At 36.8% G+C, this 66,165-nt stretch overlaps 4 protein-coding genes, 1 long non-coding RNA gene and 3 other non-coding genes across 8 annotated transcripts; 5 read left to right on the top strand and 3 right to left on the bottom strand.

Moving 5' to 3' along the window:
• Positions 1-7,824: 7,824 nt before the first annotated feature.
• Positions 7,825-7,896, top strand: TRNAG-GCC (transfer RNA glycine (anticodon GCC)). The gene has a single exon. It is a non-coding gene; the product is annotated as a tRNA-Gly (tRNA).
• Positions 7,897-18,425: 10,529 nt separating this feature from the next.
• LOC105964951 (dicarboxylate transporter 2.1, chloroplastic) lies at positions 18,426-21,622 on the bottom strand. The gene is made up of 5 exons (XM_012989457.2): positions 20,851-21,622; positions 20,424-20,737; positions 19,406-19,854; positions 18,912-19,042; positions 18,426-18,759 (listed from the first exon to the last, which is right to left on the bottom strand). The coding sequence occupies exons 1-4, from the start codon at positions 21,487-21,489 to the stop codon at positions 18,927-18,929; spliced, it is 1,518 nt and encodes a 505-aa protein (XP_012844911.2). The 5' UTR covers positions 21,490-21,622; the 3' UTR covers positions 18,426-18,759; positions 18,912-18,926.
• Positions 21,623-24,702: 3,080 nt separating this feature from the next.
• On the top strand, positions 24,703-25,634 carry LOC148768890 (uncharacterized). The gene is made up of 2 exons (XR_016032939.1): positions 24,703-25,076; positions 25,222-25,634. It is a non-coding gene; the product is annotated as an uncharacterized LOC148768890 (long non-coding RNA).
• A 795-nt stretch (positions 25,635-26,429) lies between these two features.
• Positions 26,430-33,326, top strand: LOC105965156 (ATP-dependent RNA helicase DEAH12, chloroplastic). Its single transcript, XM_012989677.2, has 3 exons — positions 26,430-27,582; positions 28,490-31,619; positions 31,833-33,326. The coding sequence occupies exons 1-3, from the start codon at positions 26,692-26,694 to the stop codon at positions 33,047-33,049; spliced, it is 5,238 nt and encodes a 1,745-aa protein (XP_012845131.2). The 5' UTR covers positions 26,430-26,691; the 3' UTR covers positions 33,050-33,326.
• Positions 33,327-36,630: 3,304 nt separating this feature from the next.
• Positions 36,631-39,380, bottom strand: LOC105965159 (uncharacterized). The gene is made up of 5 exons (XM_012989681.2): positions 38,993-39,380; positions 38,803-38,895; positions 38,608-38,690; positions 38,292-38,494; positions 36,631-36,875 (listed from the first exon to the last, which is right to left on the bottom strand). Exons 1-5 carry the CDS (start codon positions 39,157-39,159, stop codon positions 36,807-36,809), a joined length of 615 nt encoding a protein of 204 aa, XP_012845135.2. The 5' UTR covers positions 39,160-39,380; the 3' UTR covers positions 36,631-36,806.
• A 14,201-nt stretch (positions 39,381-53,581) lies between these two features.
• On the top strand, positions 53,582-53,654 carry TRNAR-ACG (transfer RNA arginine (anticodon ACG)). The gene has a single exon. It is a non-coding gene; the product is annotated as a tRNA-Arg (tRNA).
• An 84-nt stretch (positions 53,655-53,738) lies between these two features.
• Positions 53,739-53,811, top strand: TRNAR-ACG (transfer RNA arginine (anticodon ACG)). The gene has a single exon. It is a non-coding gene; the product is annotated as a tRNA-Arg (tRNA).
• A 3,075-nt stretch (positions 53,812-56,886) lies between these two features.
• LOC105964949 (transcription factor bHLH94) lies at positions 56,887-59,798 on the bottom strand. The gene is made up of 3 exons (XM_088822498.1): positions 59,262-59,798; positions 58,234-58,659; positions 56,887-57,168 (listed from the first exon to the last, which is right to left on the bottom strand). The coding sequence occupies exons 1-3, from the start codon at positions 59,709-59,711 to the stop codon at positions 57,073-57,075; spliced, it is 972 nt and encodes a 323-aa protein (XP_088678624.1). The 5' UTR covers positions 59,712-59,798; the 3' UTR covers positions 56,887-57,072.
• Positions 59,799-66,165: the final 6,367 nt, after the last annotated feature.

Genomic DNA, 66,165 nt, shown 5'->3' with positions numbered 1-66,165 from the left:
AGCGAGAGAGAGCTACGCAAAAGCCTTGAGGAAATCGACAGACAATGATAGGCCCTCGGGAAAAGGAGACGACACTGCTAAAGGCTCCAAATGAAAATGGGTCCACACAATCCGTAGTGAAGAGTCAGATATCCTAATAAGCATGCCCGACGACAGAACAAAGTTAATTCCGGGAGATAAATCTAGGTCAGTTCGAATTAGGACGGACCTAGATCCGGACACCGAATAACAGCTCGTCAAGTACCTCCGACAAAATTTCGATATCTTCGCATGGAAGACGGAAGACCTCGTGAGCATCCTAACTAAAGTGGCACTCCATCAACTAAATGTCCACCCAGAGCAAAGCCGATAAAACAGTGAAAACGATCCTTCGATCCAGAGAGAAACAAACACATCAAGGAGGAGGTGGATAAGCTCTTGGCCGCAGAATACATCCACCTAGTCCAATACCCGGAATGGCTGTATAACGTGGTGTTGGTCTCCAAGTCTTAAGGAAAGTGGAGGTTGTGCTTAGACTTCACCGACTTAAACAATGCATGCCCTGAGGACCCTTTCCCGCTATCAAGGATTGATCAGCTGGTGGACTCTACTTCGGGGTGTGAGATCCTTAGTTTCCTCGACGCGTACCAGGGCTACAATCAAATCAAGCTAGCCCCCCAATTATCAAGAGAAGGCTAGTTTCGTCACTAATCAAGGAGTCTACTGTTATCAGGTGATGCCCTTTGGATTGAAGAACGCTGGAGCAACTTACCAGCGATTGGTGAATAAAATGTTTGCGGACTTGATAGGAAAAAACATGGAGGTGTGTATTAACGACATGCTCGTGAAAAGCACGCAAACATCGGGGCACATTGGAGACCTACAACAGTGTTTCGTCATCTTGAGAAAGTACAAAATGAAGCTCAACCCACTCAAATGCTCGTTCGGAGTTAGAGGAGGTAAATTCCTCAGATACATGATTTCACAAAGATGAATAGAAACCAAACCCGCGAAAATAGAAGCAATAACTTCTATGAACCCCCCGAGGTCCATCAAGCAAATTCAACAACTCAACGGATACCTTGCTGCCTTGAACCGTTTTATATCCAGGTCGGCAGATAAGGGACTCCCATTCTTTAAAGTACTGAGGGGAGGCAAAAAGTTCAAATGGACTGATGACTGTCAACACGCTTTTGAAGAGCTGAAACGTTACCTCGCCTCGCCCCCTCTACCCAAAAAGCCGTCTCCAGGAGATGTCTTACTACTCAACGTGGCAGTCTCACACGAAGCCATTAGTGCGTTCATAGTTTGAGAAGGAGAAAAAGTCTATCAATCCATCTACTACGTAAGTCGCACCCTTCAGGGAGCTGAGCAACGCTGCTCGAACATGGAGAGACTCGCCCAAGCCCTAATCACCGTCGCGCGAAAATTGAAACCATATTTCCAGTCTCATCAAATAGTAGTACTAACCAACTACCCATTGAAACAAGTCCTTCGGAGCCCGAAAACATCGGGAAGGCTGGCGAAATGGGCCATCGAGCTGAGTGAGTATGGAATCGAGTTTTGTAGTCGACCTGCCATCAAAGCCCAGATTATAGAGGACTTCTTAGTGAAAATGATGGGCTACGACTCCAGAAGTGCATTGCCAACATGGACCATCAATTTAGATGGATCAGCCACCCGTTCTGGCGGGGGGAACCGGAATAGTCATAGTTACATCCCAAGGCGACGGACTCAAGTACACCCTGAGGTTCGAGTTCCCAGTCTGGAACAACGAGGCTGAGTACGAAGCCCTCATAGCTGGAATCAAGCTAGGTACATCAGCAGGGGCTCAAAAATTTCTCATTTATAGTGACTCTCAGCTGATGGTTAAGCAGGTACTTGGTACCTACGAGGCTAAGGAGGACAAAATGTCTAAGTACTTGGCCCTGACCATTATGTTATTATCAAATGTAGAAAGCTACGAAGTTAAACAAGTGCCACGGGCTAGCAATGTGATGGCCGACAAGCTCGCCAAGTTAGCAAGTTCCATGGCCAGCATCGGCAGTAGAAGAATCACCCTCCTAACCTCGCCTAAACCGGAAATAGAAGAGAATGAAGGCCAAGTGCAATGCAATGAGGAAGAACCCAGCTGGATCGACCCTATAACGCAATACTTAGAATCTGGGGCCCTCCTCACGAGCCGAATGAGGCCCAAAAATTGAGAACAAGGGCCTCACGCTTTATAAACATCGATGGTCAATTATATAAACGTGGTTTCTCACGCCCATACTTGAAGTGCCTTCCCCCAACCAAGGCCGACTACGATCTCCGAGAGATTTATGAATGAATATGCGACAACCACCTGAGTGGCCGATCCCTAGCTCTCATAGCTCTAAGACAAGGTTACTACTGGCCCACCATGCAAAACGATGCAAGGAATCTAGTCAAGCGTTGTAGAGCATGCTAGGAACATGCTAACATACAACACCATTCGGGGGCACTGATGCAGCTAGTAGATTGTCTAATCCCATTTGCCCAATGGGGTATGGATCTGGTTGGCCCTTTCCCACAAGCCACATGCCAAAGGAAATATCTGATAGTGGTCGTCGATTACTTTCCCCAAGTGGGTCGAGGCAGAGCCATTAGCGCGAATCAGGGAGGAACATGTAATCCAGTTCCTATGGAGCAATGTGGTGTATCGGTTCGGGATACCCATAGCCCTAATCTCCGACAACGGCACCCAATTGTGCGGCAAGAAAGTTAGGGGATGGGCTCAGAATCTACCAATTAAACAGTTCTTCACATATGTGGCTAATCCCCAAGCCAATGGCCAAGCTGAAGTAACCAACCGCACTATATTACAACAACTCAAAAATCGACTAGGAAACGCCAAGGGCAGATGGGCGATGAGCTACCAAGCGTTCTACGGGCATATCGAATAATCCCGAGAACCCCCACGGGAGAGTCCCCATTCAACATAACTTTCGGAGCAGAAGTTGTTGCTTCTGCTGAGATAGGAGAACCATCTTGGAGAATCACCAACTACTCTCCATTTAACAATGAAATAACCATGAGAGCCCACCTCGATTGGATTGAAGAGGTTCGGGAAACAGCCTCCACCCGCAGGGAAATGTACAAGACAAAAGCGTAAAACGCCAAGGTCAGGCCTAGATCATTCCAGGTAGGAAATGTCGTACTACGAAAAGCTAAGGCCTCGCGACCCATAGGCAAACTTGACCCTAAGTGGGAAGGACCCTACACAGTCGTGCAAATAATCAACATAGGAGCTTATCGACTACCACATCCAGACGGCTGCAAGGTACCAAGGACATGGAACGTAGACAATCTCAAGCAATTCTACGCTTGAAAATGGAGCCTACTAAACAACCCGTCATCTTACTCATAGGGAAGTCCCACCAGGGACAACTTTTCTCCAGCTAGTTTAATTTTTATTTCCCAATCAACCAATTCGCCACTTCGGTGTTAATAAAGCACGTTGATGCTTCGACATTAGTAAAGAACTTTGTTATTTAGACATTAATAAAGCATTTTTCGATTTCGACATTAATAAAGCACTTCGTTATTTCGACTTTCGACATTAATAAAGCACTTCGTTATTTCGACTTTCGACATTAATAAAAGCACTTCGCTATTTCTACACGCATACTTAGCAAACAACGTCTAAATGCCAAAACACATGTAGTTAAACTCTACTCGCTAAGTTTGCAAGAGTTCGGCCAACTGAGCTTCAACAAAGTAGAACTCTCAATGGGCTAGCAATGACTACAGGTGCCTAGCCTCATAAACGAGTTAGATCACAAAAGACTAAACTCCGAGTCCAGGTCCACCCTTACAAATCAAACCTCAGGAGGCTGATCACCTCCTCGATTACATCAAACTTTTTCTACCTAAGTATGAAAGAACAAACTATCTACAAACATAGGCAGAACAAGAAGCAGCACTATAAAGCAGGAATATCCAACAAGAAATAATGTTATAGTGCGATAGAAAAGATAAAAGCGAACACCAACCAACACAAGAGGTTCTTCAACAATGAAGAAGTGGGCATACCCAACAAATTCAAAAAAAGAATGAGTAAAAACAGCGCCTAATGTAGAACATCATCTCCTACATGAATAAAGCATCAAAGCTCCCACTCGCCTAGCCAATCACACGTGCACCACCTCCTAGTGTGTCCTCAACCCGATCCTCCTCATCCAAATCAACATCATCACCCATCTCTTTATCCGAGTCCAATATGTGAGACTTCATACCACGGATAATGCCCTCGTCCACCTTCTTGGTACCTTTAAAATGAGCTCGACATTGACGGACCAAGGGAGTATAAATAAAACGTAACAACATTGTCCTCTACAATATCTACGAACTCACGACTAGCTCGGAACTTCGCCACTGCAGCACTTTCAACTGAGTTCGTATAAGCCACCACCCTGCTCGGAGGCCAAAAACCCCTGACCACTAGTCTTCTCCACATAATACATACCCACCAACTCATTATAACGAGATTGGAGCCTCTCATTCTTCAACCTCTCAACCTCCAGATCCCCCCTCAGGGCCTCAAAATCCGACAAGCTAACTTGGGAGGCCAAAGCCGAAACTGGGCCAGCATTGATGAAAAAAAGAACAACTTTTCCCATTATTTCAACTTCTCCTCGATTACCGACATAGAATGGATGAGCGCTTATGAGTTCGCACTATCGAATCATCTCATTTCCTATTCCGGGCATTGAAAGCTGAAATCAAAAGACATCAAGGCCTAAGCCAGACCAATGATGATCTTCTCTTAAAATAGCAAGAAAATCTGGTAGAGGACTCTGCACCTAGTAAGGTCGACACAGTCAGTCAGGAAGATGCTTTCCCACCCAATCGGCCGAAGCATTGGCTAATATGTTCACTCTTTATACTGACCAGCAGTGGTAGAACATTAGGAGTTGATGCACATCGCTAACAATAGGCCTCAGACTGCGATCTGTAGACGACTTTTGACTATGAAAAGCTTGAAAGACCTGAGATGAATCTGTTTTCATACATATAAAGATAAGATAGCTGTGGCACGCGGGAAAGTCTTCCTTATCTAAGGGTCGTAAGAGTTGTTCAAAACTATGATCTTTTTCTGTAACTAGTTGCGATGCATTTTCTATACCGCTATTTTGGACTTCTCAGTCAAAATAAAATACGCCACATTAAATCAAATTAAGGACGCCTATTTTGATCCCATTCCTTCATACTTGCTTTGAGATGTTTGGCGGCTTCACTCCCACTTTGGATACCCACGCATTCTTTCAGGACGTCCATGACTTCTTTCATTTTTGAAAGTCTAGGGAGATCAGAATTCTCTATTTGAAGATCCTCCGAAACTTGGTTAAAAAAGGTGGATTTGGGCTCTACTCGTGTATGGGTCCTAAGAAAATCACGTAGTTCCTCTTTGACTTCTGCATGGATTACTAATAGGGAAGCCTGCTGTTCTGCAAGCCCCAGGCCAGTGGAAGAGGGGCCCAGTGGGGCTATTTTGGAAGGCCCCGCTTGCTCCACGACCCCGATTCCGGTTGGTTGACTAGTAGCTTCGTGCCCCCCTCATTTTGGGAAACTTCCTGATCAAGCCACCTTCCAACCTACGAGCCACTCCACGTGGAAGAGGTTGATTGTTCGGGGGGCCTGTCGGCGGGGGCCGAGGCTGTGGATGGTTCGGGAGCGGAATCTCCTTTGTTCTCTGATGATAAGTTTAGATATTGACGCCAATTCCCAGAGCTTGAAGATGTGACTTTTTCACAATTTGCCCCCTCTGGAGCCATCATCTTAGCTAGCTCGGTATCCCTAAGAGAAAAAATGACTGCTATTGCAATCTAATCCGAGTATCCAAAAGAAACAATAGCACAAACCGAGTACGGTAAGAAATATTAGGAATGAATAGAGAAACTTGCGTACTTGAGGAGATAACGGTCGAAGAATATTTATGGGCATGATTAAATTAAGTTATGTTTTTTCCTTTCTTAAGAGACTCCGGACGCTCATTGTCCTAAGCCCCAAGCATCCGGTTACCTTTGCGGATCTCCGCCGCGTGCTTTTGCGCTATTGTTACTTACGACGTTTCTTCTCTGTACGCAATTCCTGACTAGTCGTAGTTAGCCTAAGGACCGGAATAAGAGGTTTCGGCGTATCGGGGCTTTATGCCTTCTTCATTCCTAGCCGAACGTTTAGTATAAGTCTTTGGTATGGTATGATTATGATGATCCCTGCCTTTTTTTTTTTCCAGTTCGTGGGATAATAACTCCACTGTAGCATGTCCACTATATGGTTATGGTGGCGTACTCCTTATGAAAAGCAGGAAAACCAAATGAGGACCTTTGGTAGCAGGTCACAAGCTTAGATATGGGGTGGTGAGGATTAGATGAGCTAGACCAGACAGCTCGCGTAGAAAGATAACGTCATCGCTATAGTCGTTATCCAACTATGGCCGTGATCGATCAAACAGAGGCGCCTCTACTGTTATTAGATGAAAATAGGTGGTTGATCATACTTGTGGTGGGTCCTTTGTAGCGATCCCTTTGTTGGTGGCTAGGAGGGTGGTGAGGTGAGTGGGCCTCGTAATAGGTCGATGTACCCCGCCCAATCCCCCCAAGCCGCTCCCGAAGACCTCTTTTACCCTTCGTCCAAGCTTTCAGTCTATATATCAGGCCCATATAGTATGTCTGTATAACTGTTCTGTCTGGTCAGTCTGCATTCCAGTCTAGTCAGTTTGCCTTCTTCCCTTCCGTTCTAGTCTTCAAGTTGACTATGTATGCTTTATCGATTTTGGCTTTTTTTCTCTCCGACGAGAGGGATCCAGAATCTGAGGAAGCGACTGGAAGGGAAGCAACTGGGCTAGGCTATTGATCTTCTGGAGTAGCCTGACCCTGGGAAAGAGACTGTAATCGCCGCCTCGAATCAAGCTGCTGGCCTGAAGAGTGAGGCTGATCCGTCACATCAACTGCAGAAGAATGAGGAAAAGTTTATGAAAAAAAGAAGGCCGCAATACATCTCCATCATCATTCTCCCCTGGGGTAATTAGATTAAGGAAAATATGAGGCGACTTCATTTCCATTAAAGAGAGCATTAAGAATAAATCGAGTCTCTTGGATTTCACGTCATAGTATCTATACCCGGACTGAGCATATCCAAGAAAGACATAAGTGGTTGCCTTGAGGACAATTTTTCTATTAACTACGCAGAATATGAACAAAACACGTGCATCCAAATACTAAAAAGTGCCCATAGTACTGCCATAGTAAGATGTTCGTGAGGCTGAATGGAATGAAGCTTCTTCCCTCTCTCTTCCCCCAAAAAAAAGAGAGAGATGTCTCATCCCTTCTTTATGCACATCTACATAGCCATACACAAAGGTGTACAATCCGGTCAAAATATGTGGTTCTTTAAATTCATTCATTGTAGGTTCTCTTACTTGTTCTAGTGGCTGGCAAAGGACAACCGGGAGGGAAGAGCAAATGGCTTAGGAATCAACCGGTTCCGAGCAGACTCGTGGAGCTGCAGCTTGGATTATCGTAGAATAAGAGGGGCCATCTTACGAAATGACCTAGTTTAACTTAAAAGACAGATGAAATGAGGCCCCAGCTTGACTCGAGACCAAGACTCCTTACAACTCGCACCAATAGCGGCACTGAGTAGCCGGAGATTGATGGAAAAGACAACCCTTAGCCCTTCTCCCCCCCCCCCCCCCTAACCGCCTACCTACTCGTGTTCGTAGCTCGGTCGGAGGTCAAGACTGTGGTCCGGCGGAAAAACAAAAGTCATCTGTATGTTGTGTTACGTGAATTGCTCAGTAGTGCTTCGCCACTACCGTAGTTGGCGGAAATAGCTTAATGGTAGAGCATAGCCTTGCCAAGGCTGAGGTTGAGGGTTCAAGTCTCTCCTTCCGCTCCTGGCTTCGTCCTTTAGTGGTAACGAGTGGAGTACATAAGCCCCTTTAGAGATAGGGAGAAGCAGCAAGGCAGCCCCTTGTATAGGGTTCAAAAGCGAATAGGAAAATGATGGGAGATAGGGGGAAGCAGCAAGGCAGCCCCTTGTATAGTGTACTAGTGAATAGGAAAAGCGAATTGAGATTACTAATGACGGATGGAAGTTGAGGATAGACTGATCTACTCCCACTCTTCACCTCTTGGCTCACCTGGGATACGTACACCCTCGCCATTGTCTCCTTCGTCGGAGACTGGAAATGATGGGAATCCTATCGATAAAGAAGAGGCATAAGCATCGCCTCTCGATCCAATCCGTCTTCCCCGGCCTCCCCAACACACTCTTGATACGAAAGAAACCTCCCGCCATAGAGAAGAGATCTAAAGTCTGGGTCCCCTCGTCTCCTTTGTACCTGAACTGGTCGAGAGAGATGAACCCGCACCACATTTGAGTTCCTTCGAATCGAAACCCACAACTAGAGATGAAATTCCATAACCTAAACAACTCAATTGAGAGCTCCGTGACTGGAAAAAGGGAAGGTCCGCCAATGATTAAATTGATAGGCCATTCCCCCATATTCGTCTCTTGATTCCGCATTCCACTAATCCATTGTTAATGATTCATTCAAGGCATAAACTCCCCATTTCTTTGTCTTATCTTATAAGTGCAGGTGTTCGTCAACGATGAAAGTCGCTGAACTTTTCGAGTTGAGAAAGAGGGCTAGGCCCCGGGAGTGATTGAAGGGACTGGGAAAGATGGGTGGATTATATAGCTAGAGGCAAAGAAAAGGTTTGTTCATCAGGAACGAAGTCACTCGACTGGGCCAGCATTGATGAAAAAAAATAACAACTTCTCCCATTATTTCACTTCTAGGTCCGGGACAATAGAATGGGAGATTGAACGATTCGATTTGGACCCTTTTCGATTCAAATCATTGATTAAATCGTCAATTTTAAAATATCATCACGATTTGATTTGTATGATTTACGATTCGATTCGTGCGATTTGTACGATTCATACAATTTTCAGAATATATATATTTTCATAATTAAATTAAAAATTATGCTAAAATATTAGGTTTTAAGTACAAACACAAGTTAAATATGATAACTCCTCGTAATACCAATACATTTTTACATCTTATCATGACTATTTTTCTCCTCTTTTAATATTGTTCATTTCCAATTATATTTAAAATGAAAAAAAAAATTTACAATAATATTTTTGTTAGAATTTACATCTCTAATCTTATTATAAAAGTAAGGTTGCTCCCGGTAAACCCTAAGAAACTTTTCCGGCTCATTTAATAGTTATAATTGCCATTTATTTAATTAATAAATTTTATTTTTTTATTTTATTTAATATAATGAAGGTTAATAAATCATTATCAAGACTTTTTGGCCCCAAATTAACGTATCTTTTCCCACTAAAATTGTCATTTTACATAATATTAATTTTATGGGAAAATTATTTAATTATTAGAAAAATATTTAGTTTTTATTTTATTAATGAAATTAAGGTTGCTTTCTGATAAACTATTGAGATTTAATAGCATCATTGATTTACATTAAATTTGGTGAGACCTATTATGGGTGATAAAAAAGAAGATTCGTCAAACTTCTACTTTTACTGAGATAATATAAATATACAAACATATTAGATAAAAAACCATAAAGTTAAATTAACAAATAAGGCTTATTAATGGGGGATTATCATCAATTCATATAGAAAAACATAAAAATGAATTGAAACTTTAATTGTGTGGTTTAAATTGAACTTTACTTCAATCCCGTGCATCGGACATACAAAAATTCTAATTATATTTAAAAGTAGGAGATATATTTAAGAGAGTGCAAAAAATCTAGTTATATTTAAAAGTAGGAGATATATTCACAAAAGCGTAATCAAAGAAGGAAGAGAGGACATGAAGACGTTTCGATGAAGTCATAATTCCACATATGGAAGCCACAAAAATTGCAGAAGAGCTTGGTTCATTGCTCTTTGCTCGAGGCAATGCCGAGGTCAGAAAATGTTTTGTCCCATGAACACTTTCTTCATATATTTTTTATAATGCACATCATTAAGATTAAGTTTGTTTATTACATGTTATTTGTGATGTAAGCTTTAAGAACCCTGGATATATTTCTTCTTCAACAAAGAGGGTATGGGTTAACTGTATTGTTCCGTCAGGTTCTGTTAAAGAAGAAATCGAGAATGGTGTTGTGCTTCTGATAATTTGTCCCTTTATTACGTAAAATGGCATTTTATTTTGACCTCATCCTATTCATATATTCCTACATTTCTATGTCTTTCTTACGTACTTGTTTATTCCTATGCGTTCTTGGTTCATATGTTATTTCAAGGTCTCGGATAATTGTGGATGCGAATTTAACTATTCATAAACCATAATTGGATGTTTTAGTTTAAATATGCTTTCGTAAGTTGTAATATCCCAGAATACGAAACAATTTTCTATACCAACAAAGTTAAACAAAAGTCATCAATGCAACTTTGACTTTGTGCATGTTATGAACTGGAAAAAAAAAATCACTAGTGATTAGATTGTCTATTAGTATATATTTGGTACTCTTGCGGAGAAAACGCATGTTCCTATATTACCTTATGTAGAACATTTTTCATATCCTATTTTTATCAATTTGAAAGTCGAAGAATATGATGGATCAATATCCATGGCATTTGTTTGTTGTGAAATATGTGATGCCCGTCACAAATACATTTATATGATTCTTTTAGATAGTAACATGAACGATAATTTTTTTATAATAACATGTGATAACACATCATTAAATTTGTTTGTTATAGGTTATTTGTGATGTAAGCCTTAGAAACCATCGACATATTTCTCTTTCAACAAAGAGGGAATGGTTAAGATGTATTGTTCCATCAGATTCTGATAAATAAGAAATCGAGAATAATGTGTTTCTGATGTTTTTCCTTCAACAAAGAGGGTATGGGTTAGTTGTATTGTTCCATCAGATAATGAAAAAAAAAGAAATCGATAATAATGTGCTTATGATGTTTTTGTCCCTTTCATACGTTAAATGGCATTTTGTTTTGATCTTAGCCTATTAATATTCCCACATTTCTATTTTTCTTTCTTATTTATTCTTATGTGTCATTGGTTCACATGTTATTTTAAGATCTCGTAATTGTGGATGCAAATTTAACTATCCATGAACCATGATGGATGCTTTAGTGTAAATCTGATTTTGTAAGTTGTAATGTTCTAGAATAAGAAATGGTTTTCGATACCAACAAAGTTAAACAAAAGTCATTAATGCAACTTTGACTTTGTGCATGTTATGAACCGGAAAAAAATAATCATTGGTGATTAGACCGAGAGCTGGAACTTTGAATGACACTCTTCAATTACTTTTTCATAAGCCGTTTCCAATTCAAATGGATATTCCTTTGAAACGTCTAATTTTCGAATCAGCTGCGTAATGGAGGAGTTGTCGATCTGAACTTCCACATCTTTTAGTTTCATCGAAACACGTGAGCCCATCTCGTAGAGACATTGCCCCAGCCATAGTACTTCCCTCGACGACAGATTCATACTTACTCGTGAAGGAAACATGCATATTTCATAAATCGTCGCGTATGACCCCCCACCAAATGCTTCTGTAGTCTCATGGTTATACGATGCGTCTGTTTGTAGTTGCAGCTTTCCTCGAGGAAGAGGGGTCTACTTCTCGAGTCGAGGTTTCTCGCTTTTCAGTTTGTCTCGTGCACGCTTTGAAATTTAATTTTGTTTCATGGGAACATAATATGTTCCTTCTACAGTGGGACAAATAGTGTAGAGAGATGGGTGGATACCACCACCTACGTCGACACATATGCATATTTCATCTAATGGTTTACCTACTTTTACTACGTCACCAACTTTAGAAATCTGGCATTCTAAAAAAAATGAAAAATAATGAAAAATAAAACAAATCAACATTAACAATAAAGTTCACAGAAGTAAACATAATTAAAAATGCACAAACCGATGTATTTGATAACTCGGAAATATGCAGGAAACCTTGGACACATTTCTTCTTCAACAAAGAGGGTATGAGTTAGTTGTATTGTTCCGTCAGATTCTGTTAAATAAGAAATCGAGAATGGTGTGCTTCTGATAATTTTGTCCCTTTATTACGTGATTTGTCATTTTGTTTTGATCTTAGCCTATTAATATTCCCACATTTCTATTTTTCTTTCTTACATACATGTTTATTCTTATGTGTCCTTGGTTCACATGTTATTTTAAGATCTCGTAATTGTGGATGCAAATTTAACTATCCATTAAGCATGATGGATGCTTTAGTGTAAATCTGATTTTGTAAGTTGTAATGTCCAAGAATAAGAAATGGTTTTCGATACCAACAAAGTTAAACAAAAGTTATCAATGCAACTTTGACTTTGTGCATGTTATGAACCGGAAAAAAATAATCACTGGTGATTAGACCGAGAGCTAGACCTTTGAATGACACTATTCAATTATTTTTTCATAAGCCGTTTCCAATCCAAATGGATATTCCTTTGAAAAGTCTGATTTTCGAATCAGCTGCGCAATGGAGGAGTTGTCGATCTGAACTTCCACATCTTTTAATTTCATCGAAACACACATTTTAAACCCATCTCATAGAGTCATTGCCTCATCCATAGTACTTCCCTCGACGACATTCCATACTTACTTGTGAAGGAAACATGCATATTTCCTAAATCGTCGCGTATGATCACCACCAAATGCATCTGTAGTCTCATGGTTATACGATGCTCCTGTTTGTAGTTGCAGCTTTTCTCGAGGAAGAGGGTCCCACTTCTCGAGTCGAGGTTTCTCGCTTTTCAGTTTGTCTCGTGCACGCTTCGAAATTTGTTTTCGTTTCATGGGAACAAAATATGTTCCTCCTACTGTGGGACGAGTAGTGCAGGGAGACATGTGGATACCACCACCATCTACATCGACACATATGCATGTTACGTCTAATTGTTTACCTACTTCTACTATGTCACCAACTTTAAAAATGTGGCATTCTAAAAAAAATGAAAAATAATGAAAAATGAAAACAAATCAACATTAACAATAAAGTTCACAAAAGTAAACATAATTAAAAATGCACAAACCGATATATTTGATAGCTCGGAAATATGCAGGAAACCTTGTTGGCCTCCAGCGAACTCCACAAAGGCACCATACAAGTTTATTGAAATTACTTCGTCTTTATAAATACCTCCCTTTTTTAATTGTCTCATCGCCAACTATGGAACCTATTGAAATCGGAAAGCTACAACCTGCAGATATATATCGTGAAATAACCGGCGGGGGCATAACATCTCTAATTTTATTAAATATTATTTGCTTATTTGAATGATCTAATAGCTCTAAATGAAAATTCTACTCTGTGTAATGATCATCAATGACATTTTATATATATTTCACAAGAAATTTCCACGTGATTCGCACATGACATGCACGTAATTCTGATTTTGATAAAATCGTCAAGTCATTATTAAAAAAATAATATATGTAAATAAATTAAACAAAAAAAATTCAACCATCATCGTAATCAAACAAAGAAGAATTCAAATAAGTAGGACCTCATACGTTGAATAAGTAGGACTTTCATAGTAGTGATCTTCTAAATCTGGCTCGTGACCCAGTATGTAGAGAAATTGTAGATCTATTTGGTTGGCCCAATTAGGCATATCACTATATTAAACAAGTAAATAATATTAATTAGACTATTATATATATCTTCTTAATATTCTAATATATTCTTAAGAAAGACATATACTTAAAAAGAGAAGAAAATGGAAGAAAGTTGATTTTGTAAATATTAATATTTGCCTTAATAATATTTATTATATATGTTAAGTGAAAAATAATATTAAGACACACAATTTGCCCTCTTGAAGTCAGTTCGAGCAAGCTGATTCGCTTAGTTCGTCGTCCAATGTAACCGACGAAGAGCCGGATATTCATGACGAATAATCTGAAAGAGCCATGACGATTTCTAATTGGGTCAACCTCTTGCTCCTCACACTTAAGGTGCACAATATAGTATATCATTCTTGCTTGTTCTCATTTTACGAGCAATAACATCGCCTAAATTTACAAAACATCGAAGAAAAAAATTCATATATATATATATATATATATATATATATATATATATATATATATATATATATATATATATATATATATATATATATATATATATATATATATAACTCACTGAGAGTGGTCATTATTGCGGCAAAAATAATGACGCCGACGGGTTGAACTCTCAATTTTCCGATATGATATTTATGTTTTTGAAAGACAAGTATGTAAACCACATAATTCTACCGGCTATGAGATCGAGTAAAGAATACAGGGTCACTATGAGACCGAGTAAAGAATCCAGGCTCGACGCTGCAATGGCCATTGAGCCACTCCAAACCGTGGCATAAATCTGAAATATTTTCCGTCGTTTTGACAATTGAACCGATGTTATTCCTCGTAAATTGGGATGATAACTTCAACAAATAAGAATGATGTACTATATATATTGTATTGTAAAATTCTCAACACATATGTCTCTGCAAAATATGAAATATATAGGACCATTAATGAGCATAAAACCCAATGAATACTTTCCAATAATGATATTTATTTTTTATTTTTTATTCTTCTAAAAACTTATCATCATTCAGACTTTGTATTTTGTTCATAACGGAGATGAATATGAGAATTCTCTAAGGTATCGTTTGGTTTGATTTGCTGAAAATGGTAAATAAAGTTAACTCATGTGGTACAAAGATGAAAAGGAAGATACACTAAAACAATGAAAATTAGTTTTCCCCAAACAAGTTAGAGAAAACGCCAAGGAAACTTTATTTCGGTGGGCTCCGCATTCTCAAATATTACTGAGGGGGTAAATAACAAAAAATGCCTTCACCTACAAAATTAATTTTGTTTTGGCATATTTTGGTATTTAATTCGCCCCTATTCCCAACCAAACTACCCATATACAATTAAATCACAACGTTTGGAATTTGGATTTATTGGTTCGGGAATTTGGATATATTGGTTGGATATATTGAGTTCTTGTGGGATCCCATCTTAGTTGTATTGCCGCTCAATTTCTTAATTTGAGAAGAGGGATGAGGGCAAAGGGTAGTTCGAAAGATAGTATGCAATAAATTCATTTTGCAATATTAACTTAAGTCTTTATTTTCCTCATGATAAAATTTAATCACTGTATAGTTTCGTTTCAAAATATAATTAAATAAATTAAATGACATAATTAATTAGAATATACGAACCGATGAGATGATTATGAGTCGACCAGCTGCCGAAGGTCCACCAACTATGGAGAGAACTAGACTAGGAGCTATGGCAATGCACATTGTCACGAAATTTCTTAGCCATGCTCTCATCTTTAGTTCTAAGAACCCTTATAGAATGGCCTGAGGCTCACATTACTCTGAGTAAGAATTTTCTTTATTAATTTTCAAATAATTTAAAAAATTAAATATGGTTGGTGGAGAATAATTATATATGGAATATCATAATCATCTTAAAATATATAGACATTTCAATCACATACTATAGTTCAAAATAATAGGATTTTTGACCCGAAACGTGCAATGCACGTGCTCATTTCTAATTTTATTAAATATTATTTGTTTTATTTGAATGATCTAATAGCTCTAAATGAAAATTCTACTCTATTTGTCTCTTTAATCATCATCAATGACATTTTATGCGTAGTCCACAAGAATTTTGCACGTGATTCGCACATGACACACACGTGATTCTGATTGTAATAAAATCGTCAAGTCATCATTAAAAAAATAATATATGTAAATAAATTAAACAAAAAAATTCAACCATCATCGTAATCGAACAAAGAAGAATTCTAATAAGTAGGACCTCATACGTAAAATAAGTCGGACTTTCGTAGTAGTGATCTTCTAAATCGGGCTCGTGACTCAGTATGTAGAGAAATTGTAGACCTATTGGGTTGACCCAATTAGCCCTATCACTATATTAAGCAAGTAATATTAATTACATTATTGTATATATCTTTCTTAATATTCTAATATATTCTTAAGAAAGACATATACTTAAAGAGAAGAAAATGGAAGAAAGTTGATTTTGTAAATATTAATGTTTTCCATTAATAATATTTATTATATATGTTAGGTGAGAAAGAATATTATGAGACACAATCGGCCCTCTTGAAATCGGTTCGAGCAAGTTGATTCGTTTGGTTCGTCGTCCAATGTAATCGACGATGAGCAGGATATTCATGACGAACATTCGAAAAGGGCCATGAAGATTTCTAATTGGGCCAACCTCTTGCTCCTCACACTTAAGGTGCACAATATAGTATACCATTCTTGCTTGTTCTCATTTTACGAGCAATAACATTGCCTAAATTGACAAAACACTGGAAAAAGTTCAGATTTATGCCACGGTTCGGAGTGGCTCGACGGCCATTGCAGTGTTGACCCTGTGTAAATTTGACAATATAAGAGTGAACGCATAAGAAAAATACATAGTTCAAGAATATTCAGTTGCACTGCACACCATTGGGCACAGCCGATTCCGCCATAATGAATCTAAGAAGAGGCATAACAAAAGATGAAAATAAAAATGGCTGCCATAATAATAATAATGAGGGGGGACGGGATTATTACGACTACGGCAAACCACGGAGGTTGAAGCGATCGTGACTTCATTCCCAATGGCACGAAAACGAAAAGACACACTATTGCAATTATCCCTCATATTCCCAGTCGCTTCGTTGATGTTTGTTTCCTCCGCCCTTTTCATGATCGAATTTCCTATTACATTCATATGTGTCTATGAAGTTTTCTTCTCATATATATATATATATATATATATATATATATATATATATATATATATATATATATATATAATATTTTTATTTTTATTTTTTAGCCTATCTAATTACATTATTTCATTTACTTATTTTTGCTCTACTTAAGCCCACTTATACAAATTTCATAGCCGCCTCACTTCTCAAAGCCCCTTCACGTCTGATATGTCATCATCTTCTATTACCCAACTTCGTTCTCATTCTTTGAAAAAAGAAAAAAATCTTTGTTCTATCACATAGTCACACTAATGACGGTTAAATTGCTACCCACCGACGATCAATTAACGTTTGACGTCTTCTCTTTCATCTTACTTATCATAATGAATATTAATTAGAGGTCCATTGTATAATTTTTTCTATAATCGACTTGATATTCATGTTTCTTAGATTTTTATAGAAATTTAGCTTTCGCAATTCGCTTTTTGTATTATCTTCTGAAACTAGAGGGGGAAAAATCATATTAAATTTTCATCTTAAATTTCTTTGATAGCCAAAAAAAATTCAGGGGCGCTGCCCCTGAACCCCCAATGTGTTTAAGCCCCCTCACAAAAATTTCTGGCCTCGCCAATATATATATATTGACATGGAGGAAAAAAGAATTAAAAAAAACAGCTATAAAATGGAAAGTTAGATCTTCTTCTTTTCTTTTCGTTTTCTTAATTGATAATTCTAATGTACAAATCAGTAATAAGAAGGAAACAAAAAGAATTCGTACGTTTATTTACAAATTTTTTTTATTATCATAATTAATAAAGTCATTAACAAAATTTAACTATATTTTTGTGACTTAATTTGTTTGTTAATTAAGGAACAAAATAGATGCATGCACCCATTTGATTTCCTATATAGCTATTGCAATCGAAAATTCTAGATAGTTTTTTACTCTGTTTTGCATATTATTATGAGAATTAAATGGCATGATATAGATTAAATATTTGTTACTAGAAAGTAGAAACCTCTTTGTCAATAATAAAATATTAAAATGGCAAAACTGAAATAACTCGGTTACAGTTTTTCAAATAAATAAATTACCGTTTATTTAAGCAAATACTTGAGTTGAATTGTCAATTTCATTTGTTAATTAAGGGCTTTTTCGTGTGAAACAGAGTCATGAGGACAAGATAGATGCAATCCATTTCATAATGTAATTAAATTTGAGGTTGTATATAGAAATTCTAATTTAAAGCAGTTAAATTAATGAAAATAATTAAATATTTATTTTTGTTGTTGAAATATTTATTTTTGTTTCTTGATATAAAGAAAACTAAAAATTTATTTTTTATCCACTGGATGAGACATTCATATATAATAGAAATTAAGATGATACAAATGAAAAATAACAATCGAAAATTTAATGATCGAAACTAAGCTATAATCTAGTTATAATAGGAAATAATTTATAAATTTAATATATATAATTATATAAAACTCCTCACTGGAGGTGAATATTTTTTAGAGACCTCGAGTTTCTGACTGGACCTTTAAAACGACATTTAGATACCCGTTTTGTGGTTCAAGAGAACCATAATAACTATATTACCAAAAAAAACATTAAGAAGAGGAGATAAAAAATATCATACCTTTAGAAATGAAGTCCAATGTTCTTTCTCTCTTTGATTAAAAAATGAAAATCAAGAACACAAAATACGACGAGCTGATCTCGATCTTATCGATCCATGTTTGATTGCCAAGAGTTATATACTAGAATTGCAATAAAATTAGATCATTGAACACAAAGGGGCCAAAATTGAACCGGGCCCCCATTCCGAGGGGCAGAAAAAATAAAAAAGGATCAATGTGTAGCACACGAGTTTCTTTCCGCCATAGATTTACGAGAAAACCTGATAACCTCCGATTTTTATTGCAAGAAAATGTGAATGTATATACAATATACAAGCAAATTTTCAGGGTTGTTTTCGATTTTCTGTAAAAGGGACGGAAATTTGTAAATACCTTCTTAATAAATATACTTGTTGAATTATGCATTTGAATATAGAATTATTTCAGATTTTTGCATAACTATATAAACTAACATAAAATACTAATTAATGAAGAAATAAAAGAAGAAAAAATTACCTGAATAATTTGATATCAATAAAGTCCCAAGATTTTCCACCACGCAGCTCCGACTAATGCCCATATAACTACGTTAATTAGAGCCATCGTTATGCCCAATAGAAAAACGTGACGAAGTTCGACGTAGCCAGCTGTAAACGAAAACCATTCGGAATATAAATTAACACGAATATCACTATGCAAAAAAATATCTTATATATAAAAGAAAAAAACACTGACACAACCCTAAGAAACTCTAATGGCATTTCGGTAATTATTTATTTTTATTATTTCTTACTAATTTTCTAACTATATTTTGAACAATTATCAAAATTGACAATGAATCGTGAAGAATCCTTCCGGCTTCAATCTCCTATTTTTCTTCAATATATCTCAAATCTTAAGAAATAAATATAAAAATTTGATTTGTTAAATTGATCTTTTTTCTTTCTTTTAAAATACGATCCCATGCATCGCACGGAAAAAAAAAATGCTAGTATATTAAAAAAAAATACCTGCATAGTAAATTGCAGCTTGACCGCTACTATAATGAGTAATCGTACCGAAGAGATTCGTGATGTAAGACAAAGCCAACGCGGATAACAAACCGGGAACTCCCGAAGCCAAATGCATGGAAAGAAAAGCCGCGTAAACGGCTCCAACATGCGCGGTTTGACTAGCGAATAAGTAGTGGATGAAAAAATACGACGTTTGAAGTATGCCGAACGCACCGAGCGAGCTAATCGAATGGGACTTGAGAAAGTCGGCCACCGATTTAGACATCCACGGTACTACACCAAGTACCGTCAATTGTGTGGCCATTCCGACTAGAACGGCAAACCAAGTCAACGTGTCCCATGCTTGTTTCTCGCTCAAACAATCGTCCCAGTTGAGAACTCCGAGTAGAAGAAGTATAGCCAAACCTATCAATGCCGCAACAACGCTCGCCATGTTGATAGCTTCTCTGTTAAAATTGAAATTATTCTTTTTAATATAATAGTCGAATACAACGTACGTTTGGGAACAAGAACATAGGATTCGACTCGGGTAGTAAAAAATATTAAAGTTGTAGCCACTGTTCATTTCATTTATGCATAATTTTCTAATCTGATATACAGTCTAACTGATTCAAGTTGGATTAATCATAAAGCCAAATCAGATGACTATAAATTTGGTGTTATCGAGTTTTGAATTCACATATGCATTCGGAATGGATATGTTAAATCGAAACGACATTTAGCGTTTTAATAAAATAATCAAATATAACATTTGGGAACATGGATATATATAACTTGAAAAGTACTCCAAAACATCAAAGTCGCAGCCGTTGTTGTTCGTTCATTCATTCATGCATAATTGATACTGATTCTAGCGCATTCAAGTTGGATTTAGAAAGCCAACTTAAACGACTACAATTTCGAACTGAGAAAGGGTTAAAATCTCATTTGAATTCAACTGAAACGATATTTAACATTTCAGAATCATATATGACGAAATAATTAAACTCGTAAATTAGAACAATTTTATAAGTACCCTGCAATCCATAATGCGATTGTGAGAAGCAAGGTTAAGATCATGATCCACTCGTCCCTTTTGACGGGTCCCATTTGCTCCAATTTCCGTTTAGCCATGTCGGGAGCATCGGGGGTGACTTTTAATTCGGGTGGATATATTTTATATAAAATAACCGGAGTTGCCAAGAGAGAGACGATACCGGGAATACAAGCCGCCTTGAACCAAGTAATCCACCGATTCGGAATCGGTACGCCGACGCTTTCGGCTAGTTTGATACACAACATGTTTTGGGCAGATGCCGTCAGAAAGATCGCGCTCGTGCTATTGTTGGACTTTCGCACACGCGTTAATTAGCAAAATTGCGAATACGATAATTAGTTGCTAAATTAAACATAAAAATTGAAATTGCTACTAAATTGAGATTAAATTAAATATGTATAATTACTTGATTTTGAGATTGAATTAGATATGCACCCATCTTTCTAGAGGAAGGATCTTTCGGCTTACTATCGACACCCAACGAGAGAGATTTAATAATCGGCAAGAAAATTCCGCCGGCTCGGGAAGTGGAGCTCGGCATTCCAGGAGAAATGGCGAGTTCGCCGAAAACGAGGCCGTACGATAAACCGAGTGTGCTCTTACCGAGGCACCGGACGAAGAACATGGCGATCCGGTCGCCAAGGCCGGTCTTGACGAACCCTCGAGAGAAGAAGAACGAGACGACGATGAGCCAGATCACCTCGTTAGTGAAGGCGGAGAAGGCGGCGGCGAAGGTTAGGGTTCGGGTGACGACGGAGGCGGTGAGGCAGACGACGGCCCACGCGCCGACGGGGAGCGGGCTGAGGATGAGCCCCGAGACGGTGGTGATGAAGATTGCGAGGAGGGACCAGGCTTCGGGGGAGAGGGAGTGGGGTTTCGGGACGGCGAAACGGAGGGTTAGGCCGATTGCGATGCAGATGAGGAGTGGGAGTGGCTTCGCGCCTTTAAAGCGGCGGAGGCGGCCCCGGATTGTGGTGGCGGCGGCGGCGGTGGGGGTGGTGGGGGCGGTGTGGATGGGGAGGGAGGGGGGAGTGGGGGATGACATTGCCGGTGGAGTGGTAGTGGAGAAGTGGACACGAATTTAGGAGTGGTGGTGGAGTGGTGGTGGTGGTGGTGGGAGGAGGTTGATTTGAGATGGATCTCGCATGCATGGTTGAATTGGTGAGAGAAACTAAGTTGGCTTTTTTTTTTTCTTTTTTTGGGACATAAGTTTCCAATTTTGTATATTTTTTTTCTAATCTAAGTAAACTTTTTGTGACATTGATTAATAGAGGTCGAAGTTTATATATGTCATAATAGAATTTGACTTATTAAACTTTGAATTTTATTTGAGAAAATTAGGGTCAAACCCCTGATATGTCAAATTACGAAAACTCCTCTCATATTTGGATAATTACAACCTTCCCTCAATTATAAAACTTTTTACACGTCTACCCTTGTAGTATCAAATTCAACATAATCTTCTAGATTCCGTGAAATATTCTCTAACTTGTACTCATTTTGTGTAGAAATGCAGTTTTTGATATTTACAAATCAAAAGACACATCTTATGATCATCTTGTTTCAAAATATGAAGCTCGAATCGGGTAATACGGGTACAAACGGGAGAATATTCCACATAATTTAGAAGATTCCACTAAATTTGATACCGCAAAGATGGACGTGTAAGAAGATTCATAGTTAAGGGGGTTGGTTGTAATTACCCAAACATTAGATTTTTTTTCGTAATTTGACATTACCTCAAAGGGTGATCCTTATTTACCAAGAAATTTTGGCAAAATAAATAAATATATATGTGTGCGTGTGTTTATTGTAATTTTCAACTTTAATTATAGGGTAAAATTCATTTTGCACTCATATACTATGAGGAAAAGTATCATTAACCTCCTTGATGTGTAAGAAAACATCAAACATCCCCCTGTCATTAACCTTTTTACTGATTCCGTTAGTCAAATCTTTTGAAAAATCTGTAGACTTAGGTCACGTTAATTTTTGTTTTCAAAATCAATTTCTTTATATTATACATAAAACTAGGATTATGTTTGTTTGAGAATTTTCACTTGGAAATTTCTATTTTTCTTAATAATTTTTCCAATAGAAATACATTATTCATACTTTTCCCACAACTCGCCCTGTCATTAAACTTTTTACTGATTCCGTTAGTCAAAACTTTTGATCGACTGTTGCAAAGAATTGTTGGCTTTTTTTTTTGACTTTTACAAAATATTCACTCTTTTCAATTTTTTTTCTTCACTTTATTCAATCATTTCTAACTCTTACCGAAACCGAACCCCTAAACAATTACTAAAATCGACAAAAAACCATAAATATTTGAACGAACGCTAAAAATCGTCAACAATCCTAGAAAGTGAAACAATCTATAAAAAGAATTAGGGGATTCTATCAGATATAAAGCGGGTTAAAAGAGTCATTGAACACTTAAATTTAACACCGTTAAAAGTTTGACCATTAACCGTAAAAAAATGGGGGACATTTAATGTCTTCTATATATCGGGGGCAAAATGACCTTTTGGATAGCATAGGCCATAGGGGTGCAAAATAAATTTTACCTTAATTATATTTTAGAATAGCAGATAAATTTAAAATTTTGCTTGCTGGGCCGGGTTGTTGGGCCGGGTATACGAAGGAATATGAGTTATAAGGTTGTACTGTACCACAAAAGTTGAAATGGGCACACACAATTTATGATTCATCTGTGTTAAAAAATATATATTTATATTAAGCCCACGTGGAAATCATTTCGGATAAACCCAAATCTAGAATCTTCTTGAAATATTATCCAATCACTTTTTAATTTAATTTTTTATTTTATTATAAATAATTAAGGTATTTTAATCATTCACAAGGTACCATACCATGTACTTTCTATATAAAAACAATTTGATGCTAACAAGTGTTCAAGAAACAATATGCATGTGGAATAAGAAGAAAACAACCACATCTTTGTCTTGTCTTTTCCACATTGTTATTTTATTTTCCTTCAATTGCATCCAATTTTATGAAATAATCAAAATATAAAAACTTAAATCAATAAGTTGCTGAAGAGCTTATAAGTTTATTGTCCAAATACAATTTTAAACAATAAGATGTAACAACTTATGGGATCTTAAAACAACTTATCAGAAATAAGAGTTTATGAGTTATTTAAATAAGATTAGACAACTGGGCTCTTAGTTGATTGACACAAATAAATCTAACTTTACACGTGTATGATGTCATGATAACGAGTTTGAGATGGATTTCAAAATTTACGGACTGTGAAAAGTGCTCAGACTCGATTGATCTTTCTTGGTTAGTTAAATCTTCAAGTTTTCAGAGATCAAACGTATTATCTTTGAACACGTGTAATAATGTAATAGATACTAACACGAGTACGTTACATAATTAAATACCAGATATTACAAGTACTAAATTTGTCGTATTAACGTTATCTATTATTAAACAACTTTCCTAATTCTTCATATTTTTTTGGTTTATGAACGTGAATGAAATGAGGTACTACAAATATTGTTCGAACTTGGTTTGAATTGTTCATGTGTCGGAAAAATGTGGTTGAGTTTAGTTTATGTATTAAATTAATTAAATTCAAACAAACTTTACTTGTGTCGAACGCAATGAATCTAACTAACATGATGTGTGTACGATGTCAAGTTAACGAATTTTAGATGAACTTTATAAATTTTACCGACCGAGAAAAGTGTTAGTTTGTCTTTCTCAATTTCTTAAAACGACAAGCTTTGAGATATCCAACTTATTGTCGTTGAAGACGTGCCGGGAGAATATAATAGTTATTAACACGAGCATATTTCAAAATTGAATATCCGATATAACATGTATATTAAATTTGTCGTATTAAAAATATTCCCATTAAATGACTTTCCGTAATTCCTCGTCGTATTTTCTTTTCTTCTCTACCACACAAGTTTTTCACGATCTGCATCATTTCCTTAAAAAAAACATATTCTTTACGGAAAAATCTTCCCCCAACCATTTAAATGCACTGGATAAACTTTCGCAACACAATTTAATCAATGTATTTGATAAAATATTACACATAATCACCAAACCAAATTCACAAAATCAAAAAAGCATTTATATAATCATTACTAGATACTCCATTTGATATGATTTTTTAGAGTCATGGTCCATTTAATATTTCCACAGTATGCTTTTTCTTTTGGGATTATTAGTGAAACCCCCCTCATTCACATGCATAAATAAGGATGGATCCCACCCATTTTTTAATAATAGTGAGACACCCCTAATTTATTTAATTAAATAAATATTCAGCAAAATTAATTGTGATGTCTCTAATTTACCCATCTATCAAATAAACCATAACCGTAGTTCTCCCCCACAAATTCATTCTCTCTTTTCTTAACCATTCGTCCGCTGCTCTGACCCACAGCCACCATCGCCGCCCCGTCCACCCCGCGCTCCACCTCTGCCCGCCAACTCGTTCCGCTACACCTCTGCCCTCCGCCACTTCCGTTCCTTCTTCGCGACATTAATAGAAGATTAAGGTAAAATTATACCGCTTCCCATTCACCATCCATTGCTCTTAAAGATTAGGGAATATCAATTTTCTCAATAGCCCAAATCCTTTCAATGGTACGAACAATTATTTTATTTATTTTTCATTGACATAATTTGGATTTGAAATTTGTTTCAACTTCTTCATAATTTTTTTGGTTAAATTATTGCAGTTACTTTTTTTTTTTATAAATATTTTTGTTTGATGATATATGTTATGCAGTGACGAGACGTTGTTTGGAGAAGATGGTGGTGTTGCAGTTGTATTCGCCCGATTTTATAGTAGTTTTCTCTAAAATTCAGGTTTTTGTTGTAGTTGATTTTCGATGAAATGTAGTTGTTTTCGATTTTCTGTAGTCGATTTCGATAATGTTGTAGTGGATTTCCATAATTTAAAGTTGAAGAGTTCGGGACGAAGGTGAAGAAGATGGTGTTTTTGTAGTTGTACGCACGCACGATCTATAGTAGGTTTGGAGGAATTTGTGCTACTTTTTGTAGTTGGTTTCGACAATTTTGCATGATTTCGATTCATTTGTAGTTGTTTTGGATAATTTTGTAGTTGTTTTCGATTTTTTGTAGTCGATTGTTGATTATTTTTTAGTTGTTTTTCGATTTTTTGTAGTTGATTGTTCATAATTTTGTAGTTAATTTTGATTTTTTATAGTTGATTTTTGTTAATTTATAGTCGATTTATTTTTAGTATGGCTATTTTGAATACAACTATTTTTTATAGTTGTTTTACAATCTTGTTATAGTTGATTCTAGGGGGAAAAAGCGTTTTCTTGTTATATTTTGAAAACAACTATTTTTTATAGTTGTTTTACAATCTTGTTATAGTTGATTATAGTTATTCAATTTTTTATTAAAAGCTGAAATTAAAAAAAAAAATAGTTAATTTTGGAAATAGTATAGTTAATTTTCTAAATATTATAGTCGTTTTCGAGAATTTTGATTCTAAAAAAAACCTGGAAAAAGAGTTTAAAAAATTATTTTTCTGAAGAAGTAATAAAATAAATATTTTTACTATTGTTAAAATAAATAAATAAACAAAAAATTGAAAATTGAAAAAAATAATGAAAAGGACAAGGTAGTGGGTAACGAGTGGGAACAGTGGCCAGTGGGGGTAAATTTGAGATTAAATAAGGGTTGGGTCTCTCACTAATAAATGAAAATGGGCTGGACCCACCCTTATTAAAATAATGTGAGAGGGGGTTCTCACTAATAGTCCCTTTTCTTTTTTGTCACTTGGTAAGAAATCATTAATTAATGACCATAAAAGAAAAAGTAAATAAAAGATTAAAAAAAATTAAAACCACTCACAAAATACATGAAAATAAAAATAAAGTAGGTAAAAGCGCACACTGAATTGATTTGACTTTTTGACTTTTTGTGTTCCCCTTTGTTACAGTCACTAATTTTTCTCCGTTATTTAATTAATGGAATAAATAAAACTTCTGCAAATACAATACTCATTTTTCTCGTACTCGCCGCCATATTTTCCCGCAGTCTCTCTCTTCTTTCTCTCTCTACATTTCTCGCCGTACAAAGTACTTTTCTCCATCAGTCGTTGAGTTGTTGCCTTCACAGATCAAACACCGGAACAAGTAACGCCCCGTAGAAACCCTAACGCCACTCTCTCTCTCTCTCTCTCTAGGGTTTTCGTCAATATTTTACAATTTTCGCTGACTGTACAATGCAAAAGACGAGCAGCTCCGCCTCCGGCGGCGGTCGTCAGCCGCCGTCGGAATCCAACCCTCACCACAGGTCCACCGTCCCCCGCCACTACAATTACCAAGGTCCGCCGTTCCGCCGCCCGCCAAATCAACAGAACCGCTTCAGGCCCGCGTTTTCTCCCCACCAGCGTGATCGACCCCCAGCCCGACCCAATTTCATCGTCCAGGTTCATTCCGACGCCCAATCTGCAGTGAAGGCGGCGGAGGTGGAGGGTTTAATTCAGAAACTTAAGTTCCGGCCGCAGAAATCGGATGTTGTCGCCTCTAATTATATAGCGGGTAAACTTCATTATGAGCAGTGGAGTGAAACTCTGGAAACAGTTGTTCAGTTGTGGGAACTGAAATTGAATGAAGATGGGCACAAATTTTGGCCTCACGTCGTTTCTAATGTCGAGGTGCCTTCGGATAAGTCGGAATTGAACGATCGGTTAAAGGAGCTGTTCTTGGAGAAGTTGAAGGGGTTGAAAGAAGGGGATTTGGTGGAGAAGTGGCTGAAGAAATTGGGGAATGTGGTGAATGAAATTAATAGGGTTTCGGATAAGTTGAAGAAACCACAGAGGTTAGGTGTAGTTGATGAGCAATTGAGGAAAAGGAAAGGTTTGCAGGCGGAGAGGGATCTAATCTTGAACAGGGTGCAGGAATTCAAGAATGCGGTGAAGTGTATTGAAAATTATTTGGAGAATAAGGAAACTGATGAAGAAGGGAGCGTTCCGATTTTTTGCTTTTTGAAAGGAGAAATTGATTGGAGGAGAATTTACAAGTTGATGATGAGGGAATGTAGAAGGCTTGATGATGGACTGCCTATTTATGCACATAGACGCGACATTTTGAAGCAAATACATTGCCAACAGGTTGTTTAAATTTCGGCGTAACTTAAATTTACTTAATCTAGATGTTTTAATTATTTTGCATTTGAATTTCCGATAGCGTGTTTAGTATAGGGTCCGAGTTTCTTTTTGTTTGTTATGCGCGTAGAAAGTATGACGAGCAAATTATGGGTTCCACTAAGTTTGCGTCTAGGGATTGATGTGGGAAAAAATGCCATATCAATGACAATCTTTTACTTGGGGAACAAGTATGTCACCTGGTGGTATAAGTCAGAACACAAGTAATACTCGTGAACAGTCGTAACTCGAATCTATAATGGAAGCATAAATATAAAAGAAGCATATTTTGTCGTTTTCCTTTTAGTTTTAGCTTTAAAAAGTGCAGTTGATCGACCGGATGTGTAAGGAACCTTGTTCCACAAAATGCTTTTGTATAAAAAATATTGAAACTAAGAGTAGACAAACGGAAGTGTGTGAGTTTAGTAAGCGTTGTTTTAATGTGCTTGTATACTTTGTTTATACCACGCAATTGCAATAAGGATTTGGTGTTTTTTTTCCATTTCCTGCCACACGATGAAAACATTTTTTATTTGTTTACGTTTTGTTAATGGCATCGCTTCATGTTTCTAATGTATTAGTTGTCAATTTTCATTGTTAAGTCGATTGACATTCATGTTCCAAATCAACGCCATATCTTTATTTTACTATATCTTTTTGGAAAAATCGCTACTTAATTGTCATACAATAAAAGATTCATTAAAGAGGTTCCCACTATTATGCTATTTCTTTTTTTTCATTATTTTTGCACTTAAATGTCCTGTGATAACATTGAAATGTACTCATAGATATATCCGCTCTGATTGACATGAACCCTGTAGTTTCAAGCACGTGGCGTGTGTTATAATAATATTTGGATACAATTTTTTCGCAGGTTACCGTACTGATAGGTGAGACGGGTTCAGGAAAAAGCACACAGTTAGTTCAGTTTCTTGCCGATTCTGGAGTTTCAGGCCCTGAGTCCATTATTTGCACTCAGCCTCGTAAACTTTCTGCTATCTCTCTGGCACAAAGAGTCAAAGAGGAAAGCTGTGGCTGTTATAAGGATACATCAGTCACCTGTTATCCTTCGTATTCATCCGTTCAGGATTTTGAGCCCAAGGTGATATTTATGACTGATAACTGCCTACTGCAGCACTATATGAGTGATAAGCAACTCTCCAAGATTTCATGCATTATAATTGATGAGGCTCATGAAAGAAGCTTGAATTCCGACCTCCTTCTGGCTTTAATCAAGAAACTACTGTGTCAGAGGCCATTTCTCAGGCTTATAATTATGTCTGCAACTGTGAATGCAGACCAATTTGCACGCTACTTTTTCGATTGTATGACTTTGCATGTGTCTGGCAGAAACTTCCCTGTCGATATTAAATATGCACCTTGTGAGTGTGAAGCACTTCCACCTTCTAAATTAATTCCTTCGTATGCGGTTCATGTTTTGAAGATGGTGTCTGAGATCAACAAAACTGAGAGGGAAGGCACTATCCTTGCATTCTTGACCTCTCAGATGGAAGTCGAATGGGCTTGTGAGAAGTTTCATTCTTCATCTGCCATTGCTTTGCCTTTACACGGAAAGCTTTCTTATGAGGACCAAAATCGAGTATTTATAGCGTCTCCAGGAAAAAGAAAAGTTATATTCGCCACTAATGTTGCCGAGACATCATTGACAATTCCAGGTGTCAAGTATGTGGTTGATTCTGGAATGGCAAAAGAGAGTAGATTCGACCCTGCTACTGGTATGAACGTTCTCAGGGTTTGCAAGATTAGCCAGAGCGCTGCTAATCAACGAGCTGGTCGTGCTGGGAGAACTGAACCTGGGACATGTTATAGACTCTACATGGAATCTGATTATGAGTCGATGCTGCCTCATCAAGAACCAGACATTCGTAAGGTACATCTTGGTGTAGCTGTTCTGAAAATTCTTGCTTTGGACATGAAAGATGTGCAGAACTTTGATTTCGTTGATGCACCTTGTGATAAGGCTATAGATATGGCTGTGAGAAGCCTTATTCAGCTTGGAGCTGTTGTTATGAAAAATGATGTTTATGAGTTAACTGCCGAAGGGCGTGATATGGTCAGGATGGGTATGGAACCTCGGCTTGGGAAAATAATTTTGGAGGGCTTTCGTCACCGTTTGGGTAGAGAGGGTCTTGTTCTTGCTGCTGTAATGGCAAATTCGAGCAACATATTTTGCAGAGTTGGTACAGAGGACGATAAGTTGAAATCTGACCGCCTTAAGGTGCAATTTTGCCACCCTAATGGTGATCTCTTCACATTGCTTGCTGTTTATAAAGCCTGGGAGGCTGTGCCACAGGAAAAGAAAAATGTCTGGTGTTGGGAAAATAGCATTAATGCAAAGTCCTTGAGGAGATGCCAGAACACTGTGCTAGAGATGGAAGGTTGCCTTCAAAATGAAATGAATCTCATTGTGCCAAATTATTGGTATTGGAACCCCCAAATTTGCAGCGCGTATGATAAGAAATTGAAAAGTATAATACTATCTTCGCTGCCAGAAAATGTGGCTATGTATTCTGGGTACGATCAGCTTGGTTATCAAGTGGCGGTAACAAAGAAACATGTTCAATTGCATCCTTCATGCTCTCTGTTGAATTTTGGTCAGAGGCCAGCCTGGGTGGTTTTCGGGGAGATACTTTCGGTATCCAACGAGTACATGGTCTGTGTTTCTGCATGCGACTTTGACCAGTTGTCAACCCTTTCTCCTCCACCAGTGTTTGATTTCTTGAACATGGACATTCATCAATTGCAGAAGAGGGTTTTGTCGGGACTTGGAAGTGTGTCGCTGAAAAGGTTTTGTGGGAAATTTAATAGCAATGTCCGCTCCGTTGTTTCAACTCTCAGAGCATCATGTGGGGATGAGAGGATAGGTGTTGAAGTCAATGTTGACCAGAATGAGGTACTTGTTTTTGCTTCTTCTCGAGACATGGAGAAAGTGTGCGGTGTAGTGACTGAAGGATTGGAGTATGAAAAGAAGATGCTGGAAAATGAATGCTTGGAGAAATGCTTATACAATGGAGTAGGCCAGGTTCCACCTTCAATTGCTCTCTTTGGTGCTGGTGCTGAGATAAAACACCTGGAACTTGACAAGAGATATTTGACTGTGGACGTATCTCATTCCAACAGAAGTGCAATTGATGATAAGGAGCTTCTCGTTTTTCTGGAGAAATTTACCTCAAGTCAAATATGCGCCGTTAATAAGCTCTCGTGCTCTAGTTCAGACAGTGAGAAGAACAAATGGGGAAGGGTGACATTTCTCACACCTGATGCTGCTGAGAAAGCTGTCGACTTGAATAAGACTGAGTTTTGTGGTGGATTATTGGAGGTAATTCCTTTTAGAAGCAATTTTGGTGGCAATGAAAGAATGCCATCTCTCATAGCCAAAATCTCGTGGCCTCGTAGGCCCAGCAAAGGGGTTGCATTTGTGGATTGTCTTCCAGTGGATGTGCCGTTTATCGTCAACGATTTCTCTAATCTGTTAATTGGAGGAAGGATTGTTTGGTGTGAAGCAAGTACGAAGTTTAGGGACAGTGTTGTACTTCGTGGACTTGATAGGGATCTTTCTGACGATGAAATATTGCCAGTGCTACAAGCAACAACAAATAGGTGGATTAAGCGTTTCTCTTTGATGAGAGGAAATGTCGTAGACAAACCTTCACCTGTTTCTTGCGGAGAAGCAATTTTGCGAGAGTTAAATTCCTTTATGCCTAAAAGGAACCCATGGGGTAGTTGTGTAAGTATTAAGGTGCACACCCCGGAACCAGATTCGTGTTTCGTAAGAGCCAATATTACTTTTGATGGAAGTCTACATTTGGAAGCAGCTCGGGCGTTGGAGCAAATCGATGGGAAAGCATTGCAGGGATTCCATTCATGGCAGAAAATACGAGTTCACAAAATGTTTCATAGCTCTGTTTACTGTCCTGCACCTGTGTATTTTGTTATCAGGGACCAGTTGGATTCTTTGATTCAAAGGATCCAGAAGCAAAAGGGTATGTTTATCTTGCCTTGTGAAGTGATTTTGCATGTACGTTTATGAAGCCATGATTTGTACTACATTTTGCTGAGGTATCCGATACTTAAAGATTAGACCTCTTCAGCATATTTTTTTTCAATGATGGTAGCTTGATGTGGTGGTATTAGCAAGTCGATTGGGGTGAGATGCATATTCCCGACTGTGTTTAACCTTTTCGCTCGTTTTACAGGTTGTGACAAATGTTATCTGGAAAGAAACCTAAACGGTGCTTATCTTGTAAAGATTTACGCCACCGCTACAAGAATCGTGGCGGAGCTGAGAAGACCGCTGGAGGAACTCACGAAAGGGATTGCCGTACAGCATACGGACATCACCCCATCGGTCCTTCAGACACTCTTCACGCGAGACGGAATCATGCTCATGAGATCCATTGAACGAGACACGCGCACGCACATAATCTTCAACAAGCATACCACAACCGTAAGACTCTTTGGTTCTCCAGAAAACACCGCCCGTGCACACGATAGCCTCGTCAAAAACCTTCTCTCTCTACACGAAAGCAAACACCTCGAAATCCATCTACGCACCACAGCTTTCCCCAGCGACATGATGAAGAGGGTTATACAGCAATTCGGACCCGACCTTCGCGCCCTCAGGGAGAAGGTTCCAGAAGCAGAGCTATCCTTAAACACGAGACGCCACTGTGTATCTGTAGTGGGCACCAAAGAATCGAAGCAAAGAGTTGAAGACATAATCCGTGAACTAGCACAGACAAGCGGATCGCAGACTTTGAAGAACGACAACGATGTTTCATGTCCGATTTGTATGTGTGACCTGGAGGACAAGTACATGCTCGAAGGCTGCTGCCACGAGTTCTGTCGGCTGTGCTTAATCGAACAGTGCGAATCTGCAATAAGAAGCCGAGACAGTTTCCCTCTACGCTGTACGAAGGAAAATTGCGGGGCCCAAATTCTGCTATCCGACCTGAGGTCTTTGCTTCCCATTGAGAAACTGGACGAGCTTTTCCGAGCTTCGCTCGGCGCCTACGTGGCGGCGAGCGGGGGCGATTTCCGGTTCTGCCCCTCGCCGGACTGTCCTTCTGTGTACAGAGTGGCGGGCCCCGAGGATGGCGATTCCCTCTTACAATGCGGTGCTTGCTTCGTGGAGACGTGCACGAGGTGCCACGTGGAGTACCACCCTCAACTTACGTGCGAGAAGTACAGAGAGTTCAAAACTGACCCTGACTTGTCACTCAAGGAATGGTGCATGGGGAAGGAGCATGTCAAGAAGTGCCCGTGCTGCGATTTCACTATCGAGAAAGTTGATGGGTGCAATCACATAGAGTGCCGGTGCGGGAGGCATGTTTGCTGGGGATGCTTGTTGGACTTTGACAGCAGCGACGATTGCTACACCCATTTGAGGTCCGTACATGGAGCCATTATTTAACTTATTATGTGATTTTACCGGTATTTATGCATGTATATATTTATATAATATATATATATTTATATATCTGTCTGTGTTGCTTATTTGCCATGCTTATCTTTGAATCTTTCGATATGTAAAGTTGACGTTGCCTGGTAGAATAGAATCTGTCTAGGGGTAGTTAGTTGCCTTTTTGTACATATATGCAATTGGCCCCCTTGATAAACATATCTAAACTTCTTTTTTATCCGTGTTTATTTGGAGAATTAATGTTTATTAGAGTCGAGTTTATTTCCTTTGTTTTGTGTTGCCCTCGTATTTCCGTCGAAAATTACAAGCTACGGAAAAAAAAAAAGGGGCATGAAAAATGAAGTCAGAAAAGATAACTGTAGTAACCTAATGCAAAACCGAAACCAGCAAATGCCAAACAGAGCCCTATAGCTGTACACCATTGATTCTTGGTGCTAATAATGCCGTCTTTTTCGTAATTTTCCTCTTCCTTCGATTCGTCTGCATAATTCATTACATCATCCTCTTTCTTCTGCTGCTGCCGCCTTTGCAAATTCAATTCCAACTCCAGCAAACGAACCCACTGCCTGTATGCGAATAACCTCAACGAGTCGTCCACTAGCATTCTGGAGAGCTCGTCTTTTTCCTTGATTAGGGTTCTGAGTTTCCTCTCCGCTTCTCTCGCTCGTGTTTGTGATAGTCTCAACGCCTTTAGAATCTCCAATTCGCCCTTCTCTTTTGAAAGAAGAGTCTCGTTTGGACCCGAGAAAAGCTTCACCGGTGGGGGTAAATCGCAGTTTTGCATTAGACCGAGGCCCGATTTAGGAAAAAGAATATACCCCGTTGTGTCTTTATCGATTCTCTCGAAGCCTACGGGGTTCGACTCTCGATTTGCTGACGACATCCACGCAGACATTTTTCTAAAGCTGTTTGTTTGCTGGTATTTCTTTTTGGGAGAATTCTTGATTTTCTCTTTACAAGGTTGTTGGATTTAGGTATGTGTTGTTATTACAAAGAAAAAAAATACCTTACTTGTGGGAATAAGCAAAGAGGAATGAATTAGTAGACAACTTGTTTGATTGATGGTGGATTCCCTTTGAAGGAAAGAAATGAGTTATTAAGCAAGGAATTTGAACTAGTCTTGCTATTGTTAGTTGTTCGTGGGGAAGTTATTGCATATATTACTCCAACTTTATAGTAGACTAATACGGTTGACTTTTTTTAATTTATTTGTATTTTTACTGCAAAAAAGCACAATATATATATATATATATATATATATATATATATATATATATATATATATATATATATTCCCAGAACAATATAAATGTAAAGAAAAAAGATGTATATATGTATATATTTATTATTATTTTTTATTATATTAATATTATTTCAAGAAAAATGAATACCGGTTGCAAGAAATTATGTGGTGAGTTTGGTAAGAATACAGTGCCAAACTTTCTAGTACCCATGCTATCGAGGTTTCGGTATAATGGAATTTATTATCATCGTCTTACTAATATTTTTCGTAAAGATATGGGTACGGTCCACTAATCGCTATTACCAATTTACGTTGAAATATTATTTTGTCAAATTTTAAGGAAAAAAAGAAAATTCAAGAACATTTATAAAGTATGTTATTAATCCGATGACATGTATTAATTATGGGGATCACTATTTCAAATACTAACTTTTGCTCACTTGAATACCAAAAAAATAAAAAATAAAAAATTAATTGTAAATTACTTTAATACCCTTAATGAAATTAAAATCAAAAAATATTACAAATACTATTTTTCTTTCTTAAATACCAAATAATCAAAAACTCAAAAAAACCATTTCCCTCCTCCACCTCCTTCTTCTCCCTCCCCAAAAACCCTTCTAAAAAATCTTCCTCACAACAAACCCTTCCAAAAAATCTCACAACAAACCCTTCTAAAAAATCTCAAAACTAAATAAATTAAAACCTCACAAACTTATAAAATGGAGTTATAAGACAATAATATGGTAGTATATGTGGAAAGAGAAGCCATTAAGGTAAGTATCGATGTCTTTTCTGAGCTTCGAAGTCGATTTTGAAGTTTTTTTTTTTGAAACCCGTCGGCAATTTTCGACACATACAGGTCGATTTTTGGTCAATTTTCGACACCAACGTGTCGAAAAAAGAAAAAAAAAAAAAAAAAAAAAAAAAAAAAAAAAAAAAAACAAATTTCGACACCTACCTGTCGAAAATTCTCCAAATTTCGACAGGTATGTGTCGAAAAAATACTGTTGGTAAAAAAAAAAAAAAATTTTTTTTTTTTTTTACCAATAGTATTTTTTCGACACATACCTGTCGAAATTTGGAGAATTTTCGACAGGTAGGTGTCGAAATTTGTTTTTTTTTTTTTTTTTTTTTTTTTCTTTTTTCGACACGTTGGTGTCGAAAATTGACCAAAAAATCGACCTGTATGTGTCGAAAATTGCCGACGGGTTTCAAAAAAAAAAACTTCAAAATCGACTTCGAAGCTCAAAAAAGACATCGATACTTACCTTAATGGCTTCTCTTTCCACATATACTACCATATTATTGTCTTATAACTCCATTTTATAAGTTTTGTGAGGTTTTGATTTTTTGAATTTGGAGATGTTTTGGAGGATTTAAGAAGATGAAAAAGATAGGGTTTAATTGGGTTGTCGCGGCAGTTACGAGCACGTACGGTGGCGTTCGGCGGCGTTCGGCGGCGTCGGCGGCGGCGGCGGTGAGGGTTGGAGAGGAGAAGAAATGGTGGAGGTTTTTTTTTTTTTTTTACAACAAAGGGTTTTTTTTCTTTTTCTTTTTTTTATTTGGTTTTTGAATAGGTAATTTCTAAAAAAATTTGATATAATTGATATTTTGTATGAAAGGGTGTTTTTGTACTTTTCTTTTTATTTTGGTATTAAAGTAAGAAAAAACTGATAAATATGTACTTAATTTTGGTTTTAAACTTGGTAGTATTCAAGTAAGCAAAAGTTGGGATTTAAAATAGTTGCTCCCATTAATTATCTTCTTCTTCTTCAATTCTATATATATATATATATATATATATATATATATATATATATATATATATATATATATATATATATATATATATATATATATATATATATATATATATAATAGGTTATTAATTAACCCAATTAACAAGAATTATTTCTAACATAAAATTATTAACAAAATGAGAATAGTTTTGACGTACAAAACTGTAACTGGGTTAACTAATAGTAATTAGCTTATAGAAGAACTTATATCTACACTCTTTATATAAAATTATAAATAAAAAATTAAATATAGAAATATTATTTTGTTTATTATTATTAGTATTATTGTAGTGGTGTCAACCATCTTTGCCCAAACAAATTGGGTACGATGTTGAGATAGAAAATAATGTTTTGTAGATAGAAAATTGGTATGAATTGGACTATTCTGTTTTATGTCATTGCCTAAGACCTAGTCTCATTGGCAAGATATGCTTAATCAGGATACGTATGTCGTATAGTTTGCAAGTTATTATACGAGAGTGTAAGTTTATCCAGCACACTTATATGATTGACTGAGGGTCCCGTCATTACCAACTGTCACAATTTTATTTATGTTGTAGCTACATTTTCGTCACTAATAATTACGAGCGACGAATGAAAAAAAATGATCTCTTACAATCAACGTCGAAAATATTATTTATTTTAACGTTAACACATACTACTAATTTTATTAAGGATGATCCATAGGGCTTGTTTGGTTGGACTATTTTTTGGCGTTGACTTTACCAGTTTTTATCAGCGTCTCTTCTATCTCTTCCTCCACATTCTTTACCTGCAAATTACAGAAATTCCAAAACATCATTGACTAATTTACCCTTTTTCTTCCTATTAAATGCTTTTAATATATTATATATATATATATATTTTTTATAAATATAAAAATAAACCAACTAATTTGACATGGAAAATCATTTACTCTAGCAAAGATAACTACATATGAGATACCTAAATAATAATTAAAAAACAAATCATATTATTACCATGACTAATTTTAAGAAAAATAAAAAGTAAACCATAGAAATAATTTGACATGACTATATAATAATGTTTTAACATTATTAATTCGACTATGAGTATTAACGATCTCTCTTACCACATCATTAAATGATAAAGGTTATTTTAGTTATTTTAATATATTTGTGCAAATGTAAAAAACGAGAGTTAATGATAAAACCAATGGAATATTGTTCTTTCATATACATCTGAAAAATGGGCCAAGGGGTAGGTGAAAGTTTGATGTCATTTATTCAAGTTGGGGCCAAACATAATAATGAGTGCAAATAAAATATTTCTATGATAAAATATTTCAAATTAAAAATGGAAAGATAGTGACTTGAAAAGAATCATGACCAGGCCATGTGATTCTTGCTGGCTTCCTATTACATTATATGACTGCACTAAAGTGGGAAGGAAATGACATTTCATGAATGAATCTTCACTATTCATTTTAATTTGTACACTAGTTGTAATATAATATTTACTAAATTATTAACAATTAAATCCATAATTAATTAAATTATATATAGTCCTCCAATGTGGATTTAACTAACCATTATAATTTAGTACCATATAGATCTGGCTTTCACCACCTATTTTTCGTTGACTTTTTGCCATTAAGAAGTTAATTGAGCTCAATTCATGTTGGATTAAGTTAAAACTCGAAAATTCAATTTGATTGAGTAACAATGGATGAGTACAAAAAATGTCTTGTTTTTAGTTATTTATTTCTCACTATAAACAATCTTGCTCGTGTTATTTAAATTTATGGCAAATTACGGCCAACCTCCTGAGGTAAGGTTAAATTACGAAAAAAAACTCTCCTTGTTTGGGTAATTACAACCACCCCTTCCTTTTAAATAATTTCAATAAAATTTATATAATTCGGTTATTTAACGAACCAAATCGTATATTTGGTTCGATAAATGGTATGAAATGTTGGCGTACCGAAATTTTCAATTCGGTTTTACCAAATTAACATCCCTAAATTTGGGTGGATGTAATTACCCAAACAGTATGAAGTTTTTCGTAATTTGACTTTAATTTAGGGGTGGCCATAATTTGCCCTTAATTTTAACTCGATCGATGAATAACTTTATTTAATTATTATTTTCAATTTTTTTGCTAAGAAAAGTTGCCTTTTATCCATGAAAAAATTAAATCAAAGAAGATTAAAGAGTTAATTAATTACCTTGTGAACAGCATCTTCAGCCTTTTTGGCTTCATCAACAGCCCTTTTAGCTAAAGCATCAAATGATTGAAGTTTTTTCTTGATCTTCGAATCTTCCGGCAGTTTCTCCTCCACCTCCTCCACTATCTTCTCAGCTTCCTCCGCCACCTCCTCCACCATCTCCGCCACGTGCTCCACCGTCTCTATAGTCTTGTCAATCTTGCCTTAAACACATGCATAAAAATAAAATACAAAAAAAAAATAAAAATATAGTTGAAGTTTAATTTTTATCTTTAATGATTTAATTTTCTTGAAATTAATAAAACTTCTTTCTAACTTTTAAGGTTCAAAAAAATCCCTCCTTTGTACCCAGCTGCTGGTAGAATTACTGTCAGCAGAAATCCCAACACCCACTTTTGCCTGCATAGAAAAAAGAAATTACAAAAAAAAAAAAAAAATCATAAACGAATATTAAACATAAAATATATAATAAAATTAAATAATTAATGGTCACACTTGAAAATTAGGGTACCATGAAGAGGGAGAACCATTCGGAGAAGACGAAGCCCTAACACAAAATTTTCCCGGCACCGAAACTACATGATAACTTTTTGAGGTAATTGATCTGTATTTTCAACAAATTAAACAAAAATTAAATATTTCTTTAGTACCACGAAGGAAGAAAAAAAAAAAAAAAAAAAAAAAAACCGAAGACTACTTACGTAAAAATCCCGTTTTCAGCACCGAACTTAAAGATATTACGAGTTCGATCGACATATTTTGCACGTTTGATTGTGGGCAGGGAATTATTACATGACCTATAATCTTGATTCTTGCTACCTTTGCAATGGCAAGAAGAGAAGTAGTAGCTTGGTAATGAACTTGTCATTTTAGTACCTATATGATTTATTTTCACCAATTAAATTCTTTTTTCTTTTATTTAGAATTTGGGTTATAAAGAGTAGAACATGTGTGATAGTAAAATATATTATTGGAGAGAAAGTTGGTTGCCTTTTAATAATTCATGAGAGAGGGAATTTGTTTTATTGATTGGATTTTGGACATTTTTTTTTTTTAAATTATTATTTCTCTAAGAAAATAGACATGTGTATTTAGTGTAGACGACTTTGATATAAATATTGAATTTGGTGGTTGGTTGGGACCGGTGAGTGGTGCTCTTTCTGTTCCTAAGGAACAGTGTATGTGTCGTTTTTCACTTTGATACAAGTCTCAAGAATTTGAATAAATGTGTCTTGATTTTAGGAAACTAGATATTGATTCACCAAAATACCCTTGCTTACTAATTAATGCAGAAAGAGTGTTCGAGAGTTAATAAGGGTATGATCGAAAATCTGTAAATTAATGCAGCATTGAAATTGTAAAGTAACAGATAATATTGAACAAAAGAAATTATGAAAAGAGATGGGTATTATAGAACGGACGGAGTATAATTGTAGGTCGAGCTTTTTGTAGATGATCCTTTATATAATATGTGAAAACTAGTATGGTGAAATTTTTGGATGAACGATGACTAATTAATAATGTGGGAATATTACCTTATAAGTGTCTTGGCGTGCAATATAATTAGATGTCGAGAAATAAACAAATATTTTCATTAGCGACAACCGACAAATTACTACTTATTTAGGACTCATTTGGCTAATTTTATTTTAAACAACAGGTAAGCTCTTACAGCTGATAACCTATTTTAAGTGTTTAGATAATGTTCGTATACACTATTTATTCATTATAAGATCTTTAATAAAAAAAAAGTAGGACAAATGTATTTTTTAAAAAAAAATATTTTATTTGCTCTAAAACAACTTATTTTTTAGTTTTTAAGATCTTTTTAAAAAAAAATCACCAAACATTTTAAAATAACTTATAAACTCTTAAACATCCCATTCATTCTTTTAACAGTTCATAAGCTTATCTAAACACCTTCTTAAGAATTTTATTTTTATAAATATCTTGGCTAGTCAATAACCGTTTTACCCTTGAGAGAGTGAACGACGACATTGATGAGGACCGTAAAAGTTAAAACTAATATTTACCAAAAAAACAAACTCTAAGAATACCGAAATGCCATAAAACTAAAAAAATAAATAAAGAATATATAGAATTTAGAATCATTGTACTGAAATTTAGTGCTGATGTTGAACCACTCGAAATTTAGGGTATAAATGCTATGTGTAATACATTTAAATTTCTATAAACTAATATAGTCGACACTAGTAAAATTCTATTAATTTAATGAAATAACTAATAATTTAGTAGATTTTTATCGAGTTGGGATCGAAAGAAACTATTATTTAAGTAAGATCATCGATGTATGGAGTGATAATTAATCGAGATTGTACTGTGTAATGCGTAACGAGAAAAAAGAAGAAAAAAATGAAGCAACTTTATCAAAGTGGAAAGTGTCATTATAAATTTCCATCTTGTTGTGAAAGACACCACTCATCAGTGGCGGGGGCAGTGAGTAAATAACCCGCAATTTTGAAAGGACCAAAAAAGAAATAAAAAAAAGTTGGCACAATTTAATGATGTTTTATTGGAGGTCCATTTTAGGCAGAATTCAAGTGGAAACTAAATAAATAAAGAATGGTGAGATGTAACATGGTTTAATCATATTGGCATGTATGAAAAAAAAAAATAAATATTCAAAAAATTGCATAACATGACTTTCTTTTAACGAACAGCTGTAAATTCATGGTTGTCAAACTCTTATAGTTTACGACGACATTTATTCATTTTGATTTTTCAACTTTTTGCTATGGATCAAAAGATTAGAAATTCAATTTAACACAAGTACATAACTGATACGCGTTTTCCTCACGTATAAATTACCGCAAGTATACGGTATCGCATTTTGCAGAACAGTGGTTCCGGATATCGATCCACAGGGACCTTGTAGATTCAATTGCTGAGTAGTGTAATTATATTATCGTTATATTATCTAGCCGATCGTAAATAAGTGGATTGGTGAGAAACCCTAATTTAAAAGCATGCAAGAACGTAAACATGCAAATATAGAATGTACGTAAAATAAAGTAACGACAAATCAACGCGGGGGACTTCGATTTAAAGGGGACTTCTAGGGCCAAATCCACCTAGGTATAATCAACAACGATCGACAAATCCGCTATCTAAAATCACGTTCCTATTCGTTAACCCAGACGCTAATATACTCTAACCCCCGTCTCCAGTGTAGCTAGAGTCTACCCACAGGTCCGACGTCTCCGTTCAGAACCTGCTATTAAGAGAGCATTTAGGTCAAGTCCTTAAGGGCTACCCGAAGTGCATCACGTCTCCGTTTCCACACCCCGAGCTATGTTCTCCTAACTTCAAACAAGAAATCCTCTCTCGAGTTCATTCCTATTTAATATCAGTCTGAGAGCTGATCAACACAATCAGAAGCATTTAATACAGGAAAACATAAACGAAATCAAAACACGACAAATAGATAGCAGAAATGACGATCGAAATCAATATATACAAGGCTTCATTACCCCAGAAGAAAATGTTCTTAGTTCATAACAAACATAGTATCAAAAGAATGTACAAAGGAAATGAAGAACAAAACGTAAAGAAATTGCGTAAGAAAAACCCAAGTCGGAACCCCCGTTGATGATTCCCGCGAAGAACCGTTGAAAACCGTAAAAAGTCGAAGAAGCATGAAGAGTGAGGGCTTGCTTCTATTTATAGTAAATTGCAAAGCTTCCTCAAGAAGCTTTGCAATTTAAAATATCTGCCCTTGAAAATCGTGCCAGATCGCGATCCAATAAAGTCAGATCGCGATCTGGCTTCTCAAAAAAAACGTGAACCGCCTCCCAGATCGCGATCCAGGAAGTGCGGATCGCGATCTGGGTCTGAATATTGATTGCCACTGGAATTTGTCACCAGATCGCGATCCGACTTTCCTGGATCGCGATCTGGGTCTGAACTTTGCTTGCTACTGGAATTTGCCCCCAGATCGCGATCCGACTTTCCTGGATCGCGATCTGGGTCTTATTGACCACTTTCTCGGCTTGAAAAATCGGTTTCGCTTCCAAATGGCTTCGACTTGGCAACAAAAGCTAACAAAACCTAAAAAAAGAAATAAAACAAGAAACGCAATAATATATACAAATAAAGCCGAAACTCGGACGAACGAAGACCAAAACTCGAAGATTCGATAAGCAAAAATCGTGCAAAACGAACACTTATCACACCCTCAAACTTAGATCTTTACTCGTCCCGAGTAAATCAAAATGAAACTACAACGAAAATGAAATAAAAACAACAAACTAAACTAGGCCACTAACGTAGGGAAACACGATTGCATTTAGCGTATGCAACAAGCCTTTGAACCCCTGGGTACCCCCAAAGGACGAGTTGTGTCTCGTGAGGGTTTTCAGACAACACACCCACAAAGTTGCCGGATTGGTCAAAGCATTGCAATTAATTCCAAAGATGAAACGAGCTAGATAACCTAAAATCTTAGAATGGCATACGGCTTAAGGTATTCGACTTTCTTACCGACGCAATTAGTTGTTTCTACACCAAAATGAAAGATAGGCTCAAGAATCCGTAATTAAACAATAAACACAATTATCGAGGGTTTTGAGTAGAAATGTGGGTGAAAAGTAAGTTTTGATTCAGAGATTCAAAAACTCGAGTTGGGCATAAGTAGGTCTATTTATTCAAATAAAAGAAATGACAACTACAATATTTTTGGTGATTTTCATCACAACTTTTTCCTTTTTTCATTTTTTTTTTGAAACGGGCATAATCGTGACTCGTGCAAGGCCCGACACCACTGTGTTATCTCCCTGACCCATTTATCGAACTTTAGTCCAAGAAACCCCCAAGCTCGACAGCTCGAGAGACTTAGGCGACGAGGTGCACCCAACGGGTTAAGCTCGAGTCAGAAAGGCGGGGAAATCAGAGCGTGAATCACAACAATACCACAAATTATTATTTTTCTCCTTTTTTTTTTTTTTTTTTTTTTTTTTTTTAACAGAAAACATAAAATAAAAACGTAAAGACCATTGATAGAACTTTTAGCCAACAACTGGAAATCGTGAACACCTAATTCAATTCTAACTCGCCCCCCAAACCTCAGGCTATTATACCCCTCAGAAAAGTGCGCTCAAGCTTAATCGGGAAGGATTCGAAAGGCTATCCACACAAGTTGCAAAAACGCAGTCGGAGGATACATCTATAATTAGCCGGTTATCCATAATTTCAATTTTAAAATCAACTAGCCCATCTACTAATTCATTAATTGCTTTGCTTCAAAAGAACCCGGAAATGCAACTTACACTCGATCCTAAATGAAATGCATGTGACAAACATAACACAAAAACGGAATCAAAATACATAAACGAAACTAAATTATATGATATGCATGCAAAAGACCAAATCAAAATAAGATAAATAAAATAAAATAAAAACAAAGTCTAGCAAAGATACATCGTAAACGAAATATCAATCCAACGACTTATCCCAAAACAAACGAAAGAAAAAAAAAAAAAAAAAAAAAAAAAAAAAAAAACAAACAAACAAGTTCAACACACACCACCCTCAAACTTAAATTCTAGCACAGTCCCTATGCTCAAAAGCAGAATAAGAAATAAAAGGGATAGAAAACACAACGTCCCCTAGTTGTCGTGATCGTCCTCGTGGGCTCCTCCCTCCTCTTCCGGTCGTCCCCGCTCGTACTCCTCCCAGGCCTGTGCCACCAGTGTAGTGGCTGCCGCTTGTGCTTGTTCGTCGGCGGCGGAGGTTGATGCTACATCATATCGAGGCCGTGGTGGGAACGGCCGTGGCTCGACAATGTCATCGGTCCTGCACTGAAGCGCTGCAGCCATGGCCTTCATCATTTTCTTGAACCATCCCACATTTTCCTCCATAACATCCATCCATTGGCCGACATACTCAGGGAGCTGTGGTTCTGCTTCTTGTCTGCCTCTTCTGGCCCTTGGTTGTGGTCGAGCCGCATGAGCACCTGAGGGACCCGCATCTGGTAAGTCTGAGTCGCCCTCGCCTAGGGGTCCACTCGCTGGCTGGAGCTTGTGGTAAGGGAAGATCGGCTGTGGTGACCTGATGAGCCGGTCATCAGCGTATGTGGGGACCCCTGCACGATTACACAGTGTAGTGATGAGGGAAGGGAACATCAGACCTAGAGAGGTATCACCTAAGCATCGTCGGATCTCCGAGTGTATGATCGCGCCCACGTTCACAGGTGTCCTCTTCATTATGGCATACATCAGTGTAAGACGTGGGGCATAGGTCTTGGCCGTCGATTTTGTGGGCATAAGCCTGCTACTGACGAAGTACATCCATACCTTCGCTTCTCTTGACAGTTCCCCCCGACGAAACCAGTGCTCTCCTTTTTCCCACTTCGAACCCCTAGGGCAAAGAGTCTGAATCAGCTCCTCATAGGTCGTTGCCAACTTCAGTTGTTGAAACGGCTCGGTCGGGACTTCGGGTATGTGGAAAAAATCGTTGATTGTAGCGGCGTCATAGCGCACCTCTTTGTCTCGAAGAACGACCACCGACCCCGGGTGAAAACCGGCATTGGCATAGAAAAGCCTCACGAGATTCTCGTTGTAGTCGTCCGGTCGTCTGGCCAAGTACTCCCATTTCCGACGATCAAAGTTTGTTCGAATCGATTCTTTTTCCATGCCATAGATATCTAATTCTCTTTCTGGAACAAACGGTCGGCTATGGCGACGTATAAACTCTCTCTTGGCCTCGACGTTCAGGTACAAAAACTCATCTCCCGGCTCGAGGACTACGTGGTCAAGGATGGTGTGTTGATTAGCCCGGGATCCCATCTCAAGTTGCACGTTTCCCGTGCGTGGGGTTTGTTGCTCTTCCGGCACCTGAGATGGTGGTGGTGCGCTCGAAGTGCCCTCTTGGCTTCCCGTGCCTCGAGAAGCTGCCTTTTTCTTCGGTGCGGCTTTTCCCTTTGCCGGAGCCTTCTCCTTGGGTTGGGCTTTTTTGGTGGTTTCGCCCGTCTTTAAGAGTTTCTTGGCCGGCGACGTCATTTCGTTCGACTTTGTGCGAGATGGAGGGTCGAAAGCCTTTGGAAGTTGGTTCGGGAATTTTGTCGAACACTTGGCGTGCCAAACTTGGTAATCCTTTTGATTTCCCCCGGTTGTTTGGTACCTATCCCTCCTACATCAATCACAACACCCAAGTGAGAATCCACCACCACAATCAACAATAGGTAGCTAAACAATCAACCCAAGTCATTCAAATCTTTATTTTATCCTTTATTTCGAAATTAAGAACAATAGGGCAATTCCTATATCTAAACATTGGTTCACCCGCAAATTCATGTTTTGAATCCCAACACCAAGTACAAATTCACGGACAAGCATACACAATTAACAAACAAGAGGAAAAAACATGAAATTTTGGTGAAATTCGAAAAAAATTGAAGAAAATAAAAGAAATGAGGATTAGATTGAAAATTTACCTTTTCTTGAAGATTCACCCACAAATTCTTGGAATAAATGTGCAAATCGTGAATTTGTGATGATCAAGTGTGTGATTGATGTGCTTTTTATGAAAGAAATTGAAGATTTTGAAGTTGGGGAGGGGTTAGGGTTTGGAATTTAGAAAAGGGGGAATGAGGAAATGAAAGGGGATTTGTGAATTTGAACTGTTTTTCGTCCCCAGATCGCGATCCACAATACCCGGATCGCGATCTGGGTCTCACCTTGCAGCTTCTGGAAAAAGGCCCCAGATCGCGATCCGGCGTTCCTGGATCGCGATCTGGTCCTTAAAATTTCAGCTTCTGGAAAAACGTCCCAGATCGCGATCCGACATACCTGGATCGCGATCCGGGCCCAAAATCCGCCGCTTCTGGAAAAACGTCCCAGATCGCGATCCGACATACCTGGATCGCGATCCGGGCCCAAAACTGGCTGCTACTGGAAAAACACCCCAGATCGCGATCCGACTTACCTGGATCGCGATCCGGGACACCTAAAACCTGGCAAAACGAAAATTTAAATGGGTGAGATAGAGGTGTTGAACCCTAAATTATAAAGATGCACGAAAAAGGCTAAAAAATTAAAAACGAAAACAAGAAAAAAGGAAAATGACAGAATATGAGCAACAATGGGTTGCCTCCCATTTAGCGCCTGTTTTACAGTCGACGGCTCGACTTCTTTTGGATTTATTGGGAGAAAATTAGTGCGACACGCTCCACTTCCTCGGGAGCACCATTCGGGTAGTAATGCTTAACTCGTTGCCCATTCACTTTGAACGACGGACCGTCTCGTCCTCGTATTTCGATAACTCCTTGTGGGGTTGCGCTTAGGACTACGAATGGTCCCGACCAACGGGACTTGAGCTTTCCCGGAAATAGTCGTAGCCGAGAATTGAATAGCAGGACTTGGTCACCTGCCCGGAACTCTCGCTTCGTAATTCTTTTGTCATGCCACTTTTTCGTCTTTTCTTTGTAAATCTTGGCATTTTCGTAAGCATCATTTCTGAACTCCTCCATTTCGTTGAGTTGAAGCAATCGACGATCGCCGGTAGCTGTTTGATCGAAATTGAGCTTTTTGACTGCCCAATATGCTCGGTGCTCCAATTCCACTGGCAGGTGGCACGCTTTCCCATACACGAGTTTGTACGGAGACATACCAATCGGTGTTTTGAATGCGGTTCGATAGGCCCAAAGTGCATCATCGAGCTTCAATGCCCAATCTTTTCGGTTCGTGCTCACGGTCTTCTCCAGAATCTGTTTGATTTCTCGATTTGACAACTCAGCAAGGCCATTTGTCTGTGGATGATAGGCAAGCGCAATTTTGTGTCGGATTCCCAACTTGTTCGTGAGATTAGTGAGCAGTTTGTTGCAGAAGTGAGATCCTTCATCGCTAATGATCGCCCTGGGTGTCCCAAACCTTGAGAATATGTTCTTGTGGAAGAATTTGAGGACCGTACGAGCATCGTTGGCCGTGGTGGCAATCGCTTCGACCCATTTGGACACGTAGTCCACGGCAAGCAGAATGTATAACTTTCCGTTCGAAGAAGGGAATGGTCCCATGAAGTCTATGCCCCAAACATCGAAAAGCTCCACCTCTTGCATGTTGTTCAAAGGCATTTGGCTTTTGTTGGATAGGTTCCCTGTTCGTTGGCACCGATCACACCGTTTCACGAACTCGTAACTATCACGGAAAAGGGTTGGCCAAAAGAAGCCTGACTGCAGAACCTTGGCGGCAGTGCGAGATTCCCCGTGATGCCCGCCACAGGGTGAAGAGTGGCAATGTGTGAGAATCTCACGTACTTCTGTTTCCGGAACACATCTTCGGATGACTCGATCGGGGCCGGTTCTGAAAAGCAATGGCTCGTCCCAAAGATAGAAACGACTGTCGTGAAGGAATTTTTTCTTTTGGTGATACGATAGATCGTCAGGAATGATTCCACTGGCCAAGAAGTTGGCCACATCAGCATACCACGGAGTGTGAGTACTAATGGCGAGCAGTTGCTCGTCTGGGAAGGATTCCTGAATATTTCCTTCGGCTGGAACTTCTTCTAGTATGAGTCTGGAAAGATGATCTGCTACCACATTCTCGCTCCCTTTTTTGTCTCTGATTTCCAAGTCGAACTCCTGGAGTAGTAGTACCCATCTGATGAGTCTGGGCTTGGCGTCCTTCTTCGCGAACAAGTATCGAATAGCTGCGTGGTCGGTGTAAATGATCACCTGAGACCCCAAAATATACGGTCTGAACTTGTCAACAGCATAAACGACTGCAAGCATTTCCTTTTCGGTCGTTGAATAGTTCTTCTGTGCCTGGTCAAGTGTACGACTCGAATAGTAGATGGCTTTGAAGATTTTGTCCCTCCTTTGTCCCAATACAGCACCTACAGCATAGTCGCTCGCATCGCACATGATCTCGAATGGTTCCTCCCAATTGGGAGTAATCATAATCGGTGATTGGGTTAGCTTCTCCTTGAGAAACGTGAAAGCCTGCAAACAAGCAGAATCAAAATCAAAGACAGCTTCCTTCTCAAGCAAATGACATAATGGTTTTACTATTTTCGAAAAATCTTTAATGAATCTACGGTAAAACCCAGCATGCCCTAAAAAACTTCTAACTCCCTTCACATCCTTTGGTGGAGGCAATTTTTCAATCGTTTCGATTTTTGCCCTATCCACCTCAAGACCCTTTTTCGAGACCTTGTGGCCTAGAACAATACCTTCACGAACCATAAAATGACATTTTTCCCAATTTAAAACAAGGTTCGTTTCTGTACATCTTTTCAAAACAAGTTCTAGATTGTGCACACAATGATCGAAAGACGATCCAAACACAGAAAAATCATCCATAAACACCTCAAGAAACTCTTCTACCATATCGTGAAATATAGACATCATACAACGTTGAAAGGTAGCAGGCGCATTACACAAACCGAAAGGCATCCTACGAAATGCAAAAGTACCGTAGGGGCAAGTAAAAGTAGTTTTCTCTTGGTCTTCCGGGGCGATTGAAATTTGATTGTACCCCGAATAACCATCAAGAAAACAGTAATACTCGAAACCTCCTAGCCTGTCTAGCATTTGATCGATAAAGGGAAGGGGGAAATGGTCTTTTCTAGTGGCTGCATTCAATAATCTGTAATCGAAACACACACGCCACCCAGTGACTGTTCTAGACGGAATAAGTTCATTTTTATCATTCACAATAACCGTCATCCCACCCCTTTTTGGCACAACCTGCACCGGACTGACCCACGGACTGTCAGAAATTGCATAAATCATACCAGCGCCTAACAATTTCAAGACTTCTTTTTTGACTACCTCTTTCATTGACGGGTTTAACCGCCTCTGAGGTTGGACTCTCGGTTTATAGACGTCTTCCATTAGAATTTTGTGTTGAACAATAGATGGGCTAATTCCCTTAATATCCTCAATAGACCAACCTATAGCTGACCTATATTCTCTAAGGACCTCCAGCAGTGTGTTTGTTTCGGCCTCGCTCAAACTAGAAGAAATAATCACCGGATAAGTCTGGTCTGCTCCAAGAAAAGCATAACAAAGATAATCCGGTAATTGCTTCAATTCCAGTACGGGGGCCGTTTTCACACTAACTGGTATCTCGGGGACGATCCCTACCTCGTCTATACCTAAAATCTCGGCACACTCAAGAAACAACACACAATCAAGCACATCATTTTCAATAGGGGTTTCAGGGGAGGCAGAATGCAAATCAATAGAATTAACAATGCAGTGCTCAACAGAATCACATAATTCACACAAATCAAAAAAGGAGGAAACACAGTCCTCGATCACGTCTATTCTACTGCAATGCTCAACATGCTCAGAGTGTTTAAATGCATCTGTCAAATTAAAAACAACTTCTTCCCCATTTACCCTAAGCATTAAAGATCCTAATTCCATATCAATCATCGCCTTACCAGTGGCTAAGAATGGACGACCTAAAATGATTGGTGCTTCATCATCTTCAGGCATTTCAAGTACCACAAAATCAACAGGCAAAATGAATTTATCTACTTTAACTAGCACATCTTCTACAATCCCATCGGGATATTTCAATGAGCGATCAGCTAGCTGTAAAGTCATGCGAGTGCGGTTCAAATTTCCTAAGCCCAGTTTTAGAAACACAGACATAGGCATCAAATTAATACTTGCCCCCAAATCACATAAAACTTTATCGAAAGTAGAATTGCCAATAATGCAAGGAATAGTGTAACTCCCTGGATCTTTCATTTTTGGTGGCAGATTCGACTGAAGAATGGCACTGCAAGTTGCCGTGAGTGTCACTGGTGTGTCTTCTTCGATTCGAATTTTCTTGGATAGGACTTCCCTCATGAACTTGGTGTAGTTTGGCATTACCTCCAAGGCTTCTGCAAAAGGGATGTTGATTCGAATCTGCTTGATCTTTTCAATGAACTTCTTCAATTGATCCTTGAACTTCTTCTTCTTCTGTCTTTCTGGAAAAGGAATAGGAGTTACCATAAGAGGGGGATTATCAGGAAAAGAAATGTTATTGGGCTTACTAGCCTCTTTTGTATTACTCCCTGAAACGGTGATTTCCGGCTCGACCGGGGTCGGTTGTACAGCTGGCCTTGGTGATTCGTCTGTCGGATAAGGAGGATCGGTCATTTGCAGACCACTTCGGGTGGTTATGGCTTGACAGCTTTCTTTTGGATTGACTTCGGTATTGCTCGGGAATCCACCCTTTGCCATTGTGGACATGGATTGGGCGATTTGCCCTATTTGCTTTTCCATGTTCTTCATTGTTGATTTCAGCCCCTCCATTTCCTGTTCTTGTCGGTGAAGACGCTCGTCATATGTTGGCCCTCGTTGCTCTCTTTGATGGTTGAAATCGGGAGGTGGTTGTAGAGCATTCTTCGGATTGGCATAGGAGAAGTTCTCGTGATTCCGAATTCCCGGGTGGTAATGAGTAGGGTTTTGGTTCTGATTGTTGGTTCCTCGGAAATTGTTGAATCGGTGGTTCATAAAGTGTGCCTGCTCCCAATCGTCGTTTGTGGCTTGTGAGGTACTTGCTGCTGCTACTCGTTCGGTCTGTGGCCCTCGAACTGAAATTTGGGCGACCTGATTTGATAGGATCGCTAATTGTGCTGAAACTGCGGCTAAAGGTTCGAGTTGATGGACTCCGGCCACCTTTTGTACACCACTCCGTTCGGACGGCCAATGGTACGCATTCTCACACATTCGCTCGACAATGTCTCGAGCGTCTGTGGGAGTCTTGTTTTGTAATGATCCACCTGAAGCAGCATCGACTAGAGATCGGGCTGGTTGATCGAGCCCATTGTAGAATAACTCCATTTGATCCCACGGGTTGAATCCGTGTTGAGGGCATTGTCGTAATAAGTCCTTGAATCTCTCCCAAGACTCGTGCATCGGCTCTTGGCTCATCTGTCTGAAGTTGCCTACATCTCTTCGTAGTTGTGCGGTCTTCGAGGGTGGAAAGAATCGTGCCAGAAAGGCTTGTGATAATTCTTCCCAACAGGTGAGTGATCCTGGATTAAGACTCAGAAGCCAACTCTTCGCTTTGTCTCTGACAGAAAATGAGAATAGCTTCAACCGAATGGCATCATCAGAAACGCCGTTAACTTTGATCGTGTCACAAATTTCCAAAAAATTGGCAAGATGGAGATTCGGATCCGCAGTGGCTGCTCCGGAGAATTGGTTCGCCATGACCATGTTGATTAGCCCCGTTTTCAGCTCGAAGTTGTTTGCGGCTATCGTCGGTTTCCTGATTCCCGAATAGTTCTCATTCATAGCTGGAGTTCGGTATTCTCGCATTGTTCGCTCGGGTGGCAGGTTCGGTCTTGGCTGCTCGTGATCTCGTCCTGGCTCTTGATCGTACTCAAAGGCCAGGTGCTCTGGATTTCCTTGATCTTCGGCCATTGGTTCACTTTGTTGGTTGCGCGTGGCCCTTAGTCTACGTAATGTCCTTTCAATCTCGGGATCGTAAGGTATGATTTCCAAATTTCGACGCCTGGGCATAAACAAAGTGAGTGGTTAAGATCAAGGTAAAAATCGAAAATAAAACAAGTAAATGGCTAAAGTAATACTCAGATAATTGGTAACACTATCAGCAAAGATAAAATCAAATTGGTCCCCGGCAACGGCGCCAAAAACTTGATACGCGTTTTCCTCACGTATAAATTACCGCAAGTATACGGTATCGCATTTTGCAGAACAGTGGTTCCGGATATCGATCCACAGGGACCTTGTAGATTCAATTGCTGAGTAGTGTAATTATATTATCGTTATATTATCTAGCCGATCGTAAATAAGTGGATTGGTGAGAAACCCTAATTTAAAAGCATGCAAGAACGTAAACATGCAAATATAGAATGTACGTAAAATAAAGTAACGACAAATCAACGCGGGGGACTTCGATTTAAAGGGGACTTCTAGGGCCAAATCCACCTAGGTATAATCAACAACGATCGACAAATCCGCTATCTAAAATCACGTTCCTATTCGTTAACCCAGACGCTAATATACTCTAACCCCCGTCTCCAGTGTAGCTAGAGTCTACCCACAGGTCCGACGTCTCCGTTCAGAACCTGCTATTAAGAGAGCATTTAGGTCAAGTCCTTAAGGGCTACCCGAAGTGCATCACGTCTCCGTTTCCACACCCCGAGCTATGTTCTCCTAACTTCAAACAAGAAATCCTCTCTCGAGTTCATTCCTATTTAATATCAGTCTGAGAGCTGATCAACACAATCAGAAGCATTTAATACAGGAAAACATAAACGAAATCAAAACACGACAAATAGATAGCAGAAATGACGATCGAAATCAATATATACAAGGCTTCATTACCCCAGAAGAAAATGTTCTTAGTTCATAACAAACATAGTATCAAAAGAATGTACAAAGGAAATGAAGAACAAAACGTAAAGAAATTGCGTAAGAAAAACCCAAGTCGGAACCCCCGTTGATGATTCCCGCGAAGAACCGTTGAAAACCGTAAAAAGTCGAAGAAGCATGAAGAGTGAGGGCTTGCTTCTATTTATAGTAAATTGCAAAGCTTCCTCAAGAAGCTTTGCAATTTAAAATATCTGCCCTTGAAAATCGTGCCAGATCGCGATCCAATAAAGTCAGATCGCGATCTGGCTTCTCAAAAAAAACGTGAACCGCCTCCCAGATCGCGATCCAGGAAGTGCGGATCGCGATCTGGGTCTGAATATTGATTGCCACTGGAATTTGTCACCAGATCGCGATCCGACTTTCCTGGATCGCGATCTGGGTCTGAACTTTGCTTGCTACTGGAATTTGCCCCCAGATCGCGATCCGACTTTCCTGGATCGCGATCTGGGTCTTATTGACCACTTTCTCGGCTTGAAAAATCGGTTTCGCTTCCAAATGGCTTCGACTTGGCAACAAAAGCTAACAAAACCTAAAAAAAGAAATAAAACAAGAAACGCAATAATATATACAAATAAAGCCGAAACTCGGACGAACGAAGACCAAAACTCGAAGATTCGATAAGCAAAAATCGTGCAAAACGAACACTTATCAATAACTCTATCGATTTTTTTTTTTTTTCTCTTCATAACTTATTCGACTTTGTATATGATACAATCAGTTTTTCAAAATTCAAATTTTATCTAATTTTTTTATGATAACCCAATTGTATAATTACACTATGGGCGGTTCAATACATAATTTATCGATATATCAAGATAAGAGTTAAATTTTCTTATAACCTATGGCTATGTTAACTGAATAATTATATGTGAAATAAGATCAATTATTTAATTTAATTCTTAATACTGTTACTACAACAGCATAGAATATCAACGACTCTGTGGCCCAATGGATAAGGCGCTGGTCTACGAAACCAGAGATTCTGGGTTCGATCCCCAGCAGAGTCGGTTCAATAATTTACTTATTAGTTTTTTCTTTTTATTATTATTATTTAAGTAATGATTTAAATAAATTATCGAAAGTGAAGGAGTGACTCTGTGGCCCAATGGATAAGGCGCTGGTCTACGAAACCAGAGATTCTGGGTTCGATCCCCAGCAGAGTCGGTAATGTACTTCATGTTTCTTTTTTATAAATTTCGCATATTTCGATTAAAAAAACTCTATATCAGAACAAATTCTGAGGCATTACAATTTCCAAAATTCCGATTTTTTTTTTTCCTTTTCAAATCTTGTTAGGTGGTGTTTGCAAATGCTTTTTGAAAGTGATTATACGGTTTTTTTTGCTCATAATCTGTTTTTAGGTGTTTTCAAAATCAACTTTTGCTTTTGCTTCTCTTAAAATAATCTGCTTTAAGCTATTTTTTTAAAAGCACCCCTAATCCTGCTTTTTCAATTTTAGTTCATTTTCCGAAATATTTGCAAACACCCCCAACTTTTAGAAATAAGCACTTAAAACTAACTTAAATCACAATCACTAACTTCTGCTTTTAAATAATCATTTGCAAACACCACCTTAGTACGTAAGTATAATTAATTTTTGGATAAATTCTACTTCCCCCCCCTTATACTTTGCCTCTATATTATTTTACCCCATTCTATTCTTAATTGCATCAATTTGCCCCATGTACTTGAAAAATTGTCTCAATGCGACTCTCGTCGTTAGTTTTCAGTAACACCGTTTGATCTAGGTCCGAAAATTACAAAAAACCACCCCTCCCAGTTTAAGTAATTACTAAAAAAATAAAAAATAAATTGTGGCTAGCGTCGTGGACTATGTTTTCCCGTTGTCTTGAATTTATTTTATTTTATTTTTTTATACTGTGAGGGGTGGTTTTTTCTTGTAATTTTCAGACTTAGATCAAACGTTGTTAAGGCCAAAAGTTTGAAAACTAACGGCGATGACCACATTGAGATATTTCTTCATGTACATTGGGGCAAATCGAAGCAATTGAGAGTAAAATGGGGTAAAGTTATATCGAGTCAAAATATAAGGAAGGAAAGTGGAATTTACTCTTAATTTTTAGGGTAAATTACACCCACACCCTTGAGGTATGCTTGAATAGCTTTAAGGTTGGTATCGATAATTACACTCACCCCCTTGAAACGAAGTTAGAAACTCTAATGAGATAATGAATTGGATACGTTATTACGATAGATTTGTAACGGACTATTGGTTTCAGGAAGTGGTGGAGACGACAAAGAGTTATGGGTGATTTAAGAAATATTGGGGGAGCCATGTCACCCCATAACTCCCCTTAACTCTATGTTATCTCCAGCACTAGCTAAAAGTAATAGTCCATTAGAACCCTATCGGAATAATGTATCCAATTCATTATCCCGTTAGAGTTTCTAACTACGTTTCAGGGGGTGACTGTAATTACCGATACCATAGGGACCTTAAAATTATTTAAGCATACATCAAGGGTGTGGGTGTAATTTACCCTAATTTTTATATTAATCTTTTATATTCCCACGTGTTTTCAAATATAGGGTTAATTACAACCATCCCTGAGTTATGGTCAAATTACGAAAAACCCCCTCTTATTTGGATAATTACAACCACCCCTCAACTCATCAAATTTAGTGGAATCTTCGAGATTATATGGAATATTATCACTTTTGTATCCGTTTTATCTTATTCGAACTCTACATTTTGAAGCAAGATGATCATAATATGTGTTTTTTAGCTTCTATATATCAGATTGTGGTGCATCAAAAACTGATTTTTACACAAAACGAGTACAAACTAGAGCACATTTCACAGAATCTAGATGATTATGTTGAATTTGACACCATAAGGGTGGATGTATAAGAAAAAATCATAATTAAGGGGTAGATGTAATTATCCAAACAAGTGAGATTTTTTCATAAATTGACCATACCTCAGGGGGTGGTTGTGATTTACCCTTCAAATATATTATTGTGGCTAATGTTGGGCCAATGTTTGTGGTAGAAGCCTACTCAAAAACTGTATAGAAGGCCCAATTGTACCCACAGTGATTTTTCACCCTTAATAATATATTAGAACTAGACACGGCCACGGGCCGGTTTTGGGCCCGGAACCGGCCCGAACTGGCCCGTTGACGGCCCAAACCGGCCCGTTGACCGAGTGATCCGGCCTGGACCCGTGAACCGGCCCGTCCTACCCGGGACGGGCCCGGTTCTCAGAAATGGTGAACCGTGAACCGCCGGGCCGGCTCGGCGGTTCACCCGGATTTAAAAAAAAAAAAAAAAAATTTTCAAAAAAAAAGCAAATAACGGCTTGTGAACCGGTCCAAACCGGCCCGGGTGAACCGGCCGTTATTTCCTTTTTTTTATTTGTTTTTTCCCCCCAATTTTTCCTATAAATACCCTCACACCCCAATTTTGTTTTTTTTTGAATTTTTTTTGCCTCCCAATTTTTCCTATAAATACCCTCACACCCCAATTTTTCCTATAATTTACTTATTCATCAAATATTTCAAACTTGTGCTTCTAAATTGATTTTCCATTTATTTCCTTTTCCCTTTCTATTTAAAAGTACTTCTTTTAATTTACTTATTCATCAAATATTTCAAAAAAAAAAAAAAAAATTCAAAATTTCCGGGCCGGCCCGGAACCGGCCCGAACCGGCGGGCCGACTCGGCCCGCTGAACCGTCCATACTACGGGCTGGTTCCGGTTCCGGAAAATGTGAACCGTGAACCGGTTTGAACCGGCCCGAACCGGCCTGTGGTTTGAACCGGCCCGAAAAAATTCGTAGTAAAAACTCATTATTCTACTAATGAAAAAGGACAGAGAAATCCAGCGTATCGTAAGATGCTAATAACAATACATATCTTAAGATACTTAGAGCAACTTCAATACTAGATATGAAAATTAAGTTATGAATATTCATTTTGATATTTGTGATAATATTTTAATATAGATTTATATTTACATGGTTATCAAATAGAAATTTATGACTGATTTTATTTATAAATGTGACATGTCAACTTGTGATTGAATACTAATAACAATAATGTAAACCACTTTGAACAATCACGTACTCATTGTCAAATTTGTCTACATCATACATAAATAAAATAAATTAAAATCCCTATAAATCAGTGAAGTTTGGAATTTCTATTGTCGTTGCCTTGATTCACACATAAGAAAATTTTAATAATTACCACCTAGAATAGAATAATCCACATATAAGTAGTTGGCAAAAACATATTAAATTAATCAAACTACTAGTATCATAGAGTAGCATTAAATTAAGATTTATAAAAAAAAAAAAAAGTAAGCCTATAACTAATTATTTAAATAATTTATGAAGAAAAATGATTTGACAATAAATTAAAAAGTTTGGGACGACTATGAATTAATCATGCGGCGGGTTGTCTCAGCTGGAAAGCGACTCTTGTTGGATCATACCCACAATTTCATGCACAGTTGTTGCTATTTCATTTACTGTGGTCAACTCACATTCATCCTCAACCTATAATTAATTAATTAATTAATTAATTAATTAATTAAAATAAGTAAATAAATGAATAATAAGTTAAATATCAAAACCAATATTTGATCATTCAATACTATTTGTTATAACATTTTAGGATACCCTTTTTATAAGGTTCTAAATATGAATTTCGTTGTTGAAATACATAAGTGTTGTTTTTCACCTTGGCAGAATGTTTAAAAATCTGAATAATTATGTATTGATTCTAAAATAATAGAATTTGATAGATCAAAATGTCTTTGTTTACTAATTAATGCAGAAAGAGTGTTGAAGAGTTAATGAGAGTATAATTGAAAAATATGTAATTTATGCAGTATTGAACTTGTGAAAGACAGATAATATGGAATAAGAGAAATTCTTAAAAAAAAAAACAGATATTGTGAAAAGGAGGGAGTACGTCACATTGTAATGTTTTTTTCAAGTGATAAATACTAAAACTAATTATGTTCAGAAAATTAAAAACTTTCGATAAAATAGAAAAAAACTAGAATTTCGGAAATTGGAATGAAAAAACCAATTCTAAAAAATTAGAATTTTTTGAACCGAAATCCGGGGAAATGTAACTTCCATTATTTTTTTTATTCACCGATAATATGAAATACATGATAATATTGATATTATCTATAGGTGTAATTCTGAAAAAAAAATGGAATTAGTGTGTTGTTTTTTAAATTAAAATCGAATTGAAAATTGTATTTTTTTTAAATTCATTACCAAAATCGTCGTTCCAAAAATCGAAAATTTTCCCCTCTGTATAATTAAAAACCGAATCGAAAATTATAATTTTTGAATTTTTTTTTCTTTTTGTTTAGATAAATAACTGGATATACATATGATCTAAAAATACAATACAATAATGCAAGTTATGACGAAAAGATTCCATTTTTAATGTTTATTGTCATGTGTGACACATAAAAATTTGTTCTGTATGCAAAAATGTAATTATTTTTATTTTTTTATAAGGCGATTATTAGATGCTACTTGCTAGTAAATATTATTCAAGGGGTAAAAGTGTAACTTCACAAAAATAATGAACGAACATACCTTAACACTGAAAGAGTAGAGCACCGCTTCATCGACGGCGGCGGCGGTAATATTCAGGTGGAGAATCGTCAGATAAACCGACTGAAATCCGGCGACCAATTTCAGCAGCTGTTTCGGCCGTCTTTTTGTTAATAATTTTATATTTGCGTGACTCTCCACCACCGTCACCTCAATGTCCGCCACGCCGGACAGCCTCTCCTCCGCCGTCGTCGCCGCCGCATCCACGGCGGCGCTTGGGGATGTTGAGTACTGTGGGAAGGTGAAAAATTTGGAGAACAGGCCGGAGTAGGTGGCGGTGGTGCCGCCGCCGCCGCTTGGTGGTGGTTGTAATTGATTGGCTGGGTTTTGGACTTCAAGAAATTGGAGTAGTTGTTCGAGTTCCTTTACGAAGTTTATTGCACCTCCCACAATTGATGCTTGATCTCCCTATTTTTTATTACAAGAAAAATACAAAAATCAATATTATTATTATTATTATTATTATTATTATTATTATTATTATTATTATTATTATTATTATTATTATTATTATTATTATTATTATTATTATTATTATTATTATTATTATTATTCATGTCAAGCCACATCAAAATAAATTGGAATTACACACAAAATATTACATGCATGCATTATATATATATATATATATATATATATATATATATATATATATATATATATATATATATATATATATATATACATTTTATAAATTTCTTGTTTTAGCATATTGTAGCATACGATAAAAGATCGAGTTTATTGCATTCAGCACCTTGTATTATATCGAATTGCTAAAAGAATCTATTGATATATGTTTTAGTATATAACCCCTAAATATGAGTTTTATAACAAGCAAATTATTGCAAAAAAATAAAATTATAGTGGGTTTAGTTACTAATATTTATTATTTCAATTTTTTTTTAAATAATATTAAATTATTTATAACCCCATTTTTTAATGCAATAAATTGTGGGGGTGGGGATGGGGTGGGGATGGGGTGGGGGGGGGGGGGGGGGGGTGAGGTATACCCTTTGAGCATAGGAAGGGGGCATCAAGGAGCGGAGGACGGCGAGGTAGTCATTCATTTGACGGCGGCGATTTCTCTCCACCGCAATATGAGTCATTCTTTGGTTCTCCATTTCCTCCTTATTCTTCATGCTCTTCGTCCGCCGCCTCTTCCGCCGGCTCGCCGCCGCGTGTGGCGCCACTAGTACTGGCTCCTGCTGCTGCAAAGAGTATCCTATTCCTCCATCTCCTGAGAAGAACCCATCGCCGCCGCCGCCGCAAGTCTCCGGGGAAGAAGTGGAGGCGCCGTTTAGAGCAACTGTGGACGAAGGTGGGGAGTCCCAATTATTTCCATGATTGGCGTTCGGCAGCGGCGGCGGCGGCGGCAAGACGTAGCTGTAAGTAGTAGTGTTGTAATCTTTGACGCCATAGATGAATGGGTCTTGCTGGAAAATGATTGTCTCTAAAGCCATTTCTCTTTTTCTCTCTCTCTAGATCTTTTCTCTCTCTAGTTTAATTCTGAGAATTACAGGTAATATAAGTGGAGGGAATAAGTATAGAGGGAATTTTCGATTTCTATTTAAAGGAATTTATTTCAGGCGCTGCTGCGGAGGAATCAATTCTATCAAAAAAATAAAATAACAAATAAAGGCAAGTTGCATCCAATCATATATTAGCTACAGAAACTCACACGTGAGGCTGCATCTTTTGTATGTGATATGTACATATATATATATATATTCGTGTGTATTATTTTCTAATTTAAAAAAAAAAATTATTAATGAGTTATAAATTTAGTTTTAGTTAAAATTAAACTTGGAGAAATCTATAAAAAATCGACTTATGAGGGTATATGTATTAGAGTATATTATTTATAGGAAGAATAAAATTGGAGAAAGAGAGAAATAAATAATACGTAATATAATAGAAACCCACATTGTTCTATGGGTTGATTTACATGAATATTATATATAGAGAAATAATACGAGGTAATAGAGTTTCACTAGGTAATTAAATCCTAACTAATCTAGGTAACCGAATCATAATAGAATCCTAATATTACTAGAGTTATTATAATATAATATACTCTAATAATATGTGTAGTTAGACCTAATCTAAAAGGAAGAATATAAAATAAATTAGAAAACAAAATTATGATCAAATGGTTAGGGGTTTTAAGCGTAAATTTTCAAATAAAAGAAAATATTACTGTAATTAAAAGTAAGGGTAAATTATGGCCAAACTCCTGAAATAAAGTACAATTACGAAAAAAAAAAAATTCTTATGTTTGGGTAATTACAACCACTTCTCTCAGTTCAACTATGAATCTTCTTACACGTCCATCCTTGCGGTGTCAAAATTTGTAGAATCTTCTAAGTTATCTGGAATATTCTCCATTTTGTACCCATTTTAATTACCTCATTCGATCTCCACGTTATGAAACAGTACGATAACATGTGTCTCTTGGCTTGTAAAAATCAGATTGTGGTGCATTAGAAACTGCATTTTTTGTACAAAACGAGTACAAGCAAGAGAACATTCTACGGAATCTAGAAGATTGTGTTGAATTTGACACCATAGTGTTGGACGTGTAAGAAGATTCACAGTTGACTTGAGCGGATGACTATAACTACCCAAATAAAAGGAATTAATATTTTCGTAATTTAAACTTAGCTTATTTCAGGGGTGGCCGTAATTTACCCTTAATTTATCCTATATAATTAATTAATATGCTTAGCAATCACTTAGCTCTTTTACAAGTGAAGGCCTGCCTAAGAAAGCACAACAATTGCATGTGCAGTTTTCAACTTGGAAGGGCATCGGTTGTCTTCTTGCTCTGACAACTACATTATTTTAATTTCATTCAAAAAAGTGCATACATTTTCTATAAATATATATAGTAAAACTTTTGTGTGTGTGTGTGTGTGTGTGTGAGAGAGAGAGAGAGAGAGAGAGAGAGAGAGAGAGAGAGAGAGAGAGAGAGAGAGAGAGAGAGAGAGAGAGAGAGTCTCAGTTGGTATCAGTGAAAAATTGTCGTGAGCAGTGTGAAGGAAGCCTGTGACAAACCATAACAAAACAAATAGAAATTAAATCTTTCATATGATGTAATAAAAGGCCAACAAGCATTTTCAAAACCCTCTGTCTCTTTTCTGTTTTTTCTGTTTATATAAACAAACATCTGCTTTTTTTCCTTATTTTATTACAATCTTTTTTTTGAACAATTCAAAGAACTAATTTAATTAGAGATCTGCAAACTCCAACATTTGAATGAAAACATTCTCTCATGCATGGATTAATATATACTCCCCAATTGGTATATATATATATATCCTGCATGCATGCATGCATGTGCATAGAAATGATATTTACGAGATCAGGATTCAGGAATATATTCTCCAACACTATTTGTTTATGAAATAATTACAGCCAAAAACACGAATATATATATATCCTTGTTTATTAACTAATGCAGGAAGAGTGCTATAGAATTAACGAGGGTAAAATTGAAAAATAAGCAATTAATGCAGCATTGAAATTGTAAAGTGACAGATAATATGGAACAAAAGAAATCCTCAAAAGAGACAGATATTATGGAACAAAGGAGTAGTTTTATCATATAAGATTTTTCTCTCTCCTCCAATCCAGGTTATTTAATAAATTTTCCTAGTTGGTGTACGGTGTGCATTAACCTTAAATGACATTTAAAAAAAAACGAATGGAGTAATGAAGTACTTATATTAGTTATATACAATCAGTTCCGTTAAAAATCACCACAAGAAAAAATGACATTTAGTGACAATAGTCATGAACATATAATCGACATATAGTTCACGGGGCAAAATATTTAATTTCTTACCTAAAAAGTATAGAACATTTCTTTTAATTTATATTTTATATTTTTTTCATTCTCCTAAAAATAAATAATTTCAGGCCGCTGCTCATATTTCTATTGCCGGCTCCATTAATTAATGCTTTAAATTTATTATTCGGGGGTGAAGTCTGAAGTTAAGATGATGCACGGCAAATTCCGTGCACAAGCATTTTCGCATTTCAGAAATATTTCAAAAATCGAGGCTCCATGGCACTTGCCCGATACGTTTAGGGGTTGTTTCTGTAAGTATCTAGAAGTTTTGGGGACGTTTCTAGTAATAATTAAAAAAACAAAAGAAAAAAAAATAACTCGTTTCTGTCCAAAAAAAAAATCAAAAAAATGTTTAAATAAAAAATTGTGTATGTTTGGAAAAATCTTAAATCTTATGTCTCTTTTTTACTTTTAGTGGTCTTCTGAATTTTTTTTTAGATATTAATCCTATAGTAACATATTTCTGTGTCCAATAGATAATTTGTGCATTGATAATACGGATTGTGACTACTTGTAAGTTGAATATAATTTTTGGATACACATTTATAATTGACGATAAATATATATATGTTAATGTTTGTGTTTTTTTTAAAGTTTATGAATATATCTCTATATTTTTAATATTTACACGTTTCCCCCACATTCTTGTATCGAATTTTTTGAAATATTAGGGTTTGCCCATGTCCCTATTTTTTCCGTTTGCCGTGTCGGTGTTCTCTTGTACGTGCTACATAGGTATCAAGTGATCAGATTTAATGTAACGAGATGCAATTTAGTATTAAATTTCCCGTAAGTATGATTTACTACAGTGATGCCTCTATAAATTAATTAATAGTTTAGCATGTTCTTACAGAAATTAAACTTAGATAAAATATTATTTAAGCGAGATTATTAATTTATCGAGATTCTACTGTATTATTATATAGTACGCCTACGCGGTCCTAATACATACAAGATCTTCATGAAAATGATATCTGATATGGAATAATTAGTATAAGTGAACATTTTTGGATGCATCCAAACATTTCATTGTTCAAGATATTCGGTGTTAGCTAATTAATCATATAATTAAACAATTGACAAGTTTGATTAATCCTCCCACCTATGTACTTAAATTAATTTTTATAATTAATTATTGTTCATACGTACTTAAACTGATCAGTACTGCAACTATATATGTTTGTTAATTAATTATCTATTTTTTTAAATAATTAAATTGTTCTTTTCCAGATAGTTCCAAAAGTATTCTGCTGTAGCAGTTGATACGTTACACCAGCAAAATTTCTAGTGACACTGCAAAGTTGGATTAAGGGGTTGTTAATTGCAGTTTAGGAGTACTTAATTGGGTATTATGAACTGCAAATATTTCTTTGTGATCCGTCTTCTTATTTTAATTTTTACATTTTTAATTTGTAAATAAAAACAACTCAACTAGGTCCAATCAACAAATTAAAGAAGCCTATCTACTACAAAATAAGAGGCATCTCCATTAATAGAAGGCCTCCTTCATTTTTTATGTAACAGTTTTTTTAATTAAATTTATATTAACAAAATAAATTAACATCCCCTAATTATTATTATTATTATTATTATTATTATTATTATTATTATTATTATTATTATTATTATTATTATTATTATTATTATTATTATTATTATTATATTTTTTAATTTTTTATATTATTTTTTTTTTGTCAAATTGAGGTCAAGGTAGTATATTAGAGACTTTTTGTATTTAATAAGCTTCACCTTTTTGCTTCACCTACACTTCTTTAGATTATAGCTAATCTCTCTCTTTGAAAATAGCTAAATTCCCTTTTGTTATTACATCTATTATTTAATAGGGGGACAATTCTTGTTCGTATTACATAATGAGACTTTTTATGTTGGACAATACTCTTATGTTCACACCTTGGATTGTAATAGCATATAGATTCATTGGTAGAATAAAGGCACTCTTAGATTACCTATTTTAATTATGAGGAAAAAAAGATAAGATTATCTATTTTAATTTTATTATATAAATGTATTTAGAGAGTAAAATTTGTTCTCTTAAAATTAAAAATGCCAAGAAATAATAAGAAAATACAATAAAGTTTTCTTCATTTTAAACTCGCATCTGATTAACCATTGAGTTGGCTTGTACCTTCACAATAGTGAAGCTTCCGAGAACTATTCAACAGATTATTTAGATGGATTATTTAGATGGACCAGCTTTGATATCCATCCCTTCGACGTTAGTCTTCTACATAGGTGTCATGATATTCCTTTTCATTATCGTCATTGTCTATTTCTAGTAGTTTTCATATTAGGGATGTTTCCGTTTATTCTATATTGGGCATTGATGGGGTGATTGTAGTCTATTTACAGTCTGGTACCATATTTTTTGCAGCCATTAACATTTTCCGCCGACCTTTGGTGTCGCTATAAATGACCTCGACTGTTGTGATGAGGTGAACAAAATCTCTCAATTTCCAAGGCTTTCTGTGATCATTCTCACCCCACTGTCTTATCTTTAGTTTGGGATTTCCTGTTTTGTCCGTTTTATTCAATTTTTGATGGATTTTATTTTCTGGGAGTTGACAACTTTAGTTATTTTTCAGCATATTAACTGAAACTCTTTATGTACTCATTGATTTGTTATCTATAAACAAGTTGAGACACGAGCCAAATCCTCCACCCTTATCGGGTGTCGTTCTTCTGAATGAAAAAAAAGTTCAAGTGTATTCATTATATCTTTTAGAATATATCTTATTATTTATTTAGTAAAAAGAATATATCATAATAAATATATATATATCAATCAAAATCTGATTGAAGATGTAAAATTGATAAATAATTAATCATTGTAAAGTTTATGATGTTACTAATTAGCATAGTAGGCAAAATGGTATATTCTTAATAATCTCTAGTTTAGAGCAATAATAGAATCATTAGGGAGACAAGTTTGTACAAATTGGTTTAGTTTATAGTTAAGCAAACCGTTGATTGCGGACCTAATCATTCCCTCGCCACAATTTATTTTGTTCCAATTTTTTTTATTTATTATTATTTAAATTCCATACATTTCCTATCATTACCTATTATTTAGTTAATAATAGGTAATTTTTCCAACCAAACAAGGCCTTAATTATATTAGTAATTCTAAGTAAATATACTTAATTATTTATTAGAAGCAAACCACACTAGAAGAATTGAAGGGGCATCTTGAATTACAAATATAACTCAATTATCTTAACATGCAAATTAAAAATTAAAACAACACTTATAACTAATTAATTAATTAATTAATTTTTCGAAACAACCTCTCGTGATTTGGGACAAGGCCCGTAAAATTAAAAAAATAAAAATATATATAAATAATATGCAATAAAACAACAAAGTATTAATCACGTACGCCTGGCTAATAATATTGTAAAAGGAAATTAATCAATAATTAAAAAAAAAATTATATTGAGAAGAGATGCATGCATGTATGTGTGTGTGTATATATGTTTGATGACGTCAGCGTCATAATATTCCCAGATAGATGCAGCTGTTTTATTAATACGTCAAGAAAATAAAATACCTGTTTTCTTGTTAAACTTGTGTGCTCAAAACCATGGTTCCAACTTCAAACTATACCATCTCTCTTTTTGGCTTCTTTCACATTTTTTTTCTTCTTCTTTAAAATTGAAATTAAAATTAAAATTGTGTATAAAATTAAAATTTTGCAAAAGGAAAAAAATTGTGTATAAAATTTAGCTGCGGGATTTGATCTACTTATCGAATTTTGGAATAACTATAAACAAAAAAGATGTGGGTAAATTTTGGTATTTCAGATAATATTACCAGCTCCGTTCTATAATATCTGTCTCTTTTGCAAATGTCTTTTGTTTCATATTTATCTGTCACTTTAAAACTACAATGCTTCATTCATTAATTAGTAAACAACAGTATTTTGGTTTATCAATTATATATATTTATTTTCCTAAAATCAAAATATATTTATTGAGATTATTGAAGGTTGCGTCAATGTGAAAAAACGACATCTATTTAGGGACTATATAATAGGTCTTTCATCG

Source organism: Erythranthe guttata, chromosome 8 (genome assembly GCF_056151865.1).
Source record: "Erythranthe guttata isolate IM_541 chromosome 8, IM_541, whole genome shotgun sequence".
Taxonomy (NCBI): domain Eukaryota; kingdom Viridiplantae; phylum Streptophyta; class Magnoliopsida; order Lamiales; family Phrymaceae; genus Erythranthe; species Erythranthe guttata.
Note: the sequence above shows the minus strand (reverse complement) of the source record. Positions and strands in the feature narration are given on the sequence as shown.

Bases quoted from the DNA above. Each gene is read 5' to 3' on its own strand.
- LOC105964951 (XM_012989457.2), bottom strand. From the start codon at position 21,489: ATGTCATCCCCCACTCCCCCCTCCCTCCCCATCCACACCGCCCCCACC. The intron at 20,738-20,850 runs GTAATTATACAT...CGTGTGCGAAAG, and splicing joins TAATTCAATCTCAAAATCAA to TCCAACAATAGCACGAGCGC. The intron at 19,043-19,405 runs GTATTTTTTTTT...TTTCGTTTACAG, and splicing joins AGCTGCAATTTACTATGCAG to CTGGCTACGTCGAACTTCGT.
- LOC105965156 (XM_012989677.2), top strand. From the start codon at position 26,692: ATGCAAAAGACGAGCAGCTCCGCCTCCGGCGGCGGTCGTCAGCCGCCG. The intron at 27,583-28,489 runs GTTGTTTAAATT...ATTTTTTCGCAG, and splicing joins AGCAAATACATTGCCAACAG to GTTACCGTACTGATAGGTGA. The intron at 31,620-31,832 runs GTATGTTTATCT...CTCGTTTTACAG, and splicing joins AAGGATCCAGAAGCAAAAGG to GTTGTGACAAATGTTATCTG.
- LOC105965159 (XM_012989681.2), bottom strand. From the start codon at position 39,159: ATGACAAGTTCATTACCAAGCTACTACTTCTCTTCTTGCCATTGCAAA. The intron at 38,691-38,802 runs GTACCCTAATTT...TTTTCTATGCAG, and splicing joins AATGGTTCTCCCTCTTCATG to GCAAAAGTGGGTGTTGGGAT. The intron at 38,495-38,607 runs GTTAGAAAGAAG...CATGTGTTTAAG, and splicing joins GATTTTTTTGAACCTTAAAA to GCAAGATTGACAAGACTATA.
- LOC105964949 (XM_088822498.1), bottom strand. From the start codon at position 59,711: ATGGCTTTAGAGACAATCATTTTCCAGCAAGACCCATTCATCTATGGC. The intron at 58,660-59,261 runs GTATACCTCACC...AATAAAAAATAG, and splicing joins CCCCTTCCTATGCTCAAAGG to GGAGATCAAGCATCAATTGT. The intron at 57,169-58,233 runs GTATGTTCGTTC...AATTAATTATAG, and splicing joins TCTACTCTTTCAGTGTTAAG to GTTGAGGATGAATGTGAGTT.